The 72089-nt window shown below is 40.0% G+C and overlaps 1 protein-coding gene across 1 annotated transcript; it reads right to left on the bottom strand.

Moving 5' to 3' along the window:
• Positions 1 to 45681: 45681 nt before the first annotated feature.
• Positions 45682 to 46707, bottom strand: LOC104240552 (putative clathrin assembly protein At4g40080). The gene is made up of 2 exons (XM_009795415.1): positions 46111 to 46707; positions 45682 to 45909 (listed from the first exon to the last, which is right to left on the bottom strand). Exons 1-2 carry the CDS (start codon positions 46705 to 46707, stop codon positions 45682 to 45684), a joined length of 825 nt encoding a protein of 274 aa, XP_009793717.1.
• Positions 46708 to 72089: the final 25382 nt, after the last annotated feature.

The following is a 72089-nucleotide window of genomic DNA, read 5'->3' as shown; positions in this document are numbered from 1 at the left end:
CAGAGCGAGGTGAGTCTCCTTTCTAACCTTGTAAGAGAGAACTGTCCCCATATGTGAAATAATTGGTTATGTGCTCCTATTTGTAGGGGCTACGTACGCACGAGGTGACGAGAATCCGTGCGTATCTACTATTATGTGTATGTCCGGGTAGTCTAGGATCCAAAAGCATGCTATACTTGGAATATTTGTAATTTTATTGACAGATGAATTGCTTAAATCCTATCGAATTGGTGAATAAGTTTCTAAAAGGATTAAACTTCATTTTTCTTAAATCACTAAAAGAGAATTGGCTTTTATTTGGATAAATGTTCCCCGATAAATTCTTAATTTGCGGTTTGAGCATGTATTTCTATGTGTACCTGCGTCGCATGTATGATTCGCGAGCAGGGTGTTTGTTTATTTATATTGACCACGTCGCATGTATGATTCGCGAGTGGGGTAATAGATGCATCTATGGTTCGCGCCGTTCGACCCTCGGTAGTGCACATATTACATTTATGTTGGATCGGGTCGTACGACCTCAGCATGATATGCGCATGCTTATATTGTTTTCCTGAGAATTTTTAATGTTGATACTTGCCTTTCCTGGCGAGAGATAAATGGATAAAGATAATGAAAAGTAAATCTTTAGAAACCTATTTATTATTGAGAAGTTGTCTACCTGCTATCTGACTTTATGAGTTTATAATTGCTATATAAAATCCATGATCCCCACCCAATTTTTTTTACTATATTATCATTGGACCACTAGTAAGTGTCGAAGTCGACCTCTCGTCTCTACTTCTTCGAGATTAGATGGGATACTCATTGGGTACACGTTGTTTTCGTACTCATACTACACTTGCTGTGCATTTTTGTTGCACAGGTTCAAGTGTGGCTAGTGGCTTAGTGGCATAGCTGCATGGTTAATACGGAGACTTAGGTGAGCTGCATTTATCGAGACGACCCACAGCCAGCAGAGTCCCCTTCAGAGTATTTGTTTTACATTTTTGTCTACTTGTATTCCGGACAGTTACTGTATTTTATTGCATTCTCTAGTAAATGCTCATGCACTTGTGACACCGAGTTCTGGGATGATTATGGGGTATGTTGTATTAACTTCTTAACATTCATATTTGATTTAAAATGATTATCTTTTACTAGTAAAATTGAAGGAAGATTATAGTTTTAAAATTATTAAAACGAGAATTTAATCAAGTATTTCAGTTGGCTTGCCTGACAGCGGTGTCCGGCGCCATCACGACCATTAGTTGAATTTGGGTCGTGACAATATGGTATAAGAGCACTAGGTTCCCTTAGGTCTCACGAGTCATGAGCGAGTCTAGTAGAGTCTTGTTGATCGGTACGGAGACGTTTGTACTTATCTTCGAGAGGCTACAGGGCTGTTAGGAGCAGTCCCCTTCTTGATTCCTCATCGTGCGATTTGGTTCCTTTGATGCTTATGCCTTTGTTTCCTTCCTATTCGATCTTATGCGACGAGAAGCGCTTATTATAAATCAGGAATTGAGGAATTTTAATGGTACTACAGATGTGGTGCGGGATGTTTCTCCCCGCATGGTTGTTTAGGCTAATGTCGTCGCCTTGCGGAAGGCCGTTCTGTCGTTTCAGCTCAGTTTCAGTATTACCTAAGGTTTTGAGATTTGGCATTAATTGTTATGACAATTCATGTGTTGTTATCGCACAATATTGGTGTAATGGTAGAGTGTTTGTCTATACGTTGAAGTAGTGAATGACTTGGAAGGATGTTTACTCAACGCAAGATTCAGAGCTTCTGAATTTTATTTCCGGACGGAAGAGAGGCAATGTCACGACCCGGATTTTCCACCCTCGGGAGTCGTGATGGCGCCTACTAGTGAAAGCTAGGCAAGCCAACCAACTGAACTATTTACCTTGTTTCTATTTTTAATTCGATAACAGTTAAGAGCCAACAATTAGATAACAACAGAATTGAATAAGCGGAAGGCTGCATTGTAAAGTTTTAATAATACTGCTAATACCAATCCATAACAAATCTACCCAAGACTGGTGTCACAAATTCACAGACTGTCTAGGAGCAGTACAAATAAAGGTCTGAAAGAAATAAATACAACATTGTCTCTGAAAATACATGGAAGAAACAGGAATAGTAGATAGAAGGAGACGCCAAGGCCTGCGGACACCTGCAGGACTACCTCGGGTCGCCTGATAAACAAGAGACAGTAATCTCACTGCGGTCCGAAGTCTATAGCACTGGGATCTGCACAAAAGAGTGCAGAATGTAGTATCAGCACAACCGACACCAATATTGGTTGGCTAGTATAATTGAGTTATACTAGCCTAACCTCGGCGAAGTAGTGGCAAGGTTAGGACCAGACTACCAAATAAACCTGTGCAGTTAAATCATATACAATAGAAAAGGAGAACAATAATGTACAGTTAAGTATGGGAGGGGGTAACATGTTGCGGGGACATTGAATAATAACAAAAGAACAACAAATAAATATGAGGATCACCACAGTTCTATTGAAAATAGGAAGGGGAGATCATGTTGCGGGGTATAACAAGTATCAACAGGAAAGCAGCAATTAAATGTAGAGAAACCGTAACTCAGTTATCAATAAAAATCAGGAAAGCAAAGACAAGTGCACAGCATCACCCTTCGTGCTTTAACACTCTCTCACCAAAACAATACACGACATCACCCTTCGTACTTTAACACTCTCTCACCAAAACAATACACGACATCACCCTTCGTGCTTTACACTCTTCCTTACCCAAGCAACAAACACAAGGCAAATAGGGTAAGAGAATCTATAACATCGAAATAAAATCAAGTAACAACAGAAAATCAGTAAATAAACGTAAAGGACAACATAACTCAATTATCAGCAAGAATCAAGAAAATCACGGGCAAGTGCACGACATCACCCTTCGTGCTTTTACTCTCGTCCTCACCATAAGAATCAATATAAACTGCACGGCATCACCCTTCATGCTTTTACTCTCATCCTCACCATAAAATCAATATAATCGGTACATTGTACATCGTGCGGCACGGCATCACCCTTCGTGCTTTACACTCTTACTCACAAAATCATACACGACATCACCCTTTGTGCTTTAATACTCTTCCTCACCCAAACGACAATCACAAGAAATAAGGCAAGGAAATAAATGAAATCACAATAAAATCCCGGCAATGGAACAATAGTACAACAATCAAATCCTGGCAAGGGAAACAATATCAAAAAAATAACATCCCGACAAGGGAGACAATATCGTGATTCTCTCTCTCCTTTCTTCTTTCACATTTACTTCACAACTCAATTCACAACTTGAGTCAATGCTCTATAATGTTCAACAATTCTATTTTTAACTTGAGCCAATGCTCTACAATGTTCAACAATTAAATTCTCAACTTGAGCCAACCCTCTACTAGGTTCAATTAACAATAATATTTTCACAAGTCATATTCTTCAATAGAAATTATCATATAGAGCATGAACAATACGAAACGGAGTCACATTAATCATAGTATAAGACTCACGGGTATGCTTGACACCAACGTATAGATACTTGTCACCATGCCTATATGTCGTACTTAACAAATAACACATAGCAAATATGACACAACTTCTAATCCCTCAAGCGAAGGTTAGACTAAACACTAACCTCGATGCCACGAACACAATTCAAGTCTCTACTATCGCTTTACCTCTTGATTCCACCAATTCTAATGCATGAAAATAAGTTTTCTAAAGTTTTACCCAAAAAGTTAAAAATTGCCCCCGGGCCCACATGGTCAAAACCCGAGGTTCGAACCAAAACCTGATTACCCATTCCCCCACGAACCCAAATATTTAATTTGTTTTGAAATCGGACCTCAAATCGAGGTCCAAATCCCCAATTTTTGAAAAACCTAGGTTCCACCCAAAACACCCAATTTCCCCCATGAAAATCATTGAGTTTGAGTTGAAATCATATGAAAAGATGTTAATGATTGAAGAAAACGAGTTAAAATTGACTTACAATCGATTTGGGGAAGAAGTTGTCTTTGAAAATTCGCCCTAGAGTGTTTTGGTTTTGAAAGAGTGTGAAAACGAAAGATTTTCGGCTAAGTTATGAAATTGCAGGTTGCAGATGTCGCAATTGCGAACCCAGAAGTCTGTTACCTTCGCATTTGCGAACATGGGTTCGCATTTGCAAACCCTGAGGAAAACCAGGCCTCTTCGCATTTGCGACTGTGCCTTCGCATTTGCGATGTCGCATTTGCGACCATTTCTTCGCATTTGTGAATAAGGCAGCCCAGGCCACTTCTTACATTTGCGAGCCAGGCTTTGCAAATGCGAAGCCTGCAGGCCTGCAACATACCTGTAATTTTCTAAGTGAAATTTTCACTCCGTGGTTTATTCAAAACTCACCCAAGCCCTCGAGGCTCCAAACTAAACATGCACACCAACCTAAAAACATCATACGGACTTGCTCGTGCATTCAAATCTCTCAAATAACATCAACAACTATGAATTCAGCATCAAAATCATGAAATTTATTCAGAACTTCAAATTTTCTAATTTTCTAAAATACGATCTGATTCACGTCATCTCAAGTCCGTTTATTACCAAACTTCCCAGACTTATCTTAAATCACATATAAGACCTATACTGGGCACCGGAACCAAAATACGTGCCCGATACCATCAAACTTTAAATACATTCACTTTCAAAAACTCATAAATATTCCAGAAAATAATTTTCTTCAAAAATTCATTTTTCGGGCTTGGGACCTTTGAATTCGATTCAGGGCATACGCCCAAGTCCCATATTTTCCTACGGACCCTCCTGGACCGTCAAATCACGGGTTCGAATCCGTTTACCCAAAATGTTGACCGAAGTCAACTTAAATTCATTTTAAAGTCAAAATTCATCATTTTTCATAGATTCTCACATAATGGCTTTCCGGCTACGTGCCCGGACTGTGCACACAAACTGAGGTGATGCCGAAAGAGGTTTTTTTGAGGCCTCGGAACGCAGAATTTAACTTTAAAACAAGTGATGACCCTCACATCCTCCACCTCTAAAACAATCGTTCATCCTCGAACGGACAGAAGAAGGAAGTACCTGAGTTGGGGAAAAAATGGGGATAACGGCTCTGCATATCGGACTCGGACTCCCAGGTCGATGCCTCAGCAGGCTGACCTCTCCACTGAACACGAACAGAAGGAAGACTCTTCGATCTCAACTGACGAACCTACCGGTCTAGAATAGCTACCGGCTCCTCCTCATAAGACAAGTCCTTGTCCAACTGGACAGTGCTGAAATCTAATATGTAGGATGGATCAACGCGATATTTCCGAAGCATGGACACATGAAACACCGGATGCACGAATGATAAGCTTGGTGACAACGCAAGTTTGTAAGCCACCTCTCCCACTCGATCAAGAATCTCAAACGGGCCAATGAACCTAGGGCTAAGCTTGCCCTTCTTCCCAAATCTCATCACGCTCTTCATAGGCGACACTCGAAGTAATACCCGCCCACCTACCATGAGTGCCAAATCACGAACCTTACGGTCGACATAACTCTTTTGCCTGGACTGCGCTGCATGAAGCCTATCCTAAATAATCCTAACCTTGTCCAAGGCATCCTAAACCAGATCCGTACCCAACAACCGAACCTCTCCCAGCTCAAACCATCCAATCGGAGACCGGCACCGCCTACCATACAAATCCTCATAAAGAGCCATCTGGATACTCGACTGGTAGCTGTTGTTGTAGGCAAACTCCGCTAAAGGCAAAAATTGATCCCACAAGCCTCCAAAGTCAATGACACAAGCTCGGAGCATATCTTCAAAAATCTAAATAGTCCGCTTGTACTGCCCGTCCATCTGAGGATGAAATGATGTGCTCAACTCAACCCGTGTGCCCAACTCTCGCTGAACCGCCCTCTAGAAATGGGAGGTAAACTGTGTACCTCGATTCGAAATGATAGACTCAGGCACACCATGAAGATGAACAATCTCCTAGATATAGATCTCAGCTAACCTCTCAGAAGAGTAGGAAACAACCACAAGAATGAAACGTGCTGACTTGGTCAACCTATCAACAATAATCCACACTGCATCGAACTTTCTCTGAGACCGTGGAGTCCAACAACGAAGTCCATAGTGATACGCTCCCACTTCCACTCAGGAATCTCAATCTTCTGGAACAAACCACCAGGTCTCTGATGCTCGTACTTAACCTGCTGACAATTCAAACACTGAGCCACATATGCAACTATGTCCTTCTTCATTCTTCTCCACCAATAATGTTGCGGCAAATCTTGATACATCTTCACGGCGCCCAGATGAATAAAGTACTGAGAACTATGGGCCTCATCTAAAGTCAACTCTCGGAGTCCATCCACATTAGGCGCACAAATTCGACCCTACAATCTCAAAACTCCATCATCACCTAAGGTAACCTGCTTGGCACCTCCGTGCCGCACCGTGTCTCCAAGGACACACAAATAGGGATCATCATACTTCCGATTACGGATAGCTCCAATAAATAAGAACGAGCGATTGTGAAAACTAACACACGGCTAGGCTCAGAAACATCCAACCTCACGAACTGATTAGCAAAAGCCTGAACATCTGAAGCAAGCGGTCTCTCACCGACCGGAATATAAGAAGGGCTGCCCATACTAGCTGACTTCCTAGTCAAAGCATCGGCCACCACATTGGCCTTTCTCGGATGATATAAGATGGTGACATCATAGTCCTTTAATAGCTTCAACCACCTTCTCTGTCTCAAATTTAGCTCCTTCTACTTGAACAAATACTATAGACTCTTGTGATCCGTGAATACCTCACATGCCATACCATACAGATAATGCCTCCAAACTTCAACGCGTGAACAATGGCTGCCAACTCCAAATCATGAACCGGATAGTTTTTCTCATGAATCCTCAACTGCGGTAAAGCATAGGCAATGGCCTTGCCATCCTGCATAAACACCACTCCAAGTCCAATACCAGATGCATCACAATAAACCGTATAAGGCCCTGAACCTGTGGGCAAAACCAATACCGATGTCGTAGTTAGAGCTGTCTTGAGCTTCTGAAAGCTCACCTCACACTCGTCTGACCATCTGAACTGGGTACCCTTCTGGGTCAACCTGGTCATCGGGGCTGCAATAGACGAAAACCCCTCCACAAACCGACGATAGTAGCCTGCCAATCCCAAGAAACTCTGGATCTCTGTAGCTAATGCTGGTCTAGGCCAGTTCTTGACTGCCTCAATCTTTTTTAGATCACCAGAATACCCTTTACTGATACAACATGACCCAGGAATGCAACTAAACTCAGATAGAACTCACACTTCGAAAACTTAGCATACAACTGACTATCCCTCAAAGTCTAAAGAACCACTCAAAGATGTTGCTCGTGCTCCTCCCAACTATGGGAATAGATCAAAATATAATCAATGAAGACTATCACGAACGAATCCAAGTAAAACCTGAACATTCGGTTGATCAAATCCATAAAAGCTGTTGGGGCATTTGTCAACCCGAATGATATCACCAAGAACACATAATGCCCGTACCGAGTGCGGAAAGCTGTCGTAGGGACATCAGATTCCCTAATCCTCAACTGATGGTGGCCAAATCTCAAGTAAATCTTTTAAAATACCTTGGCACCCTGAAGCTGATCAAACAAATCATCAATCCTCAGCAATGGATACTTATTCTTGATAGTAACCTTGTTCAACTGCCGGTAATCAATACACATCCTCATCGATCCATCCTTCTTCTTAACAAACAACATCGGCGCACCCCAAGGCGAAACACTAGGTTTAATGAAACCTTTTTCAAGCAAGTCTTGCAACTGCTCCGTCAACTCTTTCAACTCAGGCGGGGCCATACGATACGGCAGGATAGAAAGGGGCTAAGTGCTCGGAGCCAAATCAATGCAAAAGTTAATATCTCTATCGGGTGGCATACCCAGCAGGTCTGAAGGGAATACCTCAGGAAACTCATGAACAACGGGCACAGAATCAAAAGAAGGAACCTTAGCACTAGAATCATGAACATAGGCCAAATAGGCCAAACACCCCTTCTCGACCATACGTTGAGCCTTCATATATGAGATAACACTGCGGGTAGAATGACCAGGAGTCCCTCTCCACTCTAAACGAGGTAAACCCGGCTAGGCTAAGGTCAGAGTCTTGGCATGACAGTCCAAGATAGCGTGATAAGGTGATAACCAGTCCATCCCTAATATGACATCGAAATCAACCATGTCTAGAAGAAGTAAATCTACACGAGTCTCAAGACCCCCAATCGCAACTACACATGAATGATGGACTCGATCTACCGCAATAGAATTACCCACCGGTGTAGACACATAAACAGGAGCACTCAAAGAATCACAATGCATGACCAGATATAGTGCAAAATAAGATAACACATAGGAGTACGTAGATCCTGGATCAAATAAAACTGAAGCATCTCTGCTACAAACCAGAACAGTACCTGTGATAACTACATCGGAAGCCTCAACCCCGGGCCTGGCTGGAAGAGAATAACATCAGGCTGGGCTCCACCACCCTGAACTACATCTCTGGGACGGCCTGCTGCTGGTTGGCCTCCACCTCTAGCGGCCTGAGCTCTACCTCTAATACCTCTACCTCCACCTCTAGCACATTTACCCCACCTCTAGCTAACTGAGTTGGCTGAACGAGTCCCTTAATGAACCTCCTCACTCTCTCTCTCTCAGTGGGAAGTATAAGAAGAGCATGAAGGGTCAAATCATTAAACCTGGTCTCGTACTGAGTAACAGTCATAGAACTCTGCTGGAGATGCACAAACTGCCTCGGGTAGATCTCTCTGAGTGACAGGACGAAACTTCTCTAGAAATAGCTGAGAAAACTGATCCCAAGTCAAAGCTGATAACCTAACTAGTCTAGCCAAACAATAATCTCTCCAACAAGTCTTGGCGGATCCAAACGAGCAAAAAGTAGCAAAGTCGACCCCATTGGTCTCCACTGTCCCCATGTTCCTACGAACCTCGTGACATCTGCCTAAATAATCCTGGGGATCCTCAGAAGATGCACCGTTAAAAGTGGTAGTAAAGGGCTTGGTGAAACTTATCCAACCTCCACAAAGCCTCCGAAGATGTAGCTGATCTATCACCGGTATGTGCTACTACTCGGCTAAAGAAGCGGTACGTGAACATGCCATTCGTGAAAGGACAAGAGTAGAGGTTTCAATTTAGCATTGAAAGAACAAAATCGCATGACAGAGAAGAATAGAAGTGAAACTTTTCCTAACTCTGTAGCCTCTAAGGGATAAATACATACGTCTCCATACCGATCCCTCAGACTCTACTAAGCTTGTCTGTGAATTGTAATACCTATGTAACCTAAAGCTCTGATACCAACTTTTCACGACCCAGATTTCCCACCCTCGGGAGTCGTGATGGCACCTACTAGTGAAAGCTAGGCAAGCCAACCAACTGAACTATTTACCTTGTTTTCATTTTTAATCCGATAAGAGTTACGAGCCAACAATTAGATAACAACAAAATTGAATAAGCGGAAGGCTGCATTGTAAAGTTTTAATAATACTGCTAATACAAATCCATAATAAATCTACCCAAACTGGTGTCACAACTTTACAGACTGTCTAGGAGTACTACAAATAAAGGTCTGAAAGAAATAAGTACAACACTGTCTCTGGAAATACATGGAAAAAACAGGAATAGCAGATAGAAGGAGACACCAAGGCACGCGGACACATGCAGGACTACCTCGGGTCGCCTGATGAACAAAAAACAGCAATCTCACTACGGTTCGAAGTCTACAGCACAAGGATCTGCACAAGAGAGTGCAAAATGTAGTATCAGCACAACCGGTCTATCACGATCCTATACACGGACCCGGTCGTGATGGTGCCTCTCGTGAAGACAAGGCCAGCCAACTAGTCCCAATTTAATTTTAAAACAGTTAAACATTAACAATCAGTCTAAGCATGAGTAAATAAGCCAAAGACTAAACAAAAGATAGTATAATGTGCGGAATACAACCCAAGCACAGCCCGATACCGGGGTGTCACAAGTCACGAGCATCTACTAGGGTCTAAATACAACTGAAAAGTCTGAAATTTACAAAATACACAGTAATAAAATGAAGAGGGAGAAAAGCAGTGCTGCGAACGCCGGCAGCTACCTTGCTAAACTCCGATGATTCTGCCTCCGATCAGCCAATACACGCTACCAGGTTCAGAAATACTTGAATTTGCACACGAGGTGCAAGGAGTAAAGTGAGTACTCCAACTCAGTGAGTAATAATCATAACTAAAGTCCGAATGGTAAGAAATCACGAAAAGTGCATCACATGCTGTATAGAAGCAGTTCAAAAACCAGTAAGAAAGCAATGAAGCTTTAAAATCTCTTAAAATATCTTACCTCAGTTTAAACTTCTTTGAAAATGACTTTTTCAACAGTTGCGCAAATGAATGCAAAATAATTAGTGCAGATAAGCACAGAAATCCGCCCCTCGGGTACAATTACAATATTAAACAGGTACATGACAGGCAAATAAGAAAGATAAGCACATAAGGTTCGTCCCTCGGGCACAATGTCAACAAATCCGCCCCTTGGGCAATCACATAGAACAATACCAGCCCCTCGGGCTATATCTCACTTCACAATGGGTACCCGCGCTCAGTGGGGTGTGCAGACTCCTGAAGGGTCCCCTTACAGCCCAAGTGCAATATCAAGCCATCTCGTGGCATCATCTCTAGGATCTCGGCCTCATATCAACAAGCCACCTCGTGGCGTACATATCTCACGCCCTCGGCCTCATAATCAAAATCAGTGTATCACCGTTGCGGCATGCAGCCCGACCCAAAAGTAACCTCACAACACAGGCCCTCGGCCTTAATTAGTCAAAAATCTCATAAGCCACTCGGGCAAGTAAAACATGATGATCAGCCCAAAATATGATTTAAAATATCATTTCAAGTGTTAAAGTAGAGTAAACCTGGCTGAGTTTTGAAAACAGTAGAATATAGCATGACTAAGTACAAGTTTAAAGTCAAAATAGTGAGGAAATATCAATAAAAATCCCCGAAGGATTCAAATAGTTGGCACGAAGCCCAAATATGGCATTCAGCCCAAATAATGATAATAGCAAATAGATTTCAGTTAAATACGCAGTAAAATAATCAATCGGGATGGACCAAGTCACAATCCCAATAGTGCACGACCCCACGCTCGTTATCAAGCGTGTGCCTCACCTCAATATAGCACTACAATGTGCAATTCGGGGTTTCAAACCCTCAGAACATCATTTACAATCATTACTCACCTCGATCCGGTCCAACCTCTAGCCCGCGATGCCTTTGCTCACACAAATTGACCTCCGAATACTCCAAATCTAGCCACAATCAGTACATAATCATTAAAATATGCAAAGGGAATGGAGCCCACTCGAAAATATCCAATTTACATCCAAATCCAGAAATTGCTCAAACCCGCCCCTCCAGGCCAACGTCTTGAAACTCGATAAAATTAACATCAATGGAATCCTCATCCTCTCATGAGTTCGTACATATTAAATCTACCAAAATCTGACCTCATATGGCCACTCAAATTCTCAGAATCCACTCTCCAATTTCAAGCCCTAATTTCCCTACTTTTCCTCAGATTTTTCCACTAATTTTCATGATTAAACAATGAAATAATCATCATAAACACAAGGTATAAACCCCAAGTATCTTACCTCTTTGGAAATACTTGATCCACTCTTGAAATCACACCTTGGAGCTCCACAAATCGCACAAAATGGTGAACACAAGACTGAAAATCGCGAAGGGGCATTTTCATACATTCTTCCCAGCAATTCCGCACTTGCGATCCCATAAGCGTACCTGTGCTTCCTCTTCTGCGGAAAAGCACCCGCTTCTGCGGATTTCACTTATTCCATCAGATTTCGCATCTGCGACCCAGGTATCGCACCTGCGGCCTCGCAGATGCGGTCAAGGTCTTCGCTTCTGTGGTCTACTTTACGCACCAGCGGCACCGCACCTGCGGTCACCAATCCGCAGGTGCGGAAACAACAGAAGCAGCAAATTTTCTGCTGGAAAACTCCAAGTCTGACCTCCCGATAACTATCCAAAACCATCCCGAGGCCCCCGGGACCTCAACCAAAAGCACAAACATATCCCAATACCTTATTCAAACTTGCACCAATCTTCAAAACACCTCAAACAATATCAAATCAACCCAAATACATCGGATTCAAGCCAAACTTTCCAAAATCCTCCGAATTCCACTCTTGATCAAAAACCCAACCAAAACACGTCCGAATGACCTGTAATTTTGCACGCACATCCCAAATGACACAACGGAACTACTACAACTTCCGGAATTCCATTACAACCTCTATACCAAAATCTCACCTATCAACCGGAAAAAGCCGAAATCTCAATTTCGCCAATTCAAGTCTAAACCTTCCACGGACCTCCAAAATGCATTCTGATCATGCTCCTAAGTCCCAAATCACCTAACGGAGCTAACCAAATCATAAAAATTCCAATCCGAGATTGCATACAAACAAGTCAAACCTTTCAAATTTTAAGCTTTAAACTGAGAACTGTTCTTCCAAATTCATTCTGATTAACCTGAAACCAAAACCAATGATTTACATAAGTCATAATACACCACACGGGGCAAGTCATACCCGAAAATTGATGAGCAAGGTGAAAAAGCTCAAATCGACCGATCGGGTCGTTACACGACCCCATGTGCTGGTAAGTGTCTAGCCTAACCTCGGTGAAGTAGTGACGAGGCTAGGACCAGACTACCAAATAAACCTGTGCAGTTAAATCATATACAAAGGAAAAGGAGAACAGTAATGTACAGTTAAGTATGAGAGGGGGTAACATGCTGGGGGAACATTGAATAATAATAGAAGAACAACAAATAAATATGAGGATCACCACAGTTCAATTGAAAATAGGAAGGGGAGATCGTGTTGTGGGGTACAACAAGTATCAACAGGAAACCAGCAATTAAATGTAGAGAAACCGTAACTCAGTTATCAATAAAAAACAAGAAAACAAAGACAAGTGCATGGCATCACCCTTCATGCTTTAACACTCTCTCACCAAAACAATACACTGCATCACCCTTCGTGCTTTAACACTCTCTCACCAAAACAATACACGGCATTACCCTTCGTGCTTTACACTCTTCCTCGCCCAAGCAACAAACACAAGAAAAATAGCATAAGGGAATCTATAACATCGAAATAAAATCAAGTAACAACAGAAAATCAATAAATAAATGTAAAGGACAACATAACTCAATTATCAGCAAGAATCAGGAAAATCAAGGGCAAGTGCACGACATTACCCTTTGTGCTTTTACTCTCGTCCTCACCATAAGAATTAATATAAACTGCACGGCATCATCCTTCGTTCTTTTACTCTTATCCTCACCATAAAATCAATATAATCGGCACAGAATTGTACATCGTGCAGCACGACATCACCCTTCGTGCTTTACACTCTTCCTCACAAAATCATACACTACATCACCCTTCGTACTTTAACACTATTCCTCACCCAAACGAGAATCACAAGAAATAAGGGCAAGGAAATAAATGAAATCACAATAAAATGGGCAAGGGAACAATAGTACAGCAATCAAATCCCGGCAAGGGAAACAATATCAAAACAATAACATCCCGGCAAGGGAGACAATATCGTGATTCTCTCTCTCCTTTCTTCTTTCACATTTACTTCACAACTCAATACACAACTTGAGCCAATGCTCTATAATGTTCAACAATTCTATTCTTAACTTGAGTCACTACTCTACAATGTTCAACAATTAAATTCTACACTTGACCCAACGCTCTACCATGTTCAATTAACAAAAATACTTCCACAAGTCATATTCCTCAATAGAAATTATCATACAGAGAATGAACAATACGAAACAGAGTCACATTAATCATAGTATAAGACTCACGGGCATAATTGACACCAACGTATAGATACTCGTCACCATGCCTATATGTCGTACTCAACAAATAACACATAACAAATAGGACACAACTCCTAATCCCTCAAGCTAAGGTTAGACCAAACATTTACCTCGATGCCACGAATATAATTCAAGTCTCTACTATTGCTTTACCTCTTGATTCCACCACCAATTCGCTCGTATCTAGTCATAAGTTACTTAATTACATAAATAAATGCTAAAGGAATCAATTCTAATGCATGAAAATGATTTTTCTAAAGTTTTACCCAAAAAGTCAAAAATCGCCCCCAGACTCACATGGTCAAAACTCGAGGTTCAAACCAAAACTCGATTACCCATTCCCCCACGAACCCAAATATATAATTTGTTTTGAAATTGGACCTCAAATCAAGGTCCAAATCCTCAATTTTTGAAAAACTTAGGTTCCACCCCCAAACACCCAATTTCTCCCATGAAAATCATTGATTTTGAGTTGAAATCATATGAAAAGATGTTAATGATTGAAGAAAATGAGTTAAAATTGACTTACAATCGATTTGGGGAAGAAGTTGTCTTTAAAAATTCGCCCTAGAGTGTTTTGGTTTTGAAAGAGTGTGAAAATGAAAGATTTTAGGCTAAGTTATAAAGTTGGAGGTTGCAGATGTCGCAATTGCGACCAGGGTTCTTAATTGAGAACCCAAAAGTCTGTTACCTTCGCATTTGCGAACCCTGAGGAAAACTAGACCTCTTCGCATTTGCGACTGTGCCTTCGCATTTGCAATGTCGCATTTGTGACCATTTCTTCGCATTTGTGAATAAGGCAGCCCAAGCCACTTCTCTCATTTGCAATACAATGCTCGCATTTGCGAGCCAGGCTTCGCAAATGCAAAACCTACAGGCCTGCAACATACCAGCAATTTCCTTAGTGAATTTTTCACTCCGTGGCCTATCCAAAACTCACCCGAGCCCTTGGGGATCCAAACCAAACATGCACACCAACCTAAAAACATCATATGGACTTGCTTGTGCGTTCAAATCACTCAAATAACGTCAACAACTATGAATTCAGCATCAAAATCATGAAATTTCTTAAGAACTTCAAATTTTCCAATTTTCTTAAATACGATCCGATTCACGTCATCTCAAGTACGTTTATTACCAAATTACCCAGACTTATCTTAAACCATATATAAGACCTGTACCAGGCGCCGAAACTAAAATACGAGCCTGATAACATCAAACTTTAAACACATTTCACTTTTAAAAACACATAAATATTCCAGAAAATAATTTTCTTCAAAAATTCATTTCTCGGGCTTGGGACCTCGGAATTCGATTCCAGTCATACGCCCAAGTCCCATATTTTCCTACGGACCCTCCAGGACCGTCAAATCACGGGTCCGAGTCCGTTTATCCAAAATATTGATCGAAGTCAACTTAAATCCATTTTAAAGTCAAAATTCATCATTTTTCATAGATTCTCACATAATGGCTTTCCGCCTACGTGCCCGGACTGCGCACACAAATTGAGGTGATGCCGAAAGAGGTTTTTTATTTAGGCCTCAGAACGCAAAATTTACTTTTAAAACAAGTGATGACTTTTTGGGTCATCACAGGCAATCGGGCTATAGATGTTCAAGTTTGGTTTGATGGAGTAACGAGATTTGGTATTTTCGAGCATGGTGGAATTTTCATCTGTGACGTGGTATCGTCATCCTTGATTGAATATGTTACGTTCATCGGTGTTATGGTTTTCTTCAATTTTCCTTTGGGGCAGGATATTGTGAAATAATAATGGAGAGGCGACTGTCAGAGATCGCGATGTGCGGTGGTTCAGGAAATTGGTATATCTAATGTTGATGACCCAAGAAAGATGACCTCGGGGAGATTTAAAGTTAGTAGTGGCTCGTGGGTTCAAGCGCTACGAAGATAGATTTTATTTAAGGCAACAACTGAGCAGCAAAGGATTAGGAAGGACATGTGGGGAGTGTCAGGCGGTGGTTAAAATTTCTAGAAGGCCATGTATAAGAGGCAAAGGTCGAGTACTCGATTAAAGGGGGTAAGTTCCGCCAAAGTGGGAGAGTAGCGGAGTCGCATATGGGCTTTGTGGTAGGATGACTACGCACCTTAAGGAGAGTTTGGAATGATTTGGGAATTTTAGTGATCGGTGATTGGGGTCTACAAATTTAATTTGAAGTATGGGCTATTATGCGACAGGAGATTTGATATAACGGAAAGGAGCTACTTGAAATGAAGAAGGATACAACATAACTTTGAATTGGAAGGATGTTGCTGCACATTTAATTGATGTCAACGAGGGGTGAATGGACTTGTGTAGCTAGAGAGTGAGCTCGGACTCGGGATGGGTTATTGATGTCGTAGTGATTGTACCCCGTGCAGCAGCGTTGGAAGATGTCGGCACATAAATTTCGCAGGTGGGTTATCTCCAGTGAGCAGATCGGCGGTCGCATGGTTGGCAAAGCTTCTGCGAATAATTCTATTGATTATACAGCAAAGAGATCGGCTGTGCAAATATGGTTGATGATTCAGAGTATAAGAATAGGGTTTTATAGAAAGATTTCGAGAATTTTGGCGATTGATTGCGCGCGGTCATGACAATAAAAGATAAAGAATCCTGGTGAATTCCAGAGGTGTGTAATATTGGCTTCAAGCTAAGTGGGAGAGTCCCACTACCTATGATCAGGTTGCATGGTTAACTACTTGCGAGTTTTTTGGTTATTAGCATATTGATGGGTTATTTTAGCTACGGGAAAAGAACATAAGTGGTAATTTGAGCAAATGAATTGTTAAAGGTGTGTTATGGTTGGCCTTATTGGCTCATGTTCAGACTTGGGGAAGGATTCAGGATTTATGCCTTGTATAGATGCGGGTTTCAAGGAAAGTGATTCTGCCGGGTGCTTCATCGAGAGGGTATTCATGTGCTAGAAAATTCATGGAGTAGATTATATTCGGGGCCAAATCAGAGTGGGTGGCTCTCAACAACGGTCCTGGTGGATTCAAAGGGGTAAAGTGTGGTACCTAATGATTTCGATCCTATAGGTACGGTTAAGGATCAAGCTTTGTAGTAGATTATAAGAAGAGATCTAGAATGTTCTATGATGTTTTGACTTGCAGTGCTGCATTTGGGAGGAAAATGAGAAAGGACTTCGGATTCATAGAGAGATTATCAGAATGGGCGTACCAGTTAAGGATGCGAATATGCGCATAAGGGAGGTATGAAATAGTTCGTGGAATTTGAGACAGCATGGACTCATGATTCAAGGTCACTCGGGATGAGTACGGATGGAGTGAGCTATGTGTTGAATGGTGTTATTATTATTTCAAAGGCAATCAAGGATAAATTGGACGAAGATAGATTGGCTAGCCATAGTTGAATTGGCATATTGGTGCAGTGATCAGTTCCTACAGCATGATCAGTTATGCAAGTGATTTGTGACGGTACGTGTGAGGCTTGTCGGCCGCTGTAATTGATGTTATTCATAAGTATTCTACTGTTATGGCCTGTTATGTGTAGGCGGATCCTAGAAAGGCTATGGTGGCTTAGACTGCTACTTAGAGATTTGCATATTCTACGGTTATGAGAATTCACCTATGTGTTGCTATGGTTCTCCGGAAGTAAGTTAAGTGAAAAGTTTTTATATGATGAAGTGTTAATCTATTAGTGGTTTCAGAGTTATGATGAAAATTGTATTCTGTCGCATATTGGCATGTTGGGTGTAGTGAGTGGTATGGAATTTGAAGTGAGGATCAAGGTCGTGGTTCGGTATTGACAAGGATATCACGAGCTCGGTGAGCAGGAAGGATGATTTGATTGTTTAGAGTAAGCTAGCATTGTCTTCAGCCTCACCAGAGATCGGTGTTTTGTGAAAGAGGCCCTACCTCCTGGTTATAGATTTTTGATCACTTTTCAGCGTTAGTGCGGCCGGTTGTATGGAGGTGTAGACCTGTTATCTGTCATGGAAGATTGTGGGAGCGTGCCTCACGGGAAAATTGTATAAGTGTGGCATGTAATCACTTGATTGATTGAATAGTTACACCAAGTATGAAGATTGCGGTGATGTCATTAATTTGAGAATTGATGCCTGCAGGGCACTCGGTTTATTGGGTTGTGGACTGTGGAGGATTACTCTGGTTATGATGGTAGTTCTTGTGTGTTATGAGAAAAGGGGGTTATTATAGACCTTTGTAAGGTTATTAGCCAGTTTAGTGCGATTAGAATCAACTTTAGGTCTGTGGATAGATTTAAATGTGAATATGGGCTCTATATCAGGCCAGATGTGTTCATTTCAGCAATGCGCTCCTTATGAAAGAGTAATCGGGGTGTTATTTCGTCGTCAGCTATTTCATGTAATGATGTATTGCGCCATGTGAGTCGTGAGACGGCTTGGTGAATTTCTTATGTGTTGAGGTTCTGAGTAGAGATGATGTTATATGAGCAGAATGGCTCTTGAGATTCAGATCGTATATCGCACCTCAGTTGTGCTTGAGTTTGTAGCTTATAACGCTATATGTCTCCCCAAGGATGGTATTATGCACTTGACGTACTGTGACTGATATTCGGTATTTTGTTGTAATGAGCAATCTGGCTCAGTGTATATCTCCTTATGTGAATTTTATGTGTGGATCGGTGGCACGTCGCCATGGGTATGTTGTTTGGATCGGGTTGCGCGCCGCAATAGTATGATATTGAGTACAGATTCCTGTATTTGTTTTTATGTGTTTTGTTTCCTATTTTTCTAAGGAAAACGCATATTAGCTGTGTGCCCGCGTCGCAGGTATGATTTGCGAGCGGGGTGTTTGTTTAGTTATGTTGATCGCGTCGCATGTATGATTCGCGAGCGGGGCAATTGGATTTCCTTTTCAGAGTTCATTTTCCTTTGTATCACGTTCAAATTGGTAGCCTATTGGCACATTGTGGCACCATATGAGACTTTTGATCATGTCTGGGATGGCTTATTGCTTGAGCAGTTCGTACTGGTTGAGACGAGATCATTGGATTTATGATCAGTGCAATCTAATTATTTGAAGTATATTAAGGAGCTAAGACCATTATTTGGTTCAAAATAAGGTGATGATTCTTGTCAGGAATATAGACCCAATGATTTATTGATTCAGCAGTTGGTTATGAATTTCTACACATCTCGTCCATCGTGGCGGTATTGTAAGAATTAGAGCAAGACCTATGTATGACATGAGGTGCAATGGGAGCATAAGAGTCATGGAATTTTGACTAAAATGATCAGAGAATGTTATTGTGATCGTGTGAGTAAAATGGTGCAATGTGTGAATTCAGCTAAGGTATGCAGTCATGTTTTGGTGTTGCGTGTAGTTATTGATTCGGTGAGCGTATGTTGGAACAGGCCTGGCAGAGAATTTCGGATGTTGGAATTGGGCTCTAAGGCTTATTTGCTTGAATAAAAGGGAATATCTTCAGAATTGATCGGGCTAATGTGCTCAACTGAGTGGTGGTAGCACGGGTAGGTGCACGAGGTGTTAAACAGTGATTTCAGACTACTTCAGTGTAGTTCTCAGCACGTTCGAGGACAAACGTATGTTTAAGTGGGAGAGAATGTAACGACCCGATCGGTCGTTTTAAGCTCTTGCCCGTCGTTCGGCAGTTTGAGGGCATAAGCAGCTTCACTTAAGGTATTATGACTTGTGCGCACGATCGAAATTGAATTCTGGGAAGTTCGGAGTTGATTTGGAAAGAGAATTCTCATTTCAGAAGCTTTAAGTTGAAAGAATTGACTAAGGTTGGATTTTTTGAGTAAATGACCTCAGAATCGGGATTCGAAGGTTCCAGCAGGTTCGTAAGATGATTTTGGACTTGGGCGTATGTCCGGACTGGGTTTTGGAAGACTCGGGAATGTTTCGGCGCCTATTGTGGAAGTTAGCATTTTGGAAGAATTTTATATGTTTGGGTTGAAGTGCATTTCAGTGTTATCGATATCCGTTTGGGATTCCGAGTCTGGGAGTAGCTCCGTATGGTGATTCTGGTGTTGGGAGCGCGATCGAAAGTGAATTCGGAGGTCCATGCGTCGTTTTGGAGTCATTTGGCTAAAGATAAAAATTTGAAGATTTTTGAGAAGTTTGACCGGAGTGGATTTTTTGATATCGGGATCGGAATCCAATTCCGGAAGATTGAGTAGGTCCGTAATGTCAATATGACTTGTGTGCAAAATTTGAGGTCAATCGGACGTGATTTTATAGGTTTCGACATCGAATGTAGAAGTTTGAAATTCTAAAGTCATTAAGCTTGAATTGGGGGGTGATTCATGATTTCGATGTTGTTTGAAGTGATTTGAGGCCTCGAGCAGGTCCGTGTTATGCTATAGGACTGGTTGGTGTGATTAGACAGGGTCCCAAAGGCCTCAGGTGTGTTTCGGGGTGGTTTCGGAGCATTTTGGGCTATTTTAGAACTGCTGTTTGCTGGTGTCTGGTTTCCTTCTTCGCGGACGCGAAGGGAGTACCGCGTTTGTAAAGAGGAGTAGATGGAGCTGCTGATTTTAGCCTTCGCGAACGCGACCAAGGCTACGCGAATGCGAAGAAGGTAAGGGAGAGTTGGGCCCAAGGCCATTTGGCCTACGTGAACGCGTAGAGGATAACGCGAACGCATAGAGGATAACGTGAACGCGATGGGTCTGGGCAGTTGGCTTTCGCGAACGCGATCAGCGGGTCATGAACGAGGAGAAGGATTTTCTGGGCATGAAATTTTTGAGCTTCGCGAACGCGAGAGATGTTCCATGTTCGCGATGAAGGGCCGCCTGGGCAGTGTTCTTTTTAAATCGGAGTTTTGGCTCATTTTCACTTCATTTTCCATGGGAGCCTATTTTGGAGCAACTTTGGAGTGCCATTTTCATCACCAAGCATGAGGTAAGTGATTTCTACTAGTTTTGAGTAATACAAGGTTTATCTATGAATTTAGACAAGGAAATTTGTAGAAATTTGGGGTTTTGAGGAAGACCTAGAAATTTGATATTCTTGAAATTTGACCACGATTTTGGGTATGACATTGAGAGTAAATTATATATTTGAGTTCGTGAGGCTATGGGTAAACTTAATCTTCGAAAAAATTCGGAATCCGGGCACGTGGGCCCGAGGGCGGATTTGTAAACTTTTCGATCGAGGTTAGAAATTATTATAAACTGGATCATTAAGGGTAATTGAGCATATATTAATGGATTTTGCATAATTATTGGCTAGTTTTGGAGCATTGTACATCGATTCGAGTCTTCGGAAGGGCGTGGAATGCCAGTTATGGATCTTCGGAGCGAGGTGAGTCTCCTTTCTAACCTTGTAAGAGGGAATTGTCCCCATAGGTGAAATAATTTGTTATGTGCTCCTATTTGTGGGGGCTACGTAAGCACGAGGTGACGAGAGTCCGTGCGTAGCTACTATATGTGTAAGTCCGGGTAGTCTAGGACCCAAAAGCATGCTATACTTGGAATATTTGTAATTTTATTAACAGATGAATTGCTTAAATCCTATCAAATTGGTGAATGAGTTTCTAAAAGGATTAAACTTCATTTTTCTTAAATCGCTAAAAGAGAATTGGCTTTTATTTGGATAAATGTTCCCCGATAAATTCTTAATTTGCGGTTTGAGCATGTATTTCTATGTGTACCTGCGTCGCATGTATGATTCGCGAGCAGGATGTTTGTTTATTTATGTTGACCACATCGCATGTATGATTCGCGAGCAAGGTAATAGATGTATCTATAGTTTGCGCCGTTCGACCCTCGGCAGTGCACATTTTACATTTATGTTGGATCGGGCCGTACGACCTCGGCATGATATGCGCATGCTTATATTATTTGCCTGAGAATTTTTAATGTCGATACTTGCCTTTCCTGGCCAGAGATAAATGGATAAAGATAATGAAAAGTAAATCTTTGAAAACCCTTTTATTATTGAGAAGTTATCTACCTGCTATCTGGCTTTATGAGTTTATAATTGCTTTATAAAATCCATGATCTCCACCCAATTTTTTTTTACTATATTATCATTGGACCACTAGTAAGTGTCGAAGTCGACCTCTCGTCTCTACTTCTTCAAAATTAGACGGGATACTCATTGGGTACACGTTGTTTTCATACTCATACTACACTTGCTGTGCATTTTTGTTGCACAGGTTCAAGTGTGGCTAATGGCTTAGTGGCATAGCGGCATGGTTGATACGGAGACTTAGGTGAGCTGCATTTATCGAAATGACACGTAGCCAGCAGAGTCCCCTTCAGAGTATTTTACTGTGTTTTTCATTTCTGTCCACTTGTATTCCGGACAGTTACTATATTTTATTGCATTCTCTAGTAAATGCTCATGCACTTATGACACCGGGTTCTGAGATGATTATGGAGTATCTTGTATTAACTTCTTAACATTCATATTTGATTTGAAATGATTATCTTTTACTAGTAAAATTGAAGGAAAATTATTAAAACGAGAATTTAATCAAGTATTTCGGTTGGCTTGCCTGACAGCGGTGTCCGACGCCATCACGACCCTTAGTGGAATTTGGGTCATGATAATTGCCTTGTTAGTTCTAAAATACTTGTGCATAGTTGGCTAGCTACACTCGCAATGACAATTGAAGTACGATTGACAACGAACGTGAACCAACTAACATTTTAAAAAAATTTGATTTCTAAATAAGAGTCTTACTTATTTAAAACGGATTAAAAGTATTAAAAAGCGCAACAAATCAAAGCCTTTGATAGATTCTTACATTTGTAGATATGGAGGTAATGATATTTTCATATTCGTATTATGTTAATTCCATATTTTTTGATTATTTTCAATTGTGATATTAAAGTTAAACTTTTTACGGGAACAAAAATTCAAGCTATTTTTCAATGATCAAGCTGAAATGTGGATAAATATTTACGATAAAGGCAATACCTATTACATCATAAACAGCAACATAAGTGGTCTAAATTCTAATTTTCAATCGATGCACAAAGTGCTTGAGATTATATTCAATAATTATACTGTAGTCAAAGATTGCAATAATAAGTTTTATACCATTAGTTTTTCAAATAGTTTTGTTTCAGTTGAAGAGGAAGTCCAACGCACCAAGCAAACAATATCGGGTGATTTCTTTTGATTTCATTTAATTTCTTCAGATTTCATTGATTAATTTTACATTAAATGTATAAATAATATTCTATTTCTATTTACTTAATAATTTTTAGTACCTTCAATATATTTTCCTTTAATATATACTTGATATTTTAGTGTAAGTTTAGGCCTCCGTTGGAGAAGGAAAAACGAAATAAAGAGAGATCGTATCAATGAAAGAAAAGTAAGCTAGAAGTTAGTTTAACTTGTTCATTTATTATTATAAAAAAATATTAACTGATCCAAAGGTATATAATACAATTGATATACTCCATTTGTCTCATATTATATGTGTGTTTCTCTTTTATACGTCCCTTAAACAATATTAATTAGAAAAAAGATTGGACTATTTTATCCTTATTTATCTCTTACGATATAATCTCTCTTCATTAAATATTTATTCTATTTATATTTTATCTCCATCTTCAAGAACAATTATTACTAAGGGTAAAAAAAGAAGAAAAAAATCAATTATATCTTGAAATTCTAAAATAACAAATAATTTAAGACAACTATTTTTAGTAACCACGATTGTTAATATAAGACAGAAGGAGTAATGTTTAATTCTAAAATTCAAGTATGATCCTAAAATTGTGTCCTTATGGCTCCATTAGCCGAAAAAGAAGGTGGTAAGTTTTCTATTATACATAGTATATACAATTCTTTTATTAATAGACGCGATTTTCACGTGCATCGCACGTATTCTAAAATTAGTTATTTATAATTGTCTATACGGTACTGATCATTGGCCCGAAATAAGTTGGATTCATATCGAGTATCCCTGCATGCCATAAGTCTCTTTATTCACAAAGCTCAAATCCAAAATCCCTAGTTCACAAGATACTACTGCCCTTCGGAGTTGAATGTTTATATTTTCTTTGTAATCCATGTTAGAACAATTACTTCCCTTCACATGTCCCCTCAGCAAAAGATGGAGTACTTAACAATTTAGTATTTTTCAGCTTTTCTTTTATAAGTATGCATGTCAAAGTTCAAATTAAATTTTTTAAATTTAAAATAGATAGAAAATAAATCAAAATATCATCTAGTACAATCTTTATTTCCATGTGGTGAAATGACTCATCTTATGCCAATAAATATCGGATTAACACTTTGTGATCTGGTTGACCCAGAATCAGACAGTTGAAAGAAGTTATCTCTTATCCCTTTCCAATAAATGCAAAATTGGCCAAATCCACAGCATTTTCCTCGCTGGGCAATTAGAAATTGCTCGGCTGTTGCTTTGAAGAAAATGCTTAAATGCTGCCTGCCCCAAATTTAAATGATTTCCTTCAGGAATGCTAGCTTCCTGCTTTCAGTTTCTCTTTTTTTTTTTTTTTTGGTAATGAAAATATTTGTTCCGCCCTGTTTAAAAGTTATTACAAGTTGGGACTATTATAGGATACAAGGTTTCTAGCTTGTCCAGTTTAAAAGTTGAGACAACAAAAGGGGGCGGGGAGAAGTACAATATAGGATTTCCAAAAAAAGTTCGAGTTGCTTCCATGCTTGGCCAGAATATCAGCCACTCCATTAGCTTCCCTAAAGACGTGAGTGACCTGTGGCTCCTCTGCTCTAGTAATGTCACGACCCAGATTTTTCACCCTCGGGAGTCGTGATGGCGCCTACTCGTAGAAGCTAGGCAAGCCACTAAACATGGAAAATTTCTAACTCTTTCATTTTTAACCCTTTTTAACAATTTGAATTAGCAGGTAACCAACATTTAGATATTAACGATAAATGAAATCAAGCGGAAGACTTAATCTAATATAATAACCAAGGCCAGTACGATAATGACAACACACATCTCTACCGGGATCTGGTGTCACAATATCACGAACGAACTAAGATTACTACAACAAATGTGTGAAAGAAATACAATCTATCTCGAAATCTAATGAAAATAGAGTACATAATAAAGTAGAAGAGAACGTCGGGCCTGCAGATGCCTACAGTACTACCTCGGGATCCCTGGCTGGACTGAAGGCAGGCTCCCCAAGTGCTACTGTCCAAAAGCTGCTCCAGAATCTACACATAGTGCAGAGTGTAGCATCAGCACAACCGATCCCATGTGCTGGTAAGTACCTGGCCTAACCCCGGCGAGGTTGTGACGCGGCTAGGACCAGACCCCAGATAAACCTGTGCAGTTATATAATATACATCGGAAAATAAATAGGAATAAACAATTAACATGGGAGGGAGTACATGCTACGGGGGAAATACCAACTCCAGCAGAAACTTAAGAGAAATATGAGAGAACAATCCAAGATCTACAACAACAAACAATAATAACACTGTTGCGGCGCGCAACCCGATCCCTATCGTTCAACATTGTTGCGGCGTGCAACCCGATCCATTTATATCACTGTTGCGGCATAATATTGTTGCGGCGTGCAACCCGATCTACATATAACATTGTTGCGGTGTGCAACCCTATCCACATATGATATTTGTTGCGGCGTGCAACCTGATCCACATATAACATTTGTTGCAGCGTGAAACCCGATCCACATATATTTATATACCTTTAACAATAGCCATACCAAGAGTCCCGGCAAAGGATCGACAATAAACTACACTATACCGGCAATGGATTCGATAGTAAAAGTAAATACGTCCCGGCAAGGGAGAACACGCTATAACCAATCTTAACCCAACATCTAACCATCTCAACTAACACCAATACTCAATCATAAGTAATTTCCACGAAGACAATCTTAATCTTTACTCAATACCGAGAATCATCAATTAAAGCATCCGCAGTATCATTTAAGAACACAATAAATTGCAAACTTAAGACTCACGATCATGCTCGACACCAACGTATAGATACTCGTCACCATGCCTATACGTCGTACTCAACAAGAAGCAAATAACAAATAGGACACAACTCCTAATCCCTCAAGCTAAGATTAGACCGAACACTTACCTCGATGCCTCGAACACAACTCAATTTTCAATTATGAATTTACCCCATGATTCCACTGCCAATTCACTCGTATCTAGTCACAAGTTACTTAATTACATCAATAAACACTAAATGAATCAAATTGGAATGCATGAGAATGAATTTCCCAAAGTCTTGCCCAAAAAGTCAAAAATCGCCCCCGGGCCCACATGGTCAAAACCTGAGGTTCGAACCAAAACCCGATTACCCATTTTCGCACGAACCCAAATATATAATTTATTTTGAAATCGGACCTCAAATCGAGGTCCAAATCCCCAATTTTTGAAAAACCTAGGTTCTACCCAAAACACTCAATTTTCCCCCATGAAAATCATTGATTTTAAGTTGAAATCATATTAAAAGATGTTAATGATTGAAGGAAATGAGTTAAAATTAACTTACAATCAATTTGGAAGAAGAGTTGTTCTTGAAAAATCGCCCAAAGGAGTTTGTGTTTTGAAAATATGTGAAAAATGGGTTTAAAATCGTCTAAGTATAAAGTTGTTGGTCGCAGGTATGGGAAATGCGATTACGAACCCCGACCTCTACTAAGTTGGGAAATGCGAAACAAGGTTCACATTTGCAAACCCTTCAGGGAAGCTGGACTTTCGCATTTGCGAAAGGGACCCTCGCATTTGCGAATTGGAAATTGCGAGAGGGGAGTCACATTTGTGACTCAAGGCTGAAACAGGACTAATCGTATTTGCGATCACAGCCTCGCATTTGCGAGCAAGACAGGCCTGGGCTGGTTTCGCATTTGCGATCCAGCCTTCGCATTTGCGAGCCAGGCTTCGCAAATGCGAAGCCTGCAGGCCTGATCATACCAGAATAATTTCTGCAACTTTATAAGTCTAAAAATCCACCTCGTGGCCTATCCAAACTCACCCGAGCCCTCGAGGCTCCAAACCAAATATACACACAACCTCAAAAACATCCTACGGACTTATTCGTGTACTCAAATCACCAAAATAACATCATGAACATCGAATTAGACCTCAAGATCAATGAAATTTCTCAAAACTTCTTTAAACATCAAATTTGCATTTAAGGTCTGAATCACGTCAAACAGATTCCGTTTCTTACCAAACTTCACAGAATTATCTTAAACCATATATAAGACCTGTACCGGACGTAGGAACCAAAATACGGGCCCGATAACAATATGTTCTAATCAAAATTCATTTCCAAATCCTTTAAATAATTTCAGAAAATAATTTTCTTTAAAAACTTTATTTCTCGGGCTTGGTACCTCGGAATTCCATTCCGGGCACACGCCCAAGTCCCATATTTTCTTATGGACCCTCCGGGACCGTCAAATCACGGGTCTGAGCCCATTTACCCAAAACGTTGACTGAAGTCAAATTAATTCATTTTATAGTCAAAATTTATCATTTTTCACAGATTTTCACATATAAGCTTTCCGGCTACGCTACTGAACTACGTACGCAAATCGATGTGATGCTAAAAGAGGTTTTTTTAAAGCCTCAAAACACAGAATTTATTTTAAAAACAAGTAATGACCTAGAGGTCATCACATTTTTCACCTCTAAAATAATTGTTCGTCCTCGAATGGACAGAAGAAGGAAATACCTAAGTCGGGGAAAAAAGATGGGGATAACGGCTCCGCATATCGGACTCGGACTCCCAGGTTAATGCCTCAGGAGGCTGACCTCCCCACTGAACACAAACAGAAGGAAAACTCTTCGATCTCAACTGATGAACCTGCCGGTCTAGAATAGCTACCGGCTCCTCCTCATAAGACAAGTCCTTGTCCAACTGGACTATGCTGAAATCTAACACGTGGGATGGATTGCCGTGATACTTCCGAAGCATGGACAAATGAAACACTAGATGTACGGCTGATAATCTCGGTGGCAACGCAAGTCTATAAGCCACCTCTCCCACTCGATCAAGAATCTCAAACGGGCCAATGAACCTAGGGCTAAGCTTGCCCTTCTTCCCAAATCTCATCACGCCCTTCATAGGCGACACTCGAAGCAATACTCGCTCACCGACCATGAATGCCAAATCACGAACCTTGCGATCGGCATAACTCTTTTGCCTGGATTGAGCAGTACGAAACCTATCCTAAATAATCTTGACCTTGTCCAAGGTATCCTGAACCAGATCCGTACCCAACAACCGAGCCTCTCCCGGCTCCAACCATCCAATCGGAGACTGATACCGCCTACCATATAAAGCCTCATAAGGAGCCATTTGGATACTCGACCGGTAGTTGTTGTTGTAGGCAAACTCTGCTAAAGGCAAGAACTAATCCCACTAGCCTCCAAAGTCAATGACACAAGCTTGGAGCATATCCTCCAAAATCTGAATAGTCCGCTCGGAATGTCCGTCCGTCTGGGGATGAAATATTGTGCTCAAGTCAACCCGCGTTCCCAACTCTCACTGAACTGCTCTCCAGAAACGTGAGGTAAACTGCGTACCTCAGTTCGAAATGATAGACACAGGCACACCATGAAAGTGAACAATCTCCCGGATATAGATCTCAGCTAACCTCTCAGAAGAATAGGAGACTGCCACATGAATGAAATGTGTTGACTTGGTCAGCCTATCAACAATGACCCATACTGCATCGAACTTCCTCCGAGTCTGCGGGAGTCCAACAATGAAATCCATAGTGATCCGCTCCTACTTCCACTCGGGAAGCTCAATCCTTTGAAATGAACCACCGGGCCTCTGATGCTCGTACTTAACCTGCTGACAATTCAAACATCGTGCCACATATACAACGATATCCTTCTTCATTCTCTGCCACCAATAATGATGCCGCAAATCCTGATACATCTTCGCGGCGCCCGGATGAATAGAGTATCGGGAGTTATGGGCCTATTCTAAAATAAACTCCCGAAGCCCATCCACATTAGGCACACAAACTCGAACCTGCAATCTCAAAACTCCATCATCATCTAAAGTAACCTGCTTGGCACCTCCGTGTTGCACCGTGTCTCTAAGGACATACAAATGGGGATCATCATGCTGCCGATCACGGATACGCTCCAATAAAAAAGAACGAGCGACCGTGCAAGCTAACACACGACTGGGCTCAGAAACATCCAACCTCACGAATTGATTGGCCAAAGTATGAATATCCAAAGCAAGCGATATCTCAATGACCGGAATATAAGCAAGACTGCCCATACTGGCTGACTTCCTACTCAAAGCATCGGCCACCATATTGGCCTTTCCCAGATAATATAAGATGGTGATATCATAGTCTTTCAACAACTCCAACCACCTCTTCTACCTCAAATTCAACTCCTTTTGCTTGAACAAATACTGAAGACTTGTGATCCGTGAACACCTCACATGCCATGCCATACAGATAATGCCTCCAAATCTTCAATGCGTGAACTATGGCTACCAACTCCAAATCATGAACCAGATAGTTCTTCTCATGAATCTTCAACTGCCGCGAAGTATAGGCAATGACCTTGCTATCCTACATCAACACTGCACCAATCCCAATACGAGATGCATCACAATAAACTATATAAGGCCCTGAACCTGTGGGAAAAACCAACACTGGTGCCGTAGTCAGAGCTGTCTTGAGCTTCTGAAAGCTCACCTCGCACTCGTCTGACCATCTAAACTGGGCACCCTTCTGGGTCAACCTGGTCATCGGGGCTGCGATAGATGAAAACCCCTCCACGAACCGACGATAGTAGCCTGCCAATCCTAAGAAACTCCGAATCTCTGTAGTTGATGCTGGTCTAGGCCAGTTCTTGACTGCCTCAATCTTCTTCGAATCAACCTGAATACCCTCTGCTGATATAACATGACCCAAAAATGCAACTGAACTCAACCAAAACTCACACTTCGAGAACTTAGCACATAACTGACTATCTCTCAAGGTCTAAAGAACCACTCTAAGATGCTGCTTGTGCTACTCCCGACTGCGGGAATATATCAAAATATCATCGATGAAGACTATCACAAATGAATCCAAATAAGGCATGTCACTCGATTAACCAAATCCATAAAAGTTGTTGGGGCATTCATCAACCCGAATGACATCACCAAGAACTCATAATGCCCGTAACGAGTGCGAAAGGCTGTCTTAGGGACATCGGATGCCCTAATCCTCAACTGATGGTAGCCAGATCTCAAGTCAATCTTCGAAAATACCTTGTCACCTTGAAGCTGATCAAACAAATCATCAATCCTCGGCAATGGATACTTATTCTTGATTGTAACCTTGTTCAACTGTGGGTAATCAATACACATTCTCATCGACCCATCCTTATTCTTAACAAACAACACCGGCGCACCCCAAGGCGAAACACTGGGACTAATGAAACCCTTCTCAAGCAAGTCTTGCAACTGCTCCTTTAACTCTTTCAACTCAGGCGGGGCCATACGATACAGCGGGATAGAAATGGGCTGAGTGCCCGAAGTCAAATCAATGCAAAAGTCAATATCCCTGTCGGGTGGCATACCCGGTAGGTCTGAAGGGAATACCTCAGGGAACTCACGATCAACATGCATAGAATCAACGGAAGGAACCTCAGCACTAGAATCATGAACTTATGCCAAATAGGCCAAACACCCCTTCTCGACCATGCACCGAGCCTTCACATAAGATATAACACTACGGGTAGAATGACCAGTAGTCCCTCTCTACTCCAAACGAAGTAAACCCGGTAAAGCTAAGGTCACAGTCTTGGCATGACAGTCCAAGATAGCGTGGTAAGGTGATAATCAGTCCATCCCTAATATAATATCAAAATCAACCATGTCCAGAAGCAACAAATCTACACGAGTCTCAAGACCCCCAATCATCACAATAGAATCACCCACCGGTGTAGACACATATACAGGGACAATCAAGGAATCACTAGGCATGACCAGATACAGTGCAAAATAAGATGACACATACGAGTATGTAGACCCTGGATCAAATAACACTAAAGCATCTCTATCACAAACCATAACAGTACCTGTAATAACTGCATCTGAAGCCTCAGCCTCGGGCCTGGCTGGGAGAGCATAACATCGGGGCTGGTCCCCACCACCCTAAACTACATCTTTGGGACGGCCTGCTGCTGGCTGGCCTCTACTTCTAGCGGTCTGAGCTCCACCTCTAGCACCTCTACCCCCACCCCTAGCTGGCTGGGCGGTCTGTGAAACACCTGGTGCCTGAACCATAGCACGGGAACCTTGCTGCTGTGACTGAGTACCCACCAATATCGGACAAGCCCTCCTGATATGACCATACTCACCACACTCAAAACATCCACCTGAGTGCTACAGGAAGCAAGCCTGCCCGGGTGACACTCTCCATAAGGCCCACTAGACGGACCAGAGCATCTTGAAGTACTGGGGTAGCAATGAACCCCTCTAGGACCTGAGTTGGGCCTACCGGAACTGCTGGGCCCGGAACCTCATCATCATAATCAGCCTGAGGCTCCGCTGCTGGTGCTGCTGCTCGGGGCTGAGCTCTGCCCCTACCTCGGCCTCTGGCACGGCCTCGGCCTCACCCTCTACCCCTCGTGGGAGCTGCTACTGGGGGCTCGGGCTTCTGGTTAGTGGATGAGGAAGTGCGTGTTCTCGCCATCTACGAAAGAACAAAGTAGAATTTCAATTAGCATTGAGAAACCAATCCGCACGACAGGAAAGAATAAATGTGGAATGTTTCCTAACTCTGTAGCCTCTGGGGATAAATACAGACGTCTCCGTACCGATCTCTCAGACTCTACTAAGCTTGTCCGTGAATTGTGAGACCTATGTAACATAAAGCTCTGATACCAACTTGTCACAACCCGGTTTCCCACCCTCGGGAGTTGTGATGGCGCCTACTCGTAGAAGCTAAGCAAGCCACTAAACATGGAAAATTTCTAACTCTTTCATTTTTAACACTTTTTAACAATTTTAATTAGCAGGTAACCAACATTTAGATATTAACGATAAATGAAATCAAGCGGAAGAATTAATCTAATATAATAACCAAGGCCAGTAAGATAATGACAACACACATCTCTACTGGGATTCGGTGTCACAATATCACGGACGGACTAAGATTACTACAACAAATGTCTGAAAGAAATACAATCTGTCTCGAAATCTAATGAAAATAGAGTACATAATAAAGTGGAAGAGAACGGCGGGCCTGTGGACGCCTACAGGACTACCTTCGGATCTCTGGCTGGACTAAAGGCAGGCTCCCCAAGTGCTATTGTCCAAAAGCTGCTCCAAATCTGCACATAGTCCATAGTGTAGCATCAGCACAACTGATCCCATGTGTTGGTAAGTGCCTGACCTAACCCTGGCGAGGTAGTAACGAGGCTAGGACCAGACTCCAAATAAACCTGTGCAGTTATATAACATACAACAGAAAATAAACAGGAATAAACAATTAACATGGGAGGGGGTACATGCTACGGGGAAAATACCAACTCCAGCAGAAACTTAAGAGAAATATGAAAGAACAATCCAAGATCTACAACAACAAACAATAATAACACTGTTGCAGTGCGAAACCAGATCGCTATCATTCAATACTGTTGCGGCGTGCAACCCCGATCCATTTATATCACTGTTGCGGTGTGCAACCCGATCCACATATAACATTATTGCGGCGTGCAACCCGATCCACATATGACATTTGTTGCGGTGTGCAACCCGATCCACATATAACATTTGTTGCGGCGTGCAACCTGATCCACATATATTTATATACCTTTAACAATAGCCATACCAAGAGTCCCGGCAAGGGATCGACAATAAACTACACTATCCCGGCAAGGGATTTGAAAGTAAAAGTAAATACATCCGGGCAAGGGAGAATCAGCTATAACCAATCTTAACCCAACATCTAACCATCTCAGCTAACACCAATACTCAATCATAAATAATTTCCACGAAGACAATGTTAATCTTTACTCAATATCGAGAATCATCAATTAAAACATCCATAGTATCATTTAAGAACACAATAAATTGCAAACTTAAGACTCATGGTCATGCTCGACACCAACGTATAGATACTCGTCACCATGCCTATACGTCGTACTCAACAAGAAACAAATAGCAAATAGGACACAACTCCTAATCCTTCAAGTTAAGGTTAGACCGAACACTTACCTCGATGCCTCGAACACAACTCAAGTTTCAATTATGGCTTTACCCCTTGATTCCACCGCCAATTCGCTCGTATCTAGTCACAAGTTACTTAATTACATCAATAAACGCTAAATGAATCAAATTGGAATGCATGAGAATGAATTTCCCAAAGTTTTGCCAAAAAGGTCAAAAATCACCCTCGGGCCCATATGGTCAAAACCCGAGGTTTGAATTAAAATCCGATTACCCATTTTCCCGCGAACCCAAATATATAATTTGTTTTGAAATCGGACCTTAAATCGAGGTCCAAATCCGCAATATTTGAAAAACCTAGGTTCTACCCAAAACACCTAATTTCCCCCCCATGAAAATCATTGATTTTAAGTTGAAATCATGTTAAAAGATGTTAATGCTTGAAGAAAATGAGTTAAAATTAACTTACAATCGATTTGGAAGAAGAGTTGTTCTTGGAAAATCGCCCAAAGCAGTTTGTATTTTGAAAAGATGTGAAAAATGGGTTTAAAATCGTCTAAGTATAAAGTTACAGGTCGCAGGTATGGGAAATGCGAACAGGGGTTCGCAATTGCGAACCCCGAATGCGAAACAGGGTTCATATTTGTGAACCCTTCATGGAAGCTGGACTTTCGCATTTGCGAAAGGGACCCTCGCATTTGCGAGTTGGAAATTGCGAGAGGGGAGTCGCATTTGCGACTCAAGGCTGAAACAGGGCTAATCACATTTGCGATCAACGCCTCGCATTTGCGAGCAAGACAGGCCTGGGCTAGTTTTGCATTTGTGATCCAGCCTTCGCATTTGCGAGCCAGGCTTCGCAAATGCGAAGCCTGCAGGCCTGATCATACCAGAAAAATTTCTACAACTTTCTAAGTCTAAAAATTCACCTCGTGGCCTATCCAAAACTTACCCGAGCCCTCGGGGCTTCAAACCAAATATACACACAACCTCAAAAGCATCCTACAGACTTATTTGTGTACTCAAATCACTAAACCTCAAGATCAATAAAATTTCTCAAAACTTCTTTAAACATCAAATTTGCATTTAAGGTTCAAATCACGTCAAACGGATTTCGTTTCTTACCAAACTTCATAGAATTATCTTAAATTATATATAAAACCTGTACCGGGCGCCAGAACTAAAATACGGGTCTGATACCAACATGTTCTAATCAAAATTCATTTCCAAATCCTTTAAACAATTTCAGAAAATAATTTTCTTTAAAAAATTTATTTCTCGGGCTTGGGACCTCGAAATTCGATTCCGAGCACACGCCCAAATCCTATATTTTCCTACAGACCCTCTGGGACCGTCAAATCACGGGTCCAGTCTCGTTTATCCAAAACGTTGACCGAAGTCAAATTAATTCATTTTATAGTCAAAATTTATCATTTTTCACATATTTTCACATATAAGCTTTTCGGCTATGCGCCCGGACTGCGCACGCAAATCGAGGTGAAGCTAAAAGAGGTTTTTTAAAGCCTCAGAATGCAGAATTAATTTTAAAAATAAGTGATGACCTCTTGGGTAATCACAAGTAAGCATCCATCTACAATCAGTAATCAAATTTTGATATAGACAATTATCGTTAGTAAGCATGTTGACTAGGACATTGTAGTCTGTTTCAACCACTAGTGGCCTGATATTTTGTTGTATGACTATTTTTAGACCATGTAGAAGGGCGAGGCCTTCCATGTAGATATTAGTTGCATTAGGAATGGACATGTTGAAACCTAGAATCTAGTTACTATCATTGTTTCTGAAGACCCCCCCCCCAATGCCTCCCTTTCCTGGGTTACCTAAGCTTGAGCCATCGATGTTTAATTTGAAGGTTCCCGAATTAGGTGGCTTCCATTTTATGTAAATAGTAGTCCTTAAGCAAGGTCTCTTAATAGACTCTATTAACAATTTAAACTCCGTTGAGCTTTTAACAATATTTTTTAACAAGAGAGGAGTTTTATTATTGTTAAAGATAAGATTATTTCTGTGGATCCAAATATGCCAAAGTGTGAAAGGCAGGATATCTGCCTTTGTTAAATATCTGTTAAAAGAGGATTTTGTTTGGCAAAGAGTTTTTAACCAGTTGTGCATAGTGAGGTCATTGTGGGGTTGGTTTGGGTATTTGTAGAAACTTCCCAGTTGATCCCAAATAGGTTTTGAGTGAAGGCTGTTGAAGAACATGTGTTCCATGTCTTCTTCTTCCTTTTGGTAGATGTTGCAAGTGCTGGAGGCAGTGATTTTCCTATTAAAAAGCATTTTGGATGTGGGGAGTCTATTATGGACAACCGTCCATAAAAAAGATTTAATTTTGTTTAGAGCATCTAGCTTCCATAACCAAGAGAAGTCTGTCAGAATTCCTTCTTCTTTCGACTGAGTCGCAACAATTTGGTAGGCAGCCTTTGTAGAGAAAGACCCATTAGATCCTTCCACCCATGTAAATTTGTCAACTGCCGGCTCGCTTTGTTTTACATACGTGCTAAAAAAATTGCGAATGTTTTTTGGAAGCTCGAAGGAGAGGTTGTTGATGTTAAAAGATCCCTATTCTAGGTTGGAACTTAGAAGGAGATTTTTGTCATTGGGTGGTAGGGGCCCCTGTATGAGGGATCTTAGAAGGCCTGAGTCCATTATCCAAGCATCATGCCATAGGTTTATGGATTCCCCATTACCTACTTCCCAATGGATGCCTTTTTCACAGATTTCTCCTCCAATATAGATATTTTTCGAGATGTGGGTTCCTCCTTTTTTTCTAGGTAATTCCATCTGGTGGAGGCCTTGTTGATGCTATATCTACTCTGCAGGACTTTTACCCATAGAGAATATTTTTCCCTTGCAAATCTCCATGCCAGGGCCGCATTGAAAGATTGGTTTTTCCATTTGGATTTGTAAAGCCCCATACCACCTTCTTTCTTATCCCTAGTCACTGTGTTCCAATTTATAAGATAGCATTTTCTTTTTTCGTAAGTGCTCCCCCACAAGAAATTTCTTTGGATGGTGTCGATATTTTTAAGGGTAGCTTTTGGGAGGCTGTAAATTTGCATGACGTGGTTAGGAATTGCTGCTAGGGTGGATTTTATTAGGGTAGTTCTTCCTGCTATAGTAAGGAGGTTTATTTTCCAGCCCTGTAGCCTACTGTTGAGTCGATCAATGATATATTGGAAGTCTTTTTTGGATGAACATGAGTTCAGGATTGAAAATCCCAGGTATTTTCCTACTTCATTTGAGGATCTCATGGATAAGTATTGGCTAATGCATTCCTTGTTTCTAGAGGAGGTATTTTTGGAGAAGATAACTCTTGACTTTTGAAAATTAATGGATTGGCCTGAATAAATGCAGAATTTATTAAGGGCGTCTATTATTGAGTTATAACTTTTTTGGTTGGCTTCTGCCATTAAGATTAGATCATCTGTAAAGAATAGGTGTGATAGTTATGGTCCCTTGTTAGACATTTTTATGGGGATCCAATTGCAACAATCAATTTCATGATGGATAATCCTGGACAATATTTCCATGCAGATTATGAACAGGTAGGGGGATAGGGGTTCCCCTTGCCTAATCCCCTTTGTGGTTCTAAAGAAGGCTGTGCTGGACTCATTTATCAGGATGGAGGTTGAAGTGGTAGAGATACAGGACATTATTAGGTCTATTAGGTCTTTGGGAAAATTTAAAGAGGTCAGTGAGAGCCTTACGAAGGACTATTCTCTTTTGCCGAAGGCTTTTTCCAGATCTATTTTAATTAACATTTTCCCTTTCTTTTCCTTAGTTCTCTTAGAGTAGTTCATTACTTCGTTGACAATGATGGCATTATCATAGGCCCTTCTCCCTTTTAGGAAGCTTGTTTGGGTGGGGTGTATGACCTTTGGGAGGAGCGATTTGATTCTATTAACTATAATTTTTGTAATGATTTTGTAGGTAGTGTTACAGAGGCTTATAGGTCTAAATTGTTTATAGTCTCTGGATTCTGACATTTTGGAATTAAACAAATGTAGGTTTTGTTCATTTCCTCCACCATCTTTTTATTTCTAAAAGTTTCCTTACAGAAATCGATTAAGGAATTTTTCGTTTCGTTCCAAAACTTTTGGTAGAAGAAAGGGTGGAGACCATCCGGTCCTGGAGCTTTATAAGGTTTAAAAGAGAAAACTGCTTGTTTAATTTCCTGGATAGTAGGTTCCAAGCTTAGGTCAGGATGGTCATTGCTATCGAGAGTAGCATAGTAGGACATTGGCGTTTGATTTAGAGGAGAGAGATCCTGGCTGGTGGTAAAGAGATTCTTAAAAAAATCAGTAATTAATGGAATGATCTCTTTTTGTTCGTAAAGCCAGTTACCTCCCTCATCTCTTAGGCTAAGTATTCTATTCTTTCTTCTACGTTGCATGGTAGTAATGTGAAAGAATTTAGTGTTTGCATCACCCTCATTTAGCCATTGTATTCTTGATTTGAGCTTCCAGAATTCCTCTTCTAGTTTTAGAAGCCCATTAAGGTCTTCTGTTAGAGAGGATTCAAGGTCTCTTAGGAATTGACTCGTAGTATATTTAGGAGAATTTTGAATTCCGTTGAGCCTAGCTATGGTGACATTTTTTTATGGAAAATGTTCCCAAAGGTTAATATTCCAGTTTTTTACATCTTTTGTGAAATTTTCAATAGCCATTAGAAGATAGTCATGACTATTCCAATTATCTTCTACTAGATGTTTAAAGGAAGGGTGGAATAGCCACATTGATTCTATTCTAAAGACTTTATTTTTATGGGGCATAATAACTGTTAAAAGCCATTGGTGTGGAGAATCGTTTACCTTTATCATGGCATGGATTTCCTGATCAGTGCTAGCAACTTGGTCAACTGTTACCTCTGTTTCATTCCACATCATAACCATCCCTCCCGAGTTGCCTTGAGCTACGACTTGGGTCATTTTTGTGAAGCCAAAGTCATCAACAATAGCTTGGTGGTCCGCTAACTTTGTTTCCAATAAGGCTACCAGAAAAGGTCTGTTGTAATCTAACATTGATCTAAAGATCCTTCTGAATTCTTCATTACCCGCTCCCCTGCAATTCCAAATTATGACACTCATTGATCTATTTAGGGTTTGGGGTGCCTCCTCCTGTTCCTGTCGTGGGTTTGTTTGGGGTGATCTCTCCCATGCCCTGTTGTCTTGGTTCATCCAGTGATGCTCGTACAGAGTTGGGATTATAACTGCCCCATACTTGTAGATTTTCGGAGGGCTTTGAAGAACTCGTATATTGATCGAGAATTTCCTCAAGTCTTGTGGGCAACGTAAGATGTACCTTTTTTCTCTTTTTTTCCTTGAACACCATCGTCTTTGGGTCCCTTATCATGCCGTACTCCACTCGTCTTGCTGTCGATGATCCTTCTTCTTCTTCCCCCTCTTCCGTCTGTGTTTGGTCAAGTGGAGGGGTACTGTTTGATGTTGCTGCTGTAGCTAGGGTTTGAGTTTCCCTTGCTTGTGTTTGGTTTGTGTTCAGTGCTAGATTGTTTGGGTTTCTGACATGGTGTGCAACTTGGTATTGGTGGTTGTGTGTTTGGTTTGGTGGAATGGTTTCTTGAAACAAGGAGAGTTGCATGCTCAGGCGTATTGGGGCTGAAGAGGTCGGCCTTGGTTGTCTGCTCCATGGTGTTGGATGGATCCCCAAGGTAGGGTGATTGATGGGGGAGCATCTAGTTGTTGAACATGGCCAACCAAGGGTGGTTTGCTATGTTGTCCATCCCTATTCTCAAACCCTCCGTTATTATCTAAGCAAGGTAGCTCGGATTCTCTAGCTGGATTGTGATGTCTTGACCCTCAAACTGCAAATTCATGTTTAGGGAGAAGCCTGTCAGCCCGTACTCCAGCCATGACTGTGGAACTTGGTTCATTGGTAGAGGTGGTATTGTGTAGATTATTGGCTCAGGTGGGTTCATGGGTAGGTATGGTGCATGGAATGTTGGTCTTTATTATTGCCTCATCCAAACATTCCTTCTATTTCTGTGGTGTCTTCTTTGGTAGTTGGTAGAGTGAAACCTGACCATGTTGTTGTTTGTTGCTCTTTGGCAGATTGGAGTTGGTATCTTTGGGTAATGAGGGCTCGTTAGAGTTGTTAGAAATAGGGTTCAATTTGTGGTACATGGGTGTGATGTACATGGTTGATGGGACTTTGTTTGTTCAGCTTTTTGGTTCGATATGATTGCTTCAATGGTTTTTGTTGGGATGATTTTTGACATGATATTATGTAAGTTGATGTCTACTTTTTGGGGAGATGAAGCTTTGGTTTAGGGGGATTGTAATCACCAATTAATGCTGATGGGGCTTTGCTTAAGGTAAGGGGAGGGTCAATATCCATTGAGTTGTTAGTTTTGGTTGAGTTTAAGGTTTGATCGGCAGGTTTTGGTATTGTCTCTAGGTTTTCTGGGGATTGTCTGCTGGTTTTTGAGTTTGAGTCTTTGTCCTTGTTTGTTCCAAATGCTGTAGGTTCTTGGGTATTGAATTGGGGCATTAATTGCGTTAGGGTGTGGATTGACAATTGAGAGGAATGATTATTGTCCACTGTACTTTTGTACGAGGGATTTGTTGGATTGGTGTAGCAGCTAGGGCTTCCTAGGTTTTCAGAAGGTTGGCCAATGTTGCTTTTTTTATTAGGGGGATGGGTAATGACCACTGTGTTAACCATTGATTTCCTTTTGAAATCTTGTTTCTGGTTTTGTCCTAGTGTGGTATCACCTGGTTTTGATTCATTGGTTTGGGTCCTTGTACTGTCGTTTGAGCCATGCCTGTTTGGTGCTGATGGATCGTTCAGGCTGGCATTAGCCGTGGCCTGAATTTTTTTTTTGATTTTTTTTTGGTGTGTTACAATGGTCCATTGGTCAATCTCTTTGGTTAGGGTATCAATTTCCATGGTCTTTCCATTGTTGTGGATAGTTTTTGGTTCAGTAATAGGCGTTGCATTAGGACGGTTATTTGAATTATATCCCAGTCTTCCACATGATTCACATAGAAGATTGAAACCTTCGTAGGCTATTTTTTGGTAATGGTTTCCTATGATGATGTGTGTTTTTAGGGGCTTCTCTATGGGTGTTAGAATGCATACCCTTGCATATTTTCCTCTAGTGGTTGAGGATTTGCAAGCATCGATCCTAAGAAGTTTGCCTAGTTTGTTTCCTATCTTTTGGAGGATCTCATAGTCATAGAACTCCATTGGGAGCTCTGGTAATCTAGCACAGACAGCTGAGAAGGTTAGTGATGCTGCTGAGGCGATGAACCTGGGTTCCTATTTCCTTACTGTGAGGAATTGGTTTCCGATGAACCAAGGTCGCCCGTGTAGTGCCTTATCGTAATTTTCCGTTCTAGTGAATTTTATGAGATAGTAATCATGCCCAAGGTCAATCAATGTTAGGTGCTCAGTAGGTCTCCATAAATCATGTATTTTTTGTTGGAAGAATTGGTAAGTTACTCGTCTGCCGAAGATTTTGATTATTAGAGAGTTTTCCCAATTTCTGTATATTCTTTCCTTATCCTCTGAAGTAATGGTTATAAAATTGTCCAAGTCAAAAATATTTTCAGTTTTATCCGATGTGTCAAAATCTAGAATGGATTTTTGCACTGCTATTTGGTTTCTAGTTTGAATGATTTCTATGTTTTCTTGCAGTTTGGTTAAGAAGGAAGCTTTTTGGTCTTGTTTGTTATCATTTTGTTCTGGGGTGTTTTGCTGATCTCCCATTGTTTGGGTGTTCAAGTATTGGTGTGAGGTCTGCAAATTCGTATTAATAGCTCTGAGGTGTTCCATATCAGTGTCATTCGCGGAGGGGGCTTGTGTGTTTGTTGCATTGTGTTGTTGTTCTAAGTTCGTTTTGTCAAGCATAAGGCTTGAGTAGTGCAGTAGATGGTATGTTACTGTAGGTAGGCTGGGAAGGAAAATTAGGGTTCTTCTTCAATGTTTTCTAGAGAGAGGTCAGATATTCTCTCACTAAATTGGATGATATTTGATTCGGGGAATTGTTAGGTGGGTCATTCTAATTTAGCAATTACGTAGTCTTTTCGGATTTTTTCTGTTTCATTTGGTTGTATAAAGTTTAAAATTATTAAGAGTTTGTTAACTCAAATACATTCATGTGGAGGTGAACTCACTTTATCATTACTTTTTCCACTATTATCAATTTTACAACCACCACCACAACCCACCACCACTCCACCGGGCTTCATCATAGAGCCATCATCACTAACCGCAAGCTTGCTACCAACCATCTCCACCAACAACCAGCCACCAACCACTACATACCATGCACATAGTTGTACTGTTAGCCACCATCTCACAATCATTACTACTATCAACTAGGGGTAGTATACGGGTGGGTCGCATTGGATATTAGCGGGTTGAAAACAGGTAATGTAAAAACGGATAAAATATCTGATCCGACCCATATTTAATATAGATAAAAAATGAGTTAATCTGGCAGATAATATGGATATTCATATTATCCATGGCTTCTTGAAATATGATCACTTAATTTGAGAGGATTTCTAGTTTCCTAAATTTAAGAAACCCCCAATTTGAATCTTTGCAAATGTAAAAGTTAATTATACCTATTGGTTATTCATCTTTTAAATTGATAATATTAATCTTATCTATATTTTGACTTATTTTTTAAAAGTTCATTATCCAGCTCTCTTTTTAGTGGATAATATAGATGAATAATTTTTTTTTCCCATTTTGCTACCACTACTGTCAACCAAGCCTTCTCACACCTATCACCGTAGACAAAATAGGGTTGCTCAAGTAGTAAGCACCCTTCACCTTCAACCTTGAGATTGTGAATTCGGTCACAAAAGAGAGCAAAACAAGGAGCTCTTAGGGAGTTGGAAAAAAAAAAATTACCGTTATCACCACCACTACTAGCTTTTTAGAGTATAGCGTGATTCATCAAATAAACAGTAAATTAAGAGTATAGTGTGATTCATCAAATTATAAACAGTATCTAATATACTGGCACTCGAGTAATAAGATTTAAATAATTATTTATTTTATATTAATTAATTTTAAATAAAAATTATTTATGGACAGTCATATACTAAGAAAAAGACAATTACTCCACATGATGTTTCGGCACAATATTTTAAAAATCAGATATTATTGAAATTAATACGTTATAATTAAAAAAACAAATGGAACCACAATGTCATTATTTTTGGAAGAGTGTAAAATCATGGTGAATAGGTTTAATTTGAGGATTTATAGGAATTTAAATCCTAATCTTTTTAATGTCCTTATTTTGGAAGATATATAAGATTATGTTGGAGACAGGAGTAGGTGTAATTTTGGAATTTACGGAAATTTTATGGTACTCTGTCTCCGAGTTGTTGTTGTCAATGAGGCCCATAGTGGAGCGGCAGTTGTGCGATAACTGAGATATTCAACAGCAATCCAGCTTCCTTTTTTTTTTTTTTGTTAATTAAAAAAAAAGCAAATACGCTTTAACTATTTGATAACATCTTTATGGTGATGAGCATTATCCTTAACTAGTAGGGGTGTACAAAGAAAATCGATAAACCGCATCAACCCGATAATTCGAGTCAAATCGAGAAAAAAAACCCGACTATGGTTTGGTTTGATTTGGTTTGATGTTGAAAAAAAAAATCCGACCATAATTGGTTTGGTTTGGTTTTAACTAAAGAAAGTCAAACCGAAACCAAACTAACCCGACATTACATATATAAAAAATTTAGATATATTTAATAGATAAATATACTTATTGTGATGTAATTTATAAATATTTCTTAAATTTTTTCATAATTTTATCTTCTAAGGTATTATTTCAAGGTTGGACTTAGACCTTCTGAATGTTCCAATAAGTTTTATAGGTAAAAATTGCACGGGGCGCCCTATTTGGTCACCCTCATTTAACCTATACCCATTTTTTAAAAAACTCTTAACTTGTACCTACTTTTTAAATAACTTCAGCCTCATTTCTCCTCCTCCTTCTCCTCCTCCTCCTCCTTTTCTCCTCTTCTTCTTCTTCTTCTTCTTCTTCTTCTTCTTCTTCTTCTTCTTCTTCTTCTTCTTCTGCTGCTGCTGCTGCTGTTGGTGCAGCTATGAAACTTCAGTTCATGGGATGATTGCCATAAATATGGTAATATTTTTTTCTTGTTTGGGCAAATGACTAACATTCTCATATAGTGTGCATAGTCTTTTTAATCTTAATCTCCTTACCAGTGCATTTTAATTTTCTTTTAGACACTGATATCATAATTTCTTCTCTTTTTCTTCTATTTGAGTCAAAATATTACTGCAAATTCTGGAGTGATTTTTATTAGCAGATTCGAACTATATTGGATTTTAGATCGATAAGCAATGTTAATTAAGCATGATTTTCTCGTCAGCAACTTTGACCACATTGGATTTTAGATTGATAGGCTTAGTTGATTTTGCATCACCAGTTCTAGAGCTGAAGTTCGACAGTTACAAAACAAAAACTTCAGCTCTAGAGCTGAAGTTCGCCAGTTATAAAACAAAAACTTCAGCTCTAGAGCTGAAGTTCGTCAGTTACAAAACAAAAACTTCGGCTCTAGAGCTGAAGTTCGCGAGTTAAAAAACAAAAACTTCGGCTCTAGAGCTGAAGTTCGCGAGTTACAAAACAAAAACTTCAACTCTAGAGTTAAGTTCGCCAGTTAAAAAAACAAAACTTCAGCACACTTGGTTTAACACACTTGCTACTTCAGGCCCGTTTACTAGAATGCTGAAGTTTTGCATGATTGCCTTTACTACTTCAGCCCCGTATGCTGAAGTTATACGAAAAAGCGGGTACACTTGCAATTTTTTTTGCAAAGCGGACACAAGTTAAAGCGTGATACAAAAAGCGGGTATAGATGCAAATGCCTCGTTTTATAGCCATTAATATTAGTAACTTAAATAATGCTAACAAAAGCCCAAACCAAAATCAAATCAATACTAATGCTAACAAAAGACATTCAATTCAATATTACGAACGACAATGTATTGAATATCTATTTTTTGTTTTGCAATAATTTAGATAAAAATGCATAACCTATTTTTATTTTTTCTTTAGCGTTTAATCATGTAATTAATACTCCCTTATTAGTCTACTTATTTTAACATGACTTAGTACTTTTAGATTATGTTTATTTTTATTATGGCTTTTTAATTAGCAATATTTATATTACATAATTTTATTGTTGAATATTTTAGGATAATGCCATGACACATCTCATGTTTTGTATTATTTTCTTAGAGAATACTTTATATAGTTGTATCTTACTAGGATTAAAGAAATATTTTGAGCACAAGTTATATATTTTGTTCTACGAAGATTTTACCGGAAAAAAACCCCCGAAAAATCCGAAAATCCGAGAAAAATCGAGATTGAAAACCCCGAGTTTTATTGGTTTGGTTTGGTCTTTAAATTTAATAATCCGACATAATTAGTTTGATTCAATAATTGTAAAATCTGAACCAACCCGACCTATGTACACCCCTACTAATTAACTAGCTTAATTTATATAAAGTTACTATCTGCAACTGCTAGTTTTAACTCATTACTCTAGTCCCCGATGATGGTTTTCAACAGTCATAAAGCCATGTTTTGAATCAATAATGCAGTTAAAAAGTTCAATACCCTTGATCGATATATTACTCTTTTTATTTGATGGATCATTAGGTAAATAATACCAGTAAATCGTATAGGTCTGATTTGACTTGTGATGAATCATTCTAAGTCGATAATATAGTATACATATTACTAGACAGTTTTTATCCCTCCGTCCCAAAAATATATTTAGAATTTCGAGAGTCCTGCTTCTTAACTTTAATCATGAATTCAAATATAGAATATTTAAATTAGTTTAATAAAATTTATATATTTAAAAATTACATAAAAAATAATATAAATCATAATAATTAATAATTTAAAATATTTAAAAGGTATAAAAAATCATGATCAAAGAACAACTTGTTTGATTCTCAAAAGCAAAAAAATAAAAATAAAAAAAAATCATCTTTTTGGGATAGAGGGAGTATTTTCTTTTGTTCAATTTTAGGTTTATAGGAAATGATAATTGCTACCCTAATAAGGGTGAAAAGGTGTGTACCTTATGCTAAACTAAAGCTGGGAAGTTAAAGCAATACGTTTTGTATGATCTTGTTCTTATGGACGTATTACCTATCCAGCTCGAACACTCAGTTATTAGATTTCTATCAGTAAAATTGAACATACTGTTTTCTCATCAAATAATATTCTTGGAAAAAGAAAAAATTGGATCAAATTATTTTTATTCATAATGACAAAACTCGTATGAAACAAAATCAACAGCTTCAGCAACAGAGCTGCGCCTATTTACACAAAATGAGCCCTTTTCAAATGAAAACCATACACACAACATTATTGTAAACACAGAAAACTGTGATAGGCTTCCAATTGCAGAAGGCAAAAATTGGGCTTCTGACCCATAGTTATAACAGGCCAGCCCAGGCCTCTAAACTTAAGCAAAAGCCCAAAAATCACTTTCACCATTGACTTCTATGCAGCAGCAAACAAAAGTTGGTAATTATTTCCTGCAACTTTTTGGGATGACCGAGTTAACTCAACAGACTTTTCATCTACATTCCATAGTAGAAAGCTTTGTCTTTCCCTTTCATATTTCACTTTCTCCATCTCCATTTTCTTTTGAGACACCATTTCCCAAAGAAGATCATTCTTTCTTCTTATAAACAGCTCATTCAACTTTTTCCTGCATCCCTCAAGTCTCTTCAAAGACAATATCAACTCGGACAAATCCAGGTAATTCAATCTTCAAACTCGGTCACCTAACTCAACGAGTCTGATCATCATATGGTACTGAGTTGAACGATAATCTTCAGCAACTAATATCATTATCTCATGCACTAGGTCATTTTTTTGGAAATGTTGTGACTCTGGCGTTTCACAAATCCCCTCTACCATACACACCAAAGATTCCATTTCTGTTGCAAAATCTGATCTGTAAGAGAAACCAATATTTCCTTTTTTGTCTGTAATTTTATCGAAGTTTATCGATAATCTTGACGAAGGGGAAATATAAGAACCCAAAGCCCTAGACGTTATCATGTTACGTTCCAAAACGTTAGCGTACCATCGTACCCACGAAGAGAGTTCTCGTGTTTCGATATCGGATTTGTCGTAAAACCCAGAAAGATTTAGAGAATTATGACCGCCGGACGAAGGGAAAAAGGATATATGATCTTTGTAAAGAAGTGAACCTTTAGCCAAGATGTTATGGAATACAAAAAGGCATTTTAGGGCAACGTATGGATTGTGAGTGCGGTGAAGGCGGTCCATGATGGCTTCGATGCATGCATATATGGCAGGGAGTGAGTTGTCGCCGGCAGAGATGATGGCGGAGATGCGGTGGTCATGTGGCGGAGATGCGGAGGCGTGGGTGGTGGCGCGTATGACGGCGACTTGAATTGATGAAACGCTGCGTTTGGTTGATAAGTTGGCTTTGATAAGTGAGGCTTTGTCTTTGAAAATTCCCATAAGGTCTCTGAGTTTTCTTTTTCTGCTCATTGTTTTGAGGTTTTGGCCGGGGTTGGGAAAGAATGGTGGAAGAGAAATAGAAGCGAATTAAGAGGATGGAAAAGGAGTGAGGGGGCCGTGTACGATGCGTGTATATAACAGCTTATAAGAACGTTATGTGTTAATTTAATTTGAAGTTTAAATTTTCTACATGTCCGTGTTTGAAATTTGAATACTATAATATAATGTTAGATAGTGACATATGACTTTTTCTATTTTAATTATGATACGAAGAACGCTTCAGAGTATACATATAAATTATATCCAACCAACAAACAGTATAGAATATAAGAAAATTGTATTTTTTAGTCAACTAATATATTTACAACAAGTGGCGAATGCAAGAATATAAGAAAGCAGTGTCGATTAACTTACATATGTTCACATTAAGATTTGCAAGTGGGTTTAATAGCCTGTTTGGATGTACTCTTTTTTTTTTTTTTTGTCAAAAGTATTTTTTTCGCCTAAAATTATTTTTTATTAAAAAATTGAGGTGTTTGGCAAGCTTTTAAAAAATAATAATAATATTTTTGAGTAAAAACAGAAATATCCTGAGCCGAAGGTTTATTGAAAACAGCCCATCTATCCTTACAAGGTAGGGGTAAGGTCTGCGTACACATTACTACTTCTCAAAAGTACTTTTGAGAAAAATACTTTTAATCGATGCTCAAAAGTGATTTTCAAATTGCAATTAACAAAACACAAACTACTTCTCACCAAAATTATTTTTTTTATTTTTATAAATAATCTGATTTTAGAAGCACGACCAAATAGGCCGTAAGTCTAAGATTAAGTTGATTTTAAGACTTTACTTCCAGTCTCAAATTAATATTTAATTTGTACGTTATAAAGCGTGTTTATTATTTACATATATACACGAGTACTTTTTTTAAGAAGTCATTTGGCCATCTCCAACCTGCCCCCATTCCTCATAATAAGGGAAATATTTAGGGGAATTTAGCTCCAATCCTCCCTCATTTTTGTCCCCAAAATGGGGGATGAATAGTGTTCCCTCAAATATGGGGTACACTATTCATCTCCCCCATTACTATTCATCACTTTTTTATTATTATTTTATTATTTAATCTTTTAATTTATCTCTTTATATATACCTAATTATGTTTATGTAATGTCTTTATAATATTAATATTATATCTTAACTTTGGTGTATAATTTTGATAAATTAATTTTCGTGCATTTATTATTTTTATGTAGAAATGGCAGTAGATGAAAATCAACGATTTCAAGAATTTTTATTTCGACATAGAAGAATTAAGGACAAAGATGCTCATTTTGCACTTCGTAATGCATTAATAGATAATTTATGGGAGAATACTAGAGGTTGAAGTTGAATATTTATCTAGTATTTCGAATGAATTTTATCGTTATGTAATATGTATTTAATTAATCTTGTATCGCAATGATTTCACTTTTATTTGAATTATTAGTTAATCTATAATAATTGCTTACAAATTATATTATTTAAAATTTTATGGAATTGTTTTAATTATGGAAATTACAAATTAATAAAAATAAAAGATGGAATTTGTTTAATGGAAATTAAAAAAAATGAAATTGAAATGAAAGATAATAATATAATATAAAAGAATTAGAAGAATATAAAAAAGTTTGGGAAAAAAAATGGGGGAATGGTTGGAGTAAGTTATCCCCACAACGGGAAAATCCTCATTTTAGGTATCAAAAATGGGGTAAAGGTTGGAGATGAATACACATATGAAGCAGATTTTTGCAGAACAGTATCGCTGTCGCATCATACTTTTCTAAAGGGTGTTTCTGCCGCTGTACATAGTGTAGATTGATACCTACCTTCTAACAAGTTACTTAATTAGTAAGGAGAACTCCAACACATCACAGAAAATGACACCGTGCAGAAGACATTGACTTGGATTTGTTCGCAATTCACATTAAATTAAAGGCCCTTTTCAAAGGCTGAGTACCTTAGCTTGGGTACGCGGTGCTAGGTTCCGTGTCCTTGGCAGGCTCGACCATCAGAGATCCCGTTCATTACGAACATTTTTTCTGGCGATGTGGACCAAGCTCTGAGTTCCATTCGCATTAGAGAAAGTTATTTCATGAAGAGAACATGAGAAAAAACTTTTTCTCAAGTGTCACTCAGCTAAGTGTTTTTTCCTGTATTTTTTTTATAAATCAATTAAATGTAGTTGTACTGATATAATAATGTGAGATGACAAATCGACAAATGGATATGAGCAAGTGGACTAGACAAAGTAGATAAGGAAAAGTCAGAAATACATACATATATACATATATATATATAGGCAATGACTTTGTATTTTTTTTTTATAGAAAAAATGAGTTGTACCTCTTATTAGCCAAATAAGGAGCCGCCTTGACCTTGATATTTTTGTGGAATATAATTGAAACGCTTCTTCGTAAAATTGGCCACATATGACTACTGACAAGGTCGACTGTTTAGCGTTGGAAACCTAGAGGAACTTTCATATATGCATGTTTCATTTAGATGCTACGACTTTGATTTAAATTATATGGAAACTGCGAACAAAATGTATTACTCTTTCAACAAGTTTACTTGTGTTTTGGACGCATAAATTTCCTTAAATTAAAATAGAAAGAACTTCATCAGAAAGAATATAAACTTGGAAGCATGGGTAGAAGCATTACTGTCGAAAAAGCATGTTTGCCGGGAAGACACTTTGAGGAAAGATTATCTGACTTTTCTCAATTTATATGCACACAGAATTTAAGTTAACTACATCAATATAAACTTTTTCTACATAATCAGTGAATATTAACTTGTGATAATATGTTAATTATAATTTTTATGAATTATGCAATTACCAATTGATATATAATAATCATAGTTGTCTTAAAATAATTTAATTTTATAAATATTTTGTATACCATTGAACTCCTTTCATTCGATCGAGCCATACAACTTAAACTCTACAGAAAATAGACAAAGATCCTTGTCCTTGGTATCAAAAAATGAAACAACGAAGGAATCAAGGAAAGCATTTGTAAATCAAGCCCAAAGTAAAAGCTAGAAGTATACTGGCCTAATGAATGGGTCCAAATCAAAACCCATGTGATATATAAGGCCCATAAATCAGCTGAGTCAAACTTTCAAGTTCAAATAACAAGTGGAAATGATACTATATAGCCATTTTAGGAATGTTGTTTAAAATATATCCACAGTTTATTATATATTTACTGATTAACTAATTCGTTCAAACTTTAGGGCACGAAGTTCTAAAGTTTAAACTTCAAAGTTCAAACTTCAGGACATCATGTCCTAAAGTTCGAATATTGTGTCCAAAAATTTAAATCTTATGTCCTAAATTTTAAATTAGCAATTCAGAAATTCAGGGTACTTAATCCTAAAATTATAATTAGTAGCTCAAAAATTTAGAACACTAAGTCTAGAATTCCAAATTAGTAGGTCAAAAATTCGATCAGGATACAAAAATTCAGAATACTTAATCTTGAAGTTTAGATAAAATGGTTAATCTTTAAATATATTATAAGTTATAAATATATTTTAAATAGCAAGCTTAAAAATGACTATTGATTCACTCCGTCCGAATAACAAAGCAAACTCAACCAAAAAGCTTCGGTCCAATGAGATTTAAGATTGAAGAAAAGGGAGGGAAAAGAAGATGGAGAGATGAGAATTGTTTACTTTATTATTGTTTTCTCCTGGTATTTATCCTTTCCCCAAGTGGACCGAAAATAAAACAATTAATTTAATTCTATTTTAAACTTTTTTTTTGTCAGCCAAAGATTAGTCTATATTAATTAAAGAGCAGTTTTATAGGGAGGTGGTGGTACATTGTTACAAAAGGAGTCTAATACATATTCTACACCACTGGAGGTGGTTGTACTACTTGGCATACAAAAAGATGGGATAGTAGTAGTGGGTGGAACGCATCTATGCATTGGTATTTCCTGCTGATCATTCCGTAATTGGTGTTCCGAAAAAGCTGGTGCATGCTCGATAATACTAGGTGAGTTACACCCCCCCCCCCATGGTGCTGCCATATTTCGAGGCCATTAGCGATGCTATTTTGCTCCCTGTACACATGTTGTATTGACTGGGGACATTTAGGGTGAGTAACAAGTTTGCCAAGTTGCGAACCTGCTCAAGTTCTCCTTGCAATCCCAATATCCTTTGTTCCAGTCTCAGGGCTAGATCATTTGGGGCCAGAGTACTACGACCATCTGAGGTTTTTGCGTTCTCAAAATTCTCCTTTCGGATACCACTTAAGTCGTCCATTTTTTCTTTTCCTATGCCTTTTGTATTGCTTGGAGGAGGAGGAGGTGGAGGGCCTCTAGATCTGGTGTGATACGCTGATGAAGCCAGTATGAGTGAACCAACCTAAGGGGATGAGAATAATAATAAAAATAAGCAAAAACAAAAAAGGTAACGAGTCAGTGAGGATCCTGAATGTTTGCAGTATTTAAACACATATTGTGGAAATGTAAATTCGTGTCCTACTTTGGGAGCCTCATTATGCCCAAGTAGGCCTAGCGACAAATAAATTTGGAGAACTTTAAATGCTAATAAATGCTTCATTTCATAATATAAAAATAGACGAATCCCAAAACAACACTAAGATAATAAAAATAAGTCATTACTAGCACTTGGTCGTATTACATTTGGAAAGTGAGTAAACTTAATCCATTTGGTCTCAGAAGGACCTTCCTCAGGTTGAATGTTCTCGTTGATCAAATCCTCCAGTTCGCATAGGTTCATCAGTAAGAACGCCTTTGCTAAATGTCCTCCTTTGTTTCCCTTAGCATTCTGGTAGTCGGTGACTCTCTTCCTCACTTTTCCTTCCAATTCCAGCAAACTATATTCCAGATATTCCAACTTTTCGCTAGATTTGACGGCCCTCTCTTTCAATTCATTAATTTGGTCACTTGATGGAAGATTCATCCACCAGTCTAGCAAGAATGAGGGTGTGCTAACCATACCGAAGCTGGGGACCTCGTTCCTCATTTTCTGCAAAACAACAAAATACATTAGGCCTTACCCCCACCGGACTCGACTATTTATACATTTTCGATCAGCATATCGGCATTTAGTTCTCCAAATTAATGCACAGAACGTGATTGTGTCCGTTAGGATTATGGAAAACCTGATGGACTTTTGGATAAGGCTTATCTTAAAGTATCATTATGTGGGCAGCATAATGATCCGCCTAGGTTTGACCATGATGCATGCGCAATTTTGACCAGAGTAAGGCTACTATGGGATTTCAGACTGGTACCCTCAAGCGGACAACTTGAGGGGGAAGGCATGGAACGGTCGACTGCACCACTGATCGACTGGTTTTACCGCAAATAAACATTCCCAAATTTAAGGGTAAAAAATAGGAAGAGCGCAACCATTCATTTAAGCGTTGCTATAGGATTTGATATGCACGAGTGGAATATGATGTGGAACATGATTTATGCAGCAATTAATAACATGTAGTCAAGTATTTGCACGTAGAAAAAATAAATACAGTATTTAAATAATTGAAAGACAGTTACAGGAAAAAGAAACAAAAAGACAAGTCACTTTCAAGGATAAAGAATCATAAATGCTTAAAAGAAAACTGACAGTTAAATGAAAACAAAGGGAAAAGGTGCGGGATAAAGCATGCTTGGACTAATTCATAAAAGTAAGTTTGTTATGGTAAGAGCCTAAAGGTATCCGTAGCAGAGTCGCCATGCTATCGTGCCCTCTTTTTCCCTCCGCGGAGAGAGGTTTGGGTTCCGACATTACATGGTGGGTAATAACTCATTTCCTTTCGGGAATCGGGTATTTGAAGAGTCGCCACCCAACGGATTATGGTGCATTAGGGCACCTAGAGCGATTAACTCTTGGATTGGTTTGCATTACCAGAGATTTCGGGTAAGGGCTAGAAATAACCTCGAGGGGAAGGTGTTAGGCACCCCTCTCTGTCCACAATGGTGGGTCCCGACCAAACTTATACTTGTGAACGATTTCATTAACACATAATTGCAAATAAGAGCAGGTTTTGGATATTACATGACTCAAATAATGAGACAAAGGATTTAAACAAGTTGTGTACATAAAAAGATAAAGGTTATAAATATAAGGAATTTGGGAAAGGAAGGTCCTAGGTTGGTTAGCCTACAGGATTACCCTACACAATGCCAGACAAACACTCCTCAATGAGGGGCTACACGTGACATTAGCGCGTAGTCATCATATCACATATCTACCCTTCCCACCCCCTTATATTAAAGAGAGTATTGGTTAGCTATCTCTATTGCGTGCTGTTACCTGTCCCTTCTTAATGGTCCTGGAGGAAATTAGGACCTCTGCCTGTAGGCAGTTCTAGACAGACTCCTAAGGTTTAAAGGAGAAGATACTAAGGCGACAAGCAAGAACACATAGGACTCTTAGCGAATAAAATCAGAAAGGAGCAAATAAGAGGCGTCGTTTTACCTCCACAGTTAAGGCATGTAACAGCACGACATGATGTCTAAGTGAATATCATAACATAGAAGATAGGCAGTTCATTTTATAAACTCAGAAGTAATGGCCCTATCAGTTTGCCTACTGATTTTAAGCTTGTTAAATCGGAACAACTTTAAGCAGCAAAAAGAGTTTCAGAGTTGCAGAATTTAAAATCACCCTATAGGCTTGCCTAAACACAGAATAGTGATATCCTAAGAGCATGATAACTACGTTGATATAGTAAAGCAATGGATAGTTTTTAAAACGGATTCTAGAGTTCATATAGGCATGTTGTCTAGTGACAATGAAGGCAGTATTTGAAAGAATTCATTTAAGGAAAACAAACCATTGATTAGGCTAGTTTTGAAGTAAACTAATATGAATTGAACTGACTTATTGATTTTTATTCTATAGGCAGAATTTCTGATTTTTGAATTTCTATAGGCATGGTATCTAATTGTTAAGAACTGATGTAAGAAACTTATAGGAATAATATCTAATGAAAACAAATGTAAATACCCGTTGTAACAGAAACTGAACCTAATCACATTCTATAAGTATGGTATCTACTTATGAAGTTGATTTTTAAACCTATAGACATGATTTCTATTATTGGAACCACTTAAACCCTATAGGCTTTTCTAGCATGGTAAGGCAAACACAACAAGTATAAAATATGATTCTATATGCATGGTTTCTAGCATGGTAAAGCAGACATAGCAAGTATAAAATCCTATATGCATAGTTTCTACCCATATTACCCCACAGATATGTAACTACCCACCCCTTTTCACTAATCAACCCAATGTTCATTTACAAATAATTATTACAAACTAGATGAATGAATTATATAAATAGATAAAATAAAAGAAGAAGTTACACTATAGGGAGCCTAACACAGGCCCAAATGATTTTCCCAAGCCCTAATAGCCTCAAATGCCAAATTACGTAAATAATATCATTGTCTAGGTGCGTCAGAGTTCCCTAAGGATCTCAAGGATCCCGGGCAGTGCTCACACCTAAACTTTATAACCTGAACTGAGTAAGTGCAGTGTGGAAGAGCCAGCTCCAGTGCATCAAAGTTTAGAGGGATCTCATAGGGATCTCAAGGAAGTCACACACTGGAGGGGCAGAACTTAAGGACCTAGGAGTAGAGTGGGGGTGCTTAACATAGTTTTGAAAAGGTTTTGACAAGAAGAACAGTACTGGATTGATTCAAGAAGTAAAGAAGCTTTCTGAAAATAAGGACTGATCAGTAGTAAAACAGTTTGGAAATAATGTAAACATTTTCAAAGAAAATCAGCTAGCAAACAGGCTAGCTACAGGACAAACAGGTCCAGCATCTCTTAACAAGAGAATTCACACAGGGGTAGTGGGAATTGGTGACATACAGAACACATCAATGTCATAATGAAGCATGATAAGTAGGGATTTTAATGTGTTTCATGCTCCTTCTTGCTTATGCTTTGATTATAAATTATTACAAAATAGTCCCAAAAGGCTCATAAGTTGTACTTGATTGCAGGTTTGATCGACAAAGTGACGAAATGTCAAAGATCAGCTCAAAAGGAGTGAAACCTGCTCAAGTATCAAAGACAAGGCAATCTGAGAGCAAAAAATGGGGGCCTAGTGCTGCCGCATTCGACTTTGTGCGGTCCGCACTAGGTGGTTCAGAGTTTTGGAAAAAATGGGCTTCAGGTAACGCGACCGCAGTACACATTTCGCGGTCCGCAGTGAAGGCTCCGCGACCGCGCTATCATTATGTGCGGTCCGCGGAAGAGAGATTCAGAGAGGTGAAATTTGCCATGGTTCAGGTTGCGCGGTCCGCAATCATACTTGTGCAGACCGCATTAGAGATCTCTGCGGCCGCGGTCCGTTCTACGCGGTCCGCGGAGCCCAAGTTCAGAGAGCCCAGAATTGAAGTCCAAGAGCCTAGCGCGGCCGCGGTCCATTTTATGCGGCCCACGCTGACCTCGCAGTGGTATTTTTGTCCAGTTTTTCTAGCCTAGTAGAAATAGAACATTTTGCCATTTTTAGGTCATCAGTTATTTCCAAAATGTAGTTGCGCTCGTGAGAAGCTATTGTGTAGCCATTTTTGGCATCTTAACTTAGATTTTACGATAGATTCTCTGTATTTACATTAGCTTTTAAATTAATATGTCTTGTTCTTCATCTATTTCTCTATTTTCTCCTTCAAGTATGAGTAGCTTAACCCATTAGCTAGGGTTGTGGCTCAACCCTAGTGTAGGAAATTGATGGGTGTTGCCATCTATTGTTAGATTGACTATGAGTGTTTGTTATTTGGGTCAATTTTATGGTTTAATCTATGAATTGGTGGTTGCAAACACTGGTTTGTGCTAAGTTGACTTGGCTCTTCTTGAGAAAGAGAGCCTAAGTCTCCAAAATTGACCCAACAAGGAATTAGGATGGACTCAAGAGAATTGATAGTCCCAATTAAAGGGTTAAACGTCGAGAGAGTAATTACCCAACTTGAACCCTAGTTGCTTGAGCTAATTTGCCTACCCATTTGGTCTCGAGAGAGTTAAGTGGGCAAAATCACTCTCTCACGGTTATCCATTTGCACAAGGAATTACATGATTACAGGCAAGCGATAACTGAGCTTACTACTACGATGAATCAATTGGCTAAGGCACAGTTGCAACAAGTTCAGAATCCTCGCCAAGTGAATGCCATGAAGGGTGTTAGTATGCTTGTCAACAAGAGAAGGCAAAGGAGGCAACAAAATCAAGGAAATTCTGAGCAATTTGTTAATGAATATGATGGGTGTCAAAATGATGGTTATGATGACCAAAGTGAAGAGGTACAATATGTCAACAACTATCAAGGTAATAGAGCCAACTCTTCAAACCAACAATGGCGACCCCAAGGAAATTGGGGCAATCAACAACAAAGTGATGGAAATTGGAACAATTATACAACTCTAGTCTAGATAGATACTCGACTCCATTCCTAGCTCCCTGTGGAAATCGATCCCGAACCTCATATCGGGTAAAAGCTATTGTGACCCTCTCTTTCTACTTTTTAGTAGTGTGGAGTTGGAACAACAACAACCAAAACAACAATTGGGGTAATAAAAACAACAACCAAGGCAATTGGAATGGAAATAACAACAACTAGGGCAACAACAACAATCAAGGCGGGTGGAACAACAATGGAAACCAAGGCAACCGGGGGCAAGGCTTTCAAAGGCCCCCAATGTACCAACAACCGAACAACCCACCCTCTTTCCCTTCTCAAGGTCCTAGTTCTTCTGGTAATGATATGGGTAGAATTGAAATGATGTTCGAGCAGATGATGAAGAGGAATGCGGATTTTGATGCACAAATAGCTTCTCACAACACCTCTATCCGAAACTTGGAGGTGCAATTAGGCCAAATCTCTCAGTCATTGAATACTCGCCCGAAGGGTGCTCTACCAAGTGATATGGTAGTGAACCCAAAGGGTGGAAACAATCATGTTATAGCGGTCACAACAAGAAGTGGGAGAGGCGGTGATGTTAATGCCTCTAAGCAAAAACAAGTCATGAATGATGATGTTGAGTTGCAAGATGACGAAGTCCCTTTGGTAGTTGAAGATGTGGTTGATGAAAATGTAAACAATGAAGTGAGGATTGATATTCAAGAAGTCGTGGTGGAAACCCAAAATGATGTGAACCCGTCTAGGGAACACATAATTGACATGCCGAAGCCGATTGTGCCAAAAGCAAAGGCTCCTTTGCCAAGGCCATCTCCACCTTATCCTCATAGGTTCGCAAAGCAGAAGAATGATAATCAGTTTAAAAAGTTCATTGACATGATGAAGAGCTTATCTATTAATGTGCCTCTGGTGGAGGCACTTGAACAAATGTCGGATTATGCAAAATTCATGAAAGACTTGGTTACAAAGAAGCGTTCTATGGAATGTGAAACTATAAAGATGACTTACCAAGTTAGTGCTATAGGGCATTCAATGGTCCCGAAGCTTGAAGATCTGGGTGCTTTCAGCATTCCTTGCACCATTGGGAGTGCGGATTTTGCCAAAGCTCTTTGTGACTTGGGAGCTAGTATTAATTTGATGCCCTACTCGGTTTTCAAAACTTTGGGTATCAGACAACCTAGGCCAACTTCAATGAGACTTCAAATGGCGGATCGATCGATGAAGCGACCTTTGGGCATTATTGATGATGTGCTTGTCGGGGTGGACAAATTCATATTGTCGGCCGACTTTGTGATTTTGGATTGTGAGGTGGACTATGAGGTTACTATTATCTTGGGAAGACCTTTCCTTGCAACGCGAAAGGCATTGGTTGATGTTGAAGCGGGTGAGCTCACTTTCCAAGTGGGAGATGAAAAGGTCATTTTCCACGTTTGCAAATCTATGAAGCAACCCAATAGCATCGAGGTGTGCTCATTTGTAGACCTTGTCACAGCTGTGATTGTGGATGATACCAGTGCTATGATCAACGTGGAAGATCCTCTTGAAGCAGTGCTCTTAAACATGGATGTCAATGATGACGCTAGTAGGGTGGAGTGCGTGAATGCCCTACATGGGATAGGCTCTTATTCTTATGAGCCGAGGAAATTATCTATGGATCTTGAAAATCGGAAAACCCCACCAATAAAGCCATTAATTGAGGAGCCACCGGTGTTGGATTTGAAACCACTTCCTCCACACCTCAGGTATGAATTCTTAGGCTCAAATTCTACTTTACCAGTTATTCTTTCTTATGGCCTTACTAACATGCAGGTTGAAGCCACCTTGGCGGTTCTTCAAAAGTGGAAAAGGGCAATTGGATGGACTCTAGCTAACATTCGGGGAATAAGCCCTGCATTCTGTATGCATAAATTTATCTTGGAAGATGATGCAAAGCCTTCCTTAGAGCATCAAAGAAGATTGAACGAGGCTATGTAAGAAGTGGTGAAGAAAGAGGTTATTAAATGGTTGGATGATAGGGTTGTGTACCCCATTTCTGATAGCTCATGGACTTCTCCGGTACAATGTGTGCCGAAGAAGGGTGGCATGACTGTGGTGACCAATGACAACAATGAACTTATTCCTACTCGGACGGTCACTGGGTGGAGAGTGTGTATAGATTACCGGAAGCTAAACAAGGTGACTCGAAAGGATCATTTCCCATTGCCATTCCTTGATCAAATGCTAGATCGTCTTGCAGGGCATGCTTTTTATTGCTTTTTGGATGGTTACTCGGGGTACAATCAAATTTTAATTGCCCCAGAGGATCAAGAGAAGACAACTTTTACCTATCCGTATGGCATATTCGCTTTCTCTCGAATGCCGTTTGGATTGTGTAATGCTCCGGCGACCTTCCAATGATGCATGATGGCTATTTTCAGCGACATGGTGGAGGATATCTTGGAGGTTTTCATGGTTGATTTTAGTGTGGTTGGGGATTCCTTTAATGACTGTTTGGGAAATTTTGATAGAGTGTTGGCGAGGGTATAGTGTTGGGTCACAAAATTTCAAAGCGAGGGATTGAAGTTGACAAAGCCAAGATAGAGGTGATTTCAAGGCTCCCCCCCCATTTTTGTCAAAGGGGTGAGAAGTTTTCTTGGGCACGCGGGTTTTTATCGGAGGTTTATAAAAGATTTTTCAAAAGTGGTAAACCCCTTGTGCAAGTTGCTAGAAAAGGATGCAAAGTTTGTGTTCGATGAGGGGTGTATACAAGAATTTGAGATTCTCAAGCTCAAGTTGACCACTACCCCTATCATTACCCCCACAAAATTGGAGCTTGCCTTTCAAGCTCATGTGTAATGGTAGTGACGTTGTGGTTGGGGCTGTTTTGGGCCAAAGGATCAACAAGATGTTTTATCTAGTGTACTACGCAAGCAAGACCATGAATGAGGCTCAAAGGAACTATACAGTCACCGAGAAATAGTTGTTGGCTATTGTGTTTGCTATGGAAAAGTTTCGACCTTATCTTATGGGGGCCAAAGTTATAGTGCACACCGATCATGCCGCCCTTATGTACTTGATGACAAAGAAAGACTCCAAGGCAAGATTGATGAGATGGGTGCTACTACTGCAGGAGTTTGATCTAGAAATTGTGGACCGGAAAGGTAGTGAGAATTAAGTGGCGGACCACTTGTCCCGTTTGGAGGAGGAGGGGAGGTCTTGTGCTGTCCTTGAGATCAATGATTCATTTCCCGACGAACAACTCCTTGCGGTGTCAATGAAGGATATGCCATGGTTTGCCGATGTTGCCAATTACCTTGTGACCAGAATAATCCCGTATGAGCTCTCTTCTAACCAAAGGAAGAAGCTCAAGAGGGATAGTTTGGATTTATATTGGGATGAGCCATACTTGTTCAAGATTTGCACGGATGGTGTGATTCGTAGATGTGTCCCGGAGGGAGAACAATTAAGTATCTTAGAGGCTTTCCATTCTTCACCCTATGGTGGCCATCATGGTGGGGTGAGGACCGCCTCGAAAGTTCCTATTTGTGGATTTTATTGGCCCACCTTGTTCAAAGATACGGGCGATTTGGTGAAGAGGTGTGATGAGTGCTAAAGAGCCAGCGGAATTTCAAAAAGGGATGAGATGCCTCTCAATACCATTCTTGAAGTGGATATCTTTGATGTTTGGGGCATCAATTTCATGGGTCCATTTGTTAGTTCTTGTGGGAATACTTACATTCTCGTGGCGGTTGACTATGTCTCAAAATGGGTTGAAGTCGTGGCTTTGCCCAACAATGAAGCCCGAAGTGTTGTTGCATTTCTTAAAAAGAGCATCTTCACAAGGTTTGGCACTGCTCGTGCGGTTATTAGTGATGGGGAGTCTCACTTTTGCAATAAAGCTTTCGACACATTGCTTTCCAAGTATGGTGTCAATCATAAGGTTTCTACCCCCTATCATCCTCAAGCTAATGGTCAAGTGGAAGTCTCCAACAGGGAAATTAAGAGCATCTTGTTATAGACTGTCAATGCCAATAGGACCGATTGGTCGAAAAAGTTGGATGACGCTCTATGGGCTTATCGGACGGCTTACAAAACTCCGATTGGTATGTCTCCGTATCGGTTGGTGTTTGGAAAAGCTTGTCATCTTGCGGTTGAGTTAGAGCACAAGGCCATGTGGGTTTGAGGAAGTTGAATTTGGAATGGGATGTTACTGCAAATCTTCGTGTTGAACAACTCAATGAGCTTGATGAGTTTAGATTTCATGCCTACTCAAGTTCATCCTTGTATAAGGACAAAATGAAGTACCTTCACGACAAATATGCTCGGGGTAAGGAGTTCAAGGTTGGAGATATGGTTCTCTTGTTCAATTCCCGGTTACGTCTGTTTCCGGGTAAGCTCAAGTCAAAGTGGAGTGGGCCATTTGAAGTTGTGTTCGTGACCCCATTTGGTTCTCTTGATCTAAGGAAAAAAAATGGTGAAGTTTTCAGAGTTAATGGGCACCGTGTCAAGCATTATCTTGAAAAATTTGATAACAGCCACGTGGTGGCACTTCTTCATCTAAAGTGATGTGATGGTAACATGCGTCGTGCCACGATGTTAAATCAGGCGCTTCTTGGGAGGCAACCCATGTCTTTTTCTTCTTGTTTTCTTTGATTTTCTTTGTAGTGTCGGATTGATTTTTGAGCTAATTAGTTGTGAAATGTTGTAGGGATTGTGTTGATACAGTGCAAAACATTTTGGAAAAATTGAACAGTCTCTGAAGTTGCCAGTGCGGCCGCATTGCACTTTGTTCGGTCCGCACTGGTAAAGGCTAAATTTGGATACTTTCTGAAGTTTGCCACCGCAGCCGCATGGCATTTTGTGCGAACCGCGGTGGACCTCCGCGGCCGTGGTCTATTTTGTGCGGGCCGCAGAGGTTGCCTTCTCAGATTTCTTCTGAACAAACCCAGCACAGTCCACTGTCCGTTTTGTGCAGCCGCGCTGGTAGGTAAGACTGGGTCCCACATGTTTTTCTATAAATAGACCACAAGGGTCACCGGTTACCCTTTTCGAAAAGTTGACTCTTAGAGACCTAAAATCTACTGTTCACCCTGTCTTTTCATGTAAATCCTTGCTTAGATTGATTCCTTGCATTCCATCTCCACATCTGGTAACATTTCACTCATTTTCTTTGTTTAATTTTATAATTTCATTCTATTTTCATGTCCAGTTGCTTGTAGCTTCTTCTTCTTCTTCCCGTAATTCTTAAATTTCTAGGTTAATTTGGTTTAACTGTTAATCTTTGTGTGCTTTATGAGTGTAATGAAATAGGTAATTGAGTAGGGACATTAATTAGGAAAACAAACTTGAACTAATTGCAAGATTTGAGAACCCTAACTCAGTGCCTTGACTTAGCACCCTCCGCGGACTGCAGTCATCCTTGTGCGGTCTACGGTGCTGTGATGCGGTACACAGTAACACTTTGTGCGGACCGCGGTGAGGATTTTTTCAGGAAATTGACCTCTTGCCCAGTGCGGCCGCATTGCATTTTGTGCGGTCCGCACTGGCCCACCGCGGCCGCGGTGCTACTTTGTGCGGGCCGCGGTGGTTAGATTCAGAGAAGTAGTTTTATAGACCTTGCCTCAGTGCAGACCGCAGTTGCTTTTATGCGGTCCGTGGTGCCCCCAGTGCGGCCGCACTCCTTTTTGTGCGGCTCGCGCTGCACTGTTTCTGCAACATTTTCTGCAGCTTGTGGCTTTTGTTCTGCAATTCATTTTCCACATATGTTTCACTGTCTGTGTTGATACTAACAAAGCTAAATGTTTGTGCTTGCAGACAATGGTCAAACAAAGAGGTAGAGACGTAAAACAACCCGGTCGAGGTGAGTCCTCCCGGGGAGGCAAAGGAAAACTGGTAAAACTCACTCCCCAAGCTAGACAGAACATAAAGAACACAAGGAAAGCAATCAAGGCTGCTGATAGAGCCTGTGACCAATCGGAGAGTGAGTACATGCCTTCTCAAGACATCTCCTCCGACTCAGTGCTAACTTACTTCGTCTCCAAATTTGGGTTGACTGATGATTCTCCTCCTCCTTCACCCCCTGCCCAAGCTCCAGAGTGTATACATTTTGAGTCGTCTGAGGGCTCAGCAGCTGGCAGCGGTGATTACTCCACTTCCCCCATAGCTTCATTATCGGGGAAGAGTGCAGACGAAGAGGATGAGGGAGATGAAGAGGTACCTGGGGGTGTGTGCCTCAGGTTGGGGGTGTTGACCAGACTAGAAATCCCGCTGTTCGGGAAGATAGATTCTTCAACCAGGTGGCGTTCCACAAATTTAGGGAATGGTGGCCGTCACGAAAGTTGATTTTTGAGAGGAGCTTCATTGACAGAGACCTTCTATCCCTACACCCCAATGTGCATAGATAGTTTCGAGCTCGAGTGGGTTGGGAGCACTTTATAGATGATTGTGTGATGGCGAATGAGCACATGGTCAAGGATTTTTATAGCAATGTGGCCCACATCTTGAAGGGCACCAAAGTGACCAAGGTGCGAAACAAAAATGTGGTGTTTACCAGGAAGGCACTGAATGAATACTTAGGCTTCAATGAAGAAGATGAGTCCTTTATAATGAAAAGTTGGCAATGGGCAAGGAGGTTCGTCCATGGTTAGCTTCATACCTGGCAATCCCGGATACTGTTCCAGAATGGTTGACAGTAGGGGCCAAAATCCTTCGGAGGACCCTTAACTTTTGGGGTGGTTGACTTTTGTATGCAGCCAGCTTGATCCCTACTACATATGATCAGACTCTTCCACTTTCCCGGGTTGTTCTAGTTGCATCGATTATGGCGGGATACCCTATAAACGTGGGGAATGTGATGTCCTGCATCATTTCTTTAGTGGGGGGTGATCATGGCCGGAACTACCCTTTTCCCAACACCCTCACTATGTATTTCCGGGACCTGAAGGTGGAGAAGAGACCTTTTGACATCAAGGTCAAACTTGTGGCTCCGTTTTCATGGTATAGTTTGAAGGGGTCAGACAACCCCAAGGACAACAATTATATGCCGCCTGCTTCTGCCCCAACTTGCCAGTCTAAAGAGCCAGTTGCGGTAGAGCCCTCCACTGAGCCTATCTCCACTGAGTCTGCCTCCATAGTTATTGACATGCCTCCTAGACCTTCCACTACTGTTGGTCCCTCTACTTCAGCTGGCCCGGGGATTCCATCTTCCCTGGCCCATCCTATCACTGCCCACCAGCTGAGCCAGACACTTCATAGCTTGAATAATTGGATGGCGACTGCTTCGTCCAAGTTGTCTACATTGACCTCCACCATTGTGGCTCAATCGGCACCATAGCCAGTGCAGGTGCCCCAGTCTATCGAGGATTCACTTATGGAGATTCTTGCCAACCAGCAGAAGATCCTGGATTTTCACGCTGCTTTGGCTAAGGTAGTGGATTCACATGCAAGGCATTGAAGAAGCTTTCCAGGGAGCATAAGAAGCTGCGCAAAACACGGGCTTCCAAGGAGTCTGTGAAGGAGCTTAGAGCGGATGTGGACAAACTGAAGGCAGACCAGCTGCCTTTAGACTTGCTATTTGAGGATCTAGCTCCAGTAGCAGTACTAGCAGCAGAGCCATAGTAGGAGCAGAAACAGAGGCCTCCATATAAGAAGAGGAAACTCCCTAGTGCAGATGAGGCCATCATCCAGTTGGCGGACCCACTGGAGGCCTCCTTCAGTCAGCCACGGGATGTACATGATATACAGCCTGTCTAGGTCCAGACCCTAGTCCCAGCAGCTGAGCAACAGGATACCGGGAACTAGTTTGAGGTTCCTGCGCATACAGAGGACCCGGGGACCACTGATGATCCTATGCAGACGGACACGACTTAGGGAGTCCTCATATCCTTTCCTTATACTTTTTGGTGCTTATTTGTTTATTTGGCATTGGGGACAATGCCAGCTTTTATTTGAAGGGGGTGTACCCTACATTTTATCCTTGGATGATTGTATATATATACTGATTTAGTTTATGCCTTTTTGATTTTCTATTGGTCTGTATATAACTTTACATTTAGTTACTTTTATCGCACTTTTTATCTTTCCTTTGGTCTGTATATAAAGTTTGCATTATTGTATATATTCATCCCCTGTTGTATATTCAAATCCTCTATTGTACATATTCATTCTATTTTCTATTTTCGTAAAACAAAACAAAATTCGTTTTTAGCTTCTTATATAGGCTCGTAGCTTTTTGTTTCGTTTTTGGTGCTTTCAATAAGCCTTTGGTTTTCTTAATGCCACGGTTCTTTCCAAAGGTGGAGTATTGTGTGAACCGGGTGGCTCTTCCCGATGATGGATGGCGTAACAACCTTCTTAAGGGTTTGAGTCCGTTTTTTGTTTTTGTTTTTGGTAGTTTGTAGTTAAGGGTACCTCAAGCAAAGCTTCACTTGGGCCTAGCACATTTGCCTTTGATCCCATGGTCAATGACAAAAATGTTGTGTTTAGGATGGTGAAGTCGTGACCTTGAGACTCTTGTGTTGACCAAACAATCATCATGTGGTCTTTCGGGACCATTGTGTCCTCAAATCGTGTCTAAGGGTGTTGTGGGCCCCCGACTCTCTGTCTTTAGCAATCCTTGAGTTTGTGTGGTGAGAAATCGAATTGTGAGTCCAAGTCCCTAGCTAATGGTCTAGAACTTTCCCTGAATGTCTGTTGAGGCGAAATCTTAAGTGAAATTTGACTTGAGAAGTGATTATAGGCTCTTCTTGATCCAAATGATAGTTGAACAATTCCATAGCCTACCAATGATATAATCCCTAGTTAACCCTTTTGAGCCTTAAATCTTTTTCTTCCAAAAACCAATATTATAAGCCTATACCCATTCAAAAATATACCCTCTCTTGGCACCCGATCTTTTCTTGAGCAATGGCAAAAATCTAAGTTTGGAGGGAGAGACGAGAAAGGGAACAAAGTGGTAAAAGGTACAAAAGTGAAGAAAAGGAAGGCAATGAAAAAAGAAAAGAAAAGAAAAAGACAAAAAGAAAGCCCAATGTGAAAAAGAATAAAAGGGATTCAAGAAAAGCAAAAGAGAAAAAGATGTGAAAAAAGTTGAAAAAGGAGAAACATTTTGAATTGCATAAGAAAGAGCGACAATGTGTCTCTCTAACCCCGTAGAAAGAAGTGAGATACTCAAAGAGTCAAGAGAAGTGTGCCAAATGAATAAAAGAAGTGTTTAAGGGAAGATGGAACTCATTTAGACCAAAACATTCCCAACCCTGAACCAAAAGCCTTCACATTGACTCCACAAAAGCCCTATATGATCTTGAGTTGAATGACGCTTGCATTAGTGGATACTTACATGACGGGCAAGCATATGGTACTTAGAGTCGGACTTGTGACCTTTCCTTGAGAGAGACGAGTGAATTCCCATTAACCTCGGTTTGTGTGCTAATACTCTAAAAAGGCGAGGTTTGCTTAGGGAGAGTTGAGGATGTGTGAGTTTGGGTTCCACAATGACCAAATAATTGAGAGAGTTCTTTGATGTAATGAGTCAACTCTTGATGCTCTTGTGCCACACTTAATCCATGGTTTTTCATAGTTTAAATGTTGTTAATGATTCATTCATATTGAGGGCAATTGTTAGTCCCAATTGATGCTTGTTGAGGTTACTTTAGGATAGCTGGAAATACTTGTATTTTCCCTTAAGGGATGGGTCTTATTTTGTTTGCTTGAGGACAAGCAAAGGCTTAAGTTTGGGGGAGTTGATAACTAGGGATTTTAACATATTTCATGCTCCTTCTTGCTTATGCTTTGATTATAAATTGTTACAAAATAGTCCCAAAAGGCTCATAAGTTGTGTTTGATTGCAGGTTTGATCGACAAAGTGACGAAATGTCAAAGATCGGCTCAAAAGGAGTAAACCCTGCTCAAGTATCAAAGACAAGGCAATCCGAGAGCAAAAAAAAGGGGCCTAGTGCGGCCGCATACGACTTTGTGCGGTCTGCACTAGGTGGTTCAGAGAGTTGGCAAAAATGGGCTTCAGGTAACGTGGCCGCATTACACATTTCGCGGTCCGCGGTGAAGGCTCCGCAGCCACGCTATCATTATGTGCGGTCCGCGAAAGAGAGATTCAGAGAGGTGAAATTTTCCATGGTTCAAGCTGCGCGGTCCGCAGTCATACTTGTGCGGACCACATTAGAGATCTCAGAATTGAAGTCCAAGAGGCTAGCACGGCCACGGTCCATTTTATGCAGGCCGCGCTGACCTTGCAGGGGTATTTTTGTCCAGTTATTCCAGCCTAGTGTAAATAGAATATTTTGCCATTTTTAGGTCATCAGTTATCTCCAGAACGTACCTGCGCTCGTGAGAAGCCATTGTGTAGCCATTTTTGGCATCTTAACTTAGATTTTACGATAGATTCTCTGTATTTACATTAGCTTTTAAATTAATATGTCTTGTTCTTCATCTATTTCTCTATTTTCTCCTTCAAGTATGAGTAGCTTAACCCATTAGCTAGGGTTGTGGCTCAACCCTAGTGTAGGAAATTGATGGGTGTTGCCATCTATTGTTAGATTGACTATGAGTGTTTGTTATTTGGGTCAATTTTATGGTTTAATCTATGAATTGGTGGTTGCAAACACTGGTTTGTGCTAAGTTGACTTGGCTCTTCTTGAGAAAGAGAGCCTAAGTCTCCAAAATTGACCCAACAAGGAATTGGCATGGGCTCAAGAGAATTGATAGTCCCAATTAAAGGGTTAAACCTTGAGAGAGTAATTGCCCAACTTGAACCCTAGCTGCTTGAGCTAATTTGCCTACCCATTTGGTCTCGAGAGAGTCAATTGGGCAAAATCACTCTCTTTACCGAGAGGTGTGAGAGTGGGTAAAATTGTGCAACGGTTATAGCATATTTCCCCAATCATGTCAATCGAACCTTAGAAGCATTTACCCGTCAATTAGCCACCTAGGTGAAAGTCATTACCCTAGTGCCTTTCTACCCATTAGATTCAACTCTAGCAATTTTCTTATTAGCAATTTAGTTCTAATTAGTAATTGCTAATATTAGTTTGTTAAAGAAAATTCAAAAGATGTTTGGAAGTGACATTTGTAATAATTACACAACTCTAGTCTAGATAGATACTCGACTCCATTCCTAGCTCCCTGTGAAAATCGATCCCGATCCTCATATCGGGTAAAAGCTATTGCGACCCTCTCTTCCTACTTTTTATTAGTGTGGAGTTGGTAGCGATCAAAGCACATAACAACAGGGGCACAAAAGCTTTTCTAAAATTATATAGGATTAAGGAATTAGTCATACAAATGGAAGTAGAGACATAGAGCATGAATCACAGAACAACCATGTCGAAGCATATTACACTGGACAAATTAAACATAGAAACAGAGTTACCTAGAGATATTAGGCAACATATTAAACCAAAACCTAAGTAAACAGATTGATTAAAACATGCTGACATGCATAGGACAACTCAAGTTGAGGCATGCTAGATAAAGCAATAGGCAGATCCTTAGACATACTAATCGCAAGTTAAACAGGATAGAATTCATACATGCTAGTGATTAAGCAGTGTAGTTTAGGCATGCTAGGTGAAACAATGATTTAGACATGCTAGTTACACATTGAATAGCCAAATAGTGAGTAGGAACAAGACTGGAAATCAATGAACTAAAGCAATAACAGAACACACAGGGTTTTGGACTTGAAATTGAAATAGGATATACCAATTAAGGAGAGCAAACACAGAGTATAGAGCAGGTGTAGTGCAATAACTATCCTTGGCTCACAGCCAGCTAATTCAGTAAAAGTAGCAAGTAACAAGAAAGAGCAGAGATCTTTTAAGTGTAAGAGAGAGTTATTGAACTAGTGTTCGTGTGTGGAAGTGAGAATAGAGGAGAGTATATATAGTATTGAGAGCGGAGTAAAATAAGGTAAAGGAAATCAATCTTCAACAATTAAGGAAGCCACAGGATCAGTCAGGCACAAAATCATCAAGTTTTCCCCTAACTAAGGGGTAATTAACCAACAGTAAAGAGCAGGACATATTTAAGGAAACAAAATCAAGTAAGACTTAGGTACATAGTAGACAATTAGGGGTAAATACACAAGGGTTAAATTAAGGAAACAGTTAGTGAAGAATCAGTAAATAATACGGTTAATCAAATAAGGTAAGGAAATTAAATAGGGTTGCAAAATATGAAAATAATCAAGAATCAACGTATAGGTATTACCATAGAAAATCAGTGAATCAAGGACTCGAAATAACACTGACTTAAGGAAAATAACATAGGTTTCCATGAATAAGCAAATAAGCCAAGTTTAAACAGAAAGAATCGAAGGTTTAAAGGAAAGTTTTCAAATCAAACCAAGAAATAGGGAACCCAGAATCAGTCAAAGAGAAAGTCATGAGTCAGTGTTTAGCATATAAATAATGTAAGACATGTATAGTCAAGAGTCGACATACAACTCTAGCAAGCATGAAAGTTAAACAATACTTATTCAATGAGAAAGTGGTAAGTCTTGAACAGTCAAGATGAACACAAGCACATAGAATCAGTGTAAGTTAGACTAAGAAACTCAATAGAATCATATCAAGGCAAGATAGTCATGAGAAATCATAGAAACTCAAAAACGAGAACCGATCAGTCATGCTGATACACAAAACCAAACAAAGAACCCTAAAAAATTAGGGCTTTCAACATAGACGAGTTAAAAATGTTGGAGACTCATAGAATCAGTCAAAATATGCAAGAAATAGAAGTTTAAAAACAAAGAATAAGTTGAACAAGGTTTTAAAAAGAAGTTCCGAAAACCCTAGTTTTAGAAGAAGACGAAAAACACTTGAAATCACATGATTCTTGTAAAGAACCTTGAGGATAGTGTAAAACATTCAAGAAACAAACTCAAATCGTGTACAGATCTAGGAGGTATAGAAAAGAAATTAGGGTTTCGAAAGAACCCATATAGAGATGAAGAAACTTGTCCAGAAATCCAAGGATCGTAGCAAATATAGAATGATTTTGCTTGAAATCACACTGGAATAGCCAAGAACAGGCAGGAGATGAATCCTAGATGCAAGTCGGCATGGCCCTGGGCCCTTGAAGACCTTAGAGAAGGGAAGCATGGCATGAGAGAAGCCATTGGAGGCTTAAGAGACGGTGAGAGGTCACCGGAGATGGCCGGAGATGGGAGGTCGGTGGTTGAAGATTAGGGTTAGGTTGAGAGTGTTTTGAGAGCATAGAGGATTTTAGGGCAGCGGATGTAGAGAAGTGATTAGGGTTAGGGGGTCGTTTGGAATAAAAAAGGAAAGAACAAATATGGGCCGTTGATCTTTTAGATCAACGACCATGATCTGATGGGTTTTGGGTCGGGTAGGTGTATTAGGGCATGGGTTGGGTAATTAAATCTAAAATTGCGCTGGGGTATTGGTGAATTGAGGCTAAAATTGAAATACAATTTAGCTAAGTTTTAAATAGCAAATTTAACCCTATATAATTTATAATAAATAATAAATGATTTCTAAAATAATTTCATGTACTAAAATGATTTAAAATAGATATTTAACATTTTAAAAATATAAAAGATTATTTTATGCATATAAATGTAATTATACATTAATAGGCTAATCTTGCAAAATATATGCAAATTAGTTTTAAAAATGCAAATGCAATTATAAAAATGCACTAAAAAATACTTAAGCACTATGTTGGCATAAATGCTAAATTATCACAACAATAATTTGAAGGATAATTATTCGGAATTTTATAAGTAAAAGGGGAAGAATTAAATCATTTTAAAGCCTTTAAAATTATAGAAAAATTATAAAAACCGTGTGCATGCTTATTGTCATGGGCGGCTTTTCAGCCGTGCCCCATGACCCCTTGGGCGCGCCCCGTGGCGTCCTAGCAAGTCTTCCAATGCCTAACGCCACGGACGGCCCCGTGGTATTGGCCGCGCCAAGTGACAAGCGCGCATGTGCCTCTGTCACCCCACCGATATCCCTCGCCAGTGCCCAACCGCAGGCAGATGCCAAAAGCGCCGCGCGCGCAGACCCTGATGCCAAAGACTATGCTGCTGACAACGAACCTGTTTCTGCCTTATAGAAAACTAAGACTTTTTCATTGTAAATATAAAGTAGTTTTATTCCATGTACTTCCATTATGTTTCTCTAGCTTAATCAAGTCTAGTCTTGTAGCTTTGGTTTATTTTTTTTAAGCATTATTAGGGGGATCAAGCAATCAAACTTTCTAGCAAGCAAACAATTCTCTGTACCGGTGTCTCTCCCCCTCGACACCGCATTGCCTTTCTGTAATAGCTTTCATTAATGCAATCAAGCTTTCTTTCATTCTCAATTCTCATTCATGTTCTCTCAATTGCTCTTGACATTGGTTTTCCCGTACGATACTGACAATCTAGTCTAGCGTACGGAGGGGACCTCAGTTGGCGGACAACAACTGCACTGACATCAGTTGCTTAGCCTTACGTCGCCCTTCCAAGGAATCTCAGGAAGGCGCCACGTAACATTATATATGCATATATATGCTATTTTGAAAGTATATATGTCTATAAAAATATATAGAAAAAAATTGGGTATCAACAACTCTCCTTCACTAACTCCCACTTGCTTACACAACCCATCACACTCCACACAATACCAATGCAGAACTACAACAACAATCCTCACCCTCCACCACTAATTTACATCTCGCAGTTTCGCCCAGTTCAGACGTACCCCCAATCTTGGCTCGGGATGAGCCTCCAAGACCTTGCACTCATATTCACGATGAAACTAGACTACCAGGATGTGATCATCATGATTCAAAACCCAATGGATATAGCCCAGATAGTGATGGAAGGCATACAACTAGGCACAAACATCTACAATCAATACCTATGGGCCATGCATCCCCCCCACTCATGCACCACTACCAAGCATCACCATCTCAACTCTCACCTCAAACTCCTCCCTATCACCCGTTCTCCATCTCTCTGAACTCCATGGACCTGCCCTTCTATCCACAACAACAACCATGGACTCACTTTGTCCCATGGATTTAACCAAGACTAGCACTTATGACGCCAATGCACTTACATGGCCAAGTTCCTAATTCAATACCACCAACTCTACCGAACAACCCACCATCTGCACCACCATCTCCCAATCAAGAAGGACTTGAGGACATATCAAGACTGGAAGTAGCAGCCATAGTGGCAAAAATAAGGGAAACACAACCCATTCTGTGTTGGCTCAACGCGAACAAAACCTACACCCTCAAAGAACAGTACACAAGAAAGGTCATAATAACTTGCCTACCAGAACTGACAAGCTGCTCCTTCATCGTTCGTCAAACAATGACTCAAGAGGCAGGGAAATATGCCCTCGTACTCATTCCATCCATGCAACAAAATGTGGAACCACTTCTGGAGGGAAAATAGGTTTCCCAGACCCACCATTCCCAAAATAAATCCATGCAGATGATACTTTGGAACTGCAGAGGAGCTCAGTCCTCTGACTTTCATAGGAATTTTCTATCACTATTGAACTACCACAAACCGGTGTTGGCTGCACTACTGGAAACACACCTACAACAACATGACCAACTAAAGGAGGATTTTGGCTTCACACATTTGGTGCAAGCACCAGCCACAGAACTCTCAGCAGGGATTGCATTATTATGGTGCAATGATGTCATTCCTCTCGATCAAGTTGTCGTCACTAACCAAGAAATCCACTCAATTGTATAGGTACTCCCCAACCCTAAGAAATGGATATTATCTATAGTCTTGTAACGACTTAACCGGTCGTTTTGCTTTTTAGAACCTTATTTTCCTAAATAAGACTTCACGTACTTGATTTTACTGATTTATGACTTGCGGTAATGATTGGTTCGGGATTTGGAAGAGTCTAGGTTGAAATAGGAACACTTGGTTCCTTAAGGTTGGCTTAAAAGGTCAAGTTTGACTTCGGTCAATATTTTGAGTAAACGACCT

The sequence above is a fragment of the Nicotiana sylvestris genome, chromosome 4 (assembly GCF_000393655.2).
Source record: "Nicotiana sylvestris chromosome 4, ASM39365v2, whole genome shotgun sequence".
NCBI classification, from domain to species: domain Eukaryota; kingdom Viridiplantae; phylum Streptophyta; class Magnoliopsida; order Solanales; family Solanaceae; genus Nicotiana; species Nicotiana sylvestris.
This window is presented reverse-complemented; position numbering and strand designations above follow the sequence as displayed.

Coding starts and splice junctions, on each gene's coding strand:
- LOC104240552 (XM_009795415.1), bottom strand. CDS start 46,707: ATGAGCAGAAAAAGAAAACTCAGAGACCTTATGGGAATTTTCAAAGAC. Junction 45,910..46,110: donor CAACAGAAATGGAATCTTTG/GTGTGTATGGTA, acceptor TTGTCTTTGAAG/AGACTTGAGGGATGCAGGAA.